This window comes from Lynx canadensis, chromosome D1 (genome assembly GCF_007474595.2).
Source record: "Lynx canadensis isolate LIC74 chromosome D1, mLynCan4.pri.v2, whole genome shotgun sequence".
NCBI classification, from domain to species: Eukaryota; Metazoa; Chordata; class Mammalia; order Carnivora; family Felidae; genus Lynx; species Lynx canadensis.
The window spans coordinates 77,930,104-78,002,192 of record NC_044312.2 but is presented as its reverse complement, the minus strand read 5'-3'; the positions used below and the strand labels follow the sequence as shown (position 1 = coordinate 78,002,192).

The window sequence follows — 72,089 nt, the reverse complement described above, 5'->3', positions numbered from 1 at the left end:
TACCCTACAGATCTGAGTGAAGAAACGAGATGAATATTCTGATGCACCCAGAATGTCCAATAATGTCACTGGGCAATATGTTCTATGGGAATGGAAACACCCTGAATCAGCTCAGACTTAGTCCCCTCCTTAACCTTAATCAACTTACTGGCCCTGGATGCATCTGTCTTTTAAAATTTTCTATCAGAATTTCTGCACATCTATTTTTAGAATCACAGAATCACTTCTCTTTAATTTTTAGTGAGATCAAGAGCTCTAGGTGAGGACTGGCGCCACAAAGTTTATGAAAAAAATCAGCCTCCATATGTGAAAGTCACTTTTAGCGTGAGAGGTGTGACATTTTCTCTGTTGGAAAGAGAAAATGATATAGACATAGGTAACAGCATCACTTCAAAGTTGTGTGATCTATAACATCTAAAGAATTCCTGTCTTTGAGTTCTGCTCTGGCTTTCTTGTTCATGGCTTGCAATCTCTAGCTGACCCTCAACACTGGGGAAAGAGAGGAACGAGCTGTTCCCCACCACCCCAGGGTTCAGAATTCTTCTGCTCACTGAAGGAAAGTGGAGGTCTGGTCTGTGGCTGAAAAGAGACATTTATTAAATTAAATGTCCATAGCAGTCAATAACTCAAACTCTGAGCCAGGCTTTTTTGGTGTCTTGGCTTTTTACCTTACTAATTGTATAAAGACTGAACAAGTGACCACTTCATTATAACTTAGTTTATTCATCTGTGATATGGAAATAATACTAGTAACTACTTCATTAGGTTAACATTTAATTATATATTTCATCTAAAGTTTGCTACATGGTGCATAACACAGGATAGATGTGCACCAACGGGCACTGAGCTGCCTCTCCAACTCCCTTCCTCTTCTGGAAGCTCTGCCCTCACCATCAATGTCATCTCAGGGGCCACCATGTGAATACATTATGACCTCACTCCCTGACCATAGTTGATGATTTTGAGGTGGGCATCTGATCAGTCCTTTCCCAATAATTTTGGAACTAGAACTGAGAAGCAGACTCTCCTTCAATAACTTCTGCCAAAGATGACAGAAAGCTGACTCAAAAGCTGACTTCTTGGGCAGCCATGATCATCTACTATGAATAAAAAGCTGGTGTTTAGTGGAAGGGAAGGAAAACATGCAATGGTGTCTTAATGACATTTGAAATTCTGTTTACAGTTGGTTTTGAGATACAGCCATATCCCTGCATTCTATAAGATCTTCTTGTTCTACACCATATCCCAACAACCTTCCAACCCTTTATACTTAAATTAGTTGAAGCTGAACTTTGATCTCTTGCTAACAATGGCAGCACTTAAAAATATATCATCTCATTTACATTTCAGTAAAGGTGAATATTATTTACATTTTACAGATAAGGAAACTGAGTTTCAGTAAGTGTTTGCTCAAGGTCAAACCACTGATGAAAGGTTGAACCAGGATGCAGTATGATCCTGCTTCCAAGCATTTATTCCTCTTCTCCCTTCCCTCCATCATGTTCTTGCTTTTTCTTTCTGTTCTCCTCTCTCCCTTCACCTAACTTCTCTTGTCCTTCAGGTACCAGCCTATAGTTCCTTTAGGAAGTTTCTCTTAACTCCAAGGACCAAATAAAGGTTTTCATTCTATGCTCCATAACTTCTACACTTCCCTTTATCATAGTATTTATCACCTTGTATCCTGAATGTCTCTCTTCCTTTCTGTATGCTCCACTATACCGTAAACTGTCTAAATGTAAGAGGGGTCTTGTTTCTATCTTTGTATCTCCTGCCAGGCATAGCCCCTGGCATAAAGTAGACCCTTTATACACATACTTGGAATTGAATGAGTAAAAATATTTATAGGAGGAAAAAAGGGGTTCTCCATATCTCCAAAATCACACAACTAAGAAAGGCACCCACTTTCTCATACAGAAGATCAGGCCTGCAGTCAGAAACTTCTCTTCCTGAGCTAGATGCTCTTATCTTAGAAAATAATACAAATCATCTTTTTGCTTAACAGCACCCTCTTCTACACCTCCTCCCCATTTCCCTGCAGCTTTGCAGCTCTGTTCTAATTGGGAGGTGAGAGTGAAAATAGCAAATAAAGACAATTTAAATACTCTGAGCTATCATATGGCAGTTCTACAGGACAGGAAAATGTGTCTTGGGCTAATAATGTTCATAAAATTTCTGGCTTTAAATTCAGCCATGCTGCCTTATAATCTCCAGGAATAGAAGCTATGGTTTTTCATTAAGTTTTACTTCAGAATGTCAAAAATATTCTGGCTTTCATATTTTTTCTTGACATCCAAGGAAATATATGCATAAACAGAGCATGCATGCATACCTACACACTGACACACAAAGAGAATGTAAGTTTTAAATAAAATAATTAAATCTAATTATTAATCTAATATTTAATCTAATAATTAAATCTAAAATAATTACAATGCTATTAAAGATTCTTCAAAGTTGAATCAATCATAATGAAAAAAGTTGAAAGAATAATATTTAAGAAGATAAATTTTTAATGAACATGGTCTGCCCCTTATTAAACTTTTCTACCCAGAAATGATCTCAAGAAAAGGAAGACCAATTGGAATTGATGCTAAAATGAGCTATCAGATATGAGATTTTTTTCTTTTTTTGATTTGGTGAGCCTCATGTCTCAGCTTGATAAAGAAGACAGCATGTCTTTTTGTAGGGACCATACTGAAATGGTTTTGACTTATTAGGACTTCTGGGAAACTGTGCCTATTTTGGACAGGTGAACTACTCTGAAGCTGTGAATCTGTTGCCATCCTCATTAAATAAAATCCTGAAAGATCAAATCCTCATGCAGGTTGGGACCAGAAGCTTTCAAAGAGCTGCTAAGCAGTGAGGGGTCTACTTTGTGGCCAATAGCCATCCAAGTTGCTCTTTGAAAGCATTGTCTCCTAAACAAATGGAAGGAAGGAGACAAGAGCTCTTCACCAATATAGAGGACACAGCAAACAAAAAGAAATGTAGTGTGAGTGCTTTCAGAGTAGTGCAGCTTAGCTCCGGAACATGCAAGATGTCGCCTTTCTTCTTGCAGGATGGGGGATGGGAGAACGAAAGAAGACAGAAACACTGAGGGTTAATATAATTAAATCAATGCTCTCATAACGTGGGGAATAGAGTTTGACTAAAAGAACATATTTCTCAATCACTGTCAAAACTATTTTCTACAGGATGCTTTTTCGTTCTCAAGCCTATATGTCTTACTGTTTTTAAAATCTTCTATGAGCTGTGTTCACCTTCCATGAATCTTTTTTTTTTTTTTACACTGAAAGTTGCTATTTCTGAATTTTGGTATGATGGAACAATCTGTTCAACTGTAGCTTTTCATTTGCTGATTACAATAAGGAAAGGGTTAGTTGTTTTATAAATTCAATTTATCATGAAAGGTACTAACGCAAAGAGATAAATTAAATTGATGTTTGTATTTATTGCCATGAAGATGAAAAGAGTTACTTGGAAATAAGCTGCAAACCTGCTCTAACCAGAATGCAAGTGAAAATCAATAATTCATTCTCATACATCTTCCTGCACTTTGCTGGCAATTGCAGACAAAATTAACAGCAACTCTGACAACCAAAAGAATGACTCTACCATGTTTCCCCAGGAGGGCTGCACCATTTCAGTTCCAGTGACATGATGAGCAATTGGATTTGGAATTTATTGTAGTTAGGGGGTGGGCTCAGGTGAGGGTTCTCAAACAAGGTCTTGCATGGTTTGGACTTCCCACCAGTGCCAAGGGAGGGAGTGCCCAGGCTTTCTTACCAGTTCACTGAGATGTGGAGCAGAAGAGAAAGGAGGGTGCTTGAAAGCTGCCAGCAACGAAACGTTAAAAATACGGTCAGATCATTTAATACACTCTTCATCTCTTATTGGGCCCCAATACTCTATATTCTCCGATTTTCTCTGCACCAATCTGCCACTTTATTTTCTTTAAAGAACTGCTCCCTCTGTCAGGCTGTTTTGTGTGTGTGTGTGTGTCTTTGGGGGCTCTGTTAGCAATGGTAAAAACTGTAAACACAAGTCTCAGTGACCTGTTAATGTTAGTGATTGTCACCATATAAATGACTAAACTGCTTTATCTACATGTGGAATGAGAGAAAGAAAGGGAGACAGGGAAATAGAGACAAAGATGGAGAAAATGATTCATATGTTTGGATTTCCCCAAGGCAAGGTATCGACTCTGGCCCGTTTAATTATGTCCAGTGAAGTAAAGCCAGGTGGTTCAAATATGGCTACTCAAGTGCCCTCTTTCTTAACGTCCTGTGGTTGGGGTAAATTTTCGTAAAAGGAGTGATGACAGGGGGACTATTATGGCATCTTTGACATACTAAGTGAACACCGGAAACTGCGTTGTGAGATACAATTGGAGAAGTATTATTTCAATATTGATCACAGAAGATGGGAGAACAGAAAAAGACATGGTCAACTAAGGCCATGACAATTCAAAACGCAGCATGGTATGCTGTACCCATTAAGCTCATAGATGATTGATTGTTGATTGAATGAGGTCATAAATAAGCAAAAGTTGGTCATATTAGTAAAAAGAGAGAGATCCATCATTCGTTAAATGCTAATTGAGCACCAAGTATGTTTTAGGTATTCTAAGTAAGCACTAAGGTTACATCCATAGACTAAACAGAAAATATCGTGCCCACATGGAGTTGCGGTAGGAAAAGGGAGATCAAAAATAAATAAATAATTTGTAATATAATGGTTTGTAGTGATAAGAATATTTTTATGAAAAATAGACAACAGCATTCTATGTAGGCTAATAGGTTGTCCATTGAGTACTTACTATATACCAGTCCCTGATCTAAATCCTTATGGTGCATTCTCTCACATTGAATCTTCCCAACCACTATCATGCAGCTACTCTGATTACCACAGTTCATGAATGAGGTTTCTGAAACACCAAGGAGGTTGTTTTGCTCAAACTACACAGCTTTGGTAAAGGAGCACAGGTCTACTTAATATGAGAGACGGTGCACCTAAGTTCTGCATTGTCTTGTGGTCGTTAGAAGGTGTCCAGTGCACACATGTTTAATACATAGACTTTATTTTTTTTAATTTTTAAAAATGTTGTATTTATTTATTTTTGAGAGAGAGGGAGGGGAAGAGAGAGAGCGCGCGAGCGTGTGTGTGCACGTGTGCGCGCGCAACTGGGAGAGGGGCAGAGAGAGGGAGACACAGACTCCGAAGCAGGCTCCAGGTTCCGAGCTGTCAGCACAGAGCCTGATGCAGGGCTCGAACTCACAGACCGTGAGATCATGACCTGAGCTGAAGTCGGACGCTTAACCGATTGAGCCACCCAGGTGCCCCTAATACATAGATTTTAATCCTAATGAAAAACGTGTTGAAACTCTTAGCCAGAAAAGATTCTCTTTTCCAATGGGGCCTGATTTCTCTTCTTTATTCCAGTTGTTTTTGAAAAAAAAAAAAAAAAAAAAAAAGCCAAAGCATCTTGTAAGCCAAAGGACTAATTGTGAAATTTCTCTTGATAATGATTTTACAGGTGATACCATTCACATCAAGTGGGTTCGAAAAATGGTTAAACTTTGTCTGTCTTAATCAAAACTTTCTTTTAAATATGTGCTCCTCTCTAGCATTTAAAGAGCACATGTTGCTGTGGTTTTTAAGCTTCTCAAAAGGTCACACCAAGATAAATTATAAGTGGAAGAGGTGAGAAATTGTAAGGGAGAGGAGTGGAGATTTGTAGCAAAGGGAAAAAGCAGACCCAGCAGGAAGACATTTTCATCAGTGGGGGACAGTCAAGGTTGATGAATGTAAGGTGGAAAGTAATCTAATTCCTATAAATGTCCATGTTTATGAAACAGACAGGTCCAAAGCACAGTCTCTCCAAAGAAGGTTTTCTTAGAGTCTAGGAAAAGATTCTGCCTGAAAAGTGTCCGATTCCTCCATATTAAGTCCTATCTGCCACTTATCAGACAAGTTCTTGCCTGGGTGAACAGCATCTTAACAAGATGTGAGGCTTTGAATAAGGAGGCTGGCAAGAAGCAGTCTTGGCATAGGTGTCTTCCCCTTGTTTGGCCTTTCCTAGTTACTTTTTGTACTACATGTCTCTGAATCTCCTAGCTAAATACTTTTCTCTCAGACACTTTGACCACAGCCAAGTCAGCTCCTGCGTCTACCCAAAGCTCCTTTTGCCTAGTAAGTAACAGGCCTAAAATTCATAACAAGAGTCAAATATGGTCCAACCAGCTCCATTTATCAATGTAGACCACTATTCTGAAGAGTTCCTTTACTCACTCAAGACTTTCAAACTCATCCAATCCACTCATGAGCTTTTTAATCAATAAAGGCAATTTCAACATTGCTATATCTAATAAACTGTAAATACTACACAGTCTGGATTTAATTTAAAATTTTCTTCCTTTCCCACTACTATTAGTTCTGGTCCTATCTGATTCTTTCTCTTCTTTAATTGCTCAGGATCTTTCTATGTGTCGTGTCTAATGTGAGTTAACTGCTAGTACCCATTCTCCCCCCCCCTTTCTAAGAGAAATTTTAGCTATATACATGGTTACCCAGATAAAGACTACATTTTCCAGCCCTCCTTGCAGACATGCATGGCCATGTGATTAGGTTTGGGCCAATGGAATTTGATCAGAGCAATGTGTTTAACATCTGTATCCTGCCTCTTCCTATACACTGGCATATAAAAGTAGAGGAGGGCCATCCATGAACATGTCGTAAAGGCAGCATTCTCAGGTTTAAGAGCAATAAAATGAACAGACCTTGCCCTTCTGTACTGTCAAGTCACCCCACCAGTCTTGGACTCCTTTCTGAGGGATGAGAGAGAAATAACTTTGAACTTGTTTAAACCATTGAAGCCACTATGTTTTAGAGTCTTCTGATTATAGTAAGCAAGCCCACATTCTAACTACTGTACTCTACTCATGTTCCACCCCGTTTTTCACTTCTTGGTCGCTCCATATACCAGGATGTCTACTATTGACTAGAGGTCTTGGTTTGTAATTGTCTGAAGTATGGGTTTTGGAGTTGCCATCAGCCAAATTTAAACAAGATTTTCTTCATTCCAATGCACCCACTGTAATCTGCTACGTACACAGGAAGTCATATTTCTTTGTTTTCATAGCCCTACAGAAGAGCACCTTGTAGGTATCAAGGTTTCCTGAGTGTGCAGATGGAGATTCTCCAGGAAATATTTGTCTGGACCACCCCTGACCTTTAAACTCTATCACCCTGTTCATGCTCCATAACCTGTATAGCACACAAAGTCAAACCAATAAGGAAGAACAAATAACTTTAACACTTTCCCAACATCCTTCCCATTTAGCTTGTCTTAAAACTTTGTTTACAGTAATAACATTAGTTTGTTTGTATTTTAGAAAATTGTGTTGATGCTTGGAAAAGATAATTTAAAATTGTCAATAAGCCCAGCACCCAGAGTTTACCATTCCCCTGACATTTAGTATTTGGTTGATATTGCCCTATTTTATTTCTGTTATTTTTAAAAATAAATCTCACATTTAAAAACTAACTGAATTTAAATTTCACATTTAAATTTTCACATTTAGGGGCACCTGAGTGGCTCAGTCGGTTAAGCGTCCAGCTTTGGCTCGGGTCATGATCTTGTGGGTTCGTGAGTTCGAGCCCCGCATCAGGCTCTGTTGACACCTCAGAGCCTGGAGCCTGCTTCAGATTCAGTCTCCCTCTCTCGCTGCCCCTCCTCCACTCATGCTCTGTATGTGTGTCTCTCTCTCTCAAAAATAAATGAACATATAAAAAAAAAAAAAACTAACTGAACTCTACATTATATGTATTAGAGTATGCCAATTGCTATAACAACTCCAGTTGCAGTGTTTAACATAACAAGGTGTATCTCTCACTTAAATATTAGCTGAATATGGTTCATCTGGAACATTTACTCCATTTAATCATGCAGAGACCCAAGCTTTTCCCTCTAGTGGCTATGCCACCTTTGGGTCTTCAAAGTCCTGTACTGCATTCTCTGGATCTGGCAAAGAGATAAGAGTTAGCATGGAGGCATGGAGGAGCTCATGGAAGATTTCAGGCCTTAGGCTTCTGCTTACATTCTATTAACCGAAAATCAGACATTTAAGAACATTTAAATAAAGAGACTGGGAAGTGCAATTTAGCTGTGAGCTGAGCAAGGAAAGGTCACTCTTGATGAGCATCCACTTTATCTACACAACATAGTATTTTCTCATGTGAATAAATATTCTTGGAAAATTAACTAAATGATTGCATAGATAGCTCCTGCCTACTGTAAATAGTCATATCCCTGGTTCTCAAATTGCTAACTATATACTCCAGTTTTCACTTCTGTTTGTGGAAGTATCTCATTAAAATTCCATTTTCTCTTTCTATCCATTTCTTGGTCCTGTTCTCTCTTCTTTTAACATCTCACAATGATGTTAGTGAGAAATTTTCCACTATAAATCTGAGGTCACAGGAACCGATTAGCTCCAAAAGCTAATATGCATTTGGAGGAACAGGAAGCAAAAGGGATATTTGGAACCTGTCAACTACTCACTTTTTGGGGGGCTGTTAATGGTTCCCTATTTTCTTCAGGAAATCATCCCCTCTACTGCTCTCAAATCATGTACTTTAAACGAAACTGACTCCAGCTAGGAGTCAGGGATTAAACCTGTGTCTGCTTAATTAAAACATCTTATTTGCCTCTCCAAACAGTTATTTCAAGCAAAGGAAAGTCTGTGTGAGAGTGGCTGAAACTTAGGAGAAAGCAAAGCAGAAGAAATCCAAAACAATTTGGATTAGGCTTCTGTCTCTTTTGACAGAGTCCTGGCTACTAATAAATATAGAAACAAGCAGGGAGTAATTCAGTTTCATCAATTCAAGGAGACACCGCTCCAGAAAAAGAAAACAAAGCAGAATCTAGGAAACAGCAGAACATATCAAAAATGAACAAATTTTTTTTAATTTTTTTTTTAACATTTATTTATTTTTGAGACAGAGAGAGACAGAGCATGAACAGGGGAGGGTCAGAGAGAGAGGGAGACACAGAATCTGAAACAGGCTCCAGGCTCTGAGCTGTCAGCACAGAGCCCGACGCGGGGCTCGAACTCACATACCGCGAAATCGTGACCTGAGCCGAAGTCGGACGCTTAACGACTGAGCCACCCAGGCGCCCCTTAATTTTTTTTTAACGTTTATTTATTTTTGAGGCAGAGACAGAGAGAGCATGAATGGGGGAGGGGCAGAGAGAGAGGGAGACACAGAATCCAAAGCAGGCTCCAGGCTCCGAGCCATCAGCCCAGAGCCCGACGCGGGGCTCGAACCCACGGACCGCGAGATCGTGACCTGAGCTGAAGTCGGATGCTCAACCGACTGAGACACCCAGGCGCCCCAAAAATGAACAAATTTTTATAAATAAAAGCATCCTAATTGAGCAACTCAGTAAACTGAAAGAGTAAATCAAAAGAGGAAGAGTACTGGAACAAGTCTGTTGTAGAGAAGATAGTTCCAAACTTGTTCAGTAGTTAATTCCAAGATGATTATCTGCTATGGTATCCCTGTAAGTACAGCCAGGTAAGCTTCACCAGTTAAAACACAGATATATTCCTAAAGTACCAACATAGCCACTTATATTTTTGTAGACAGATTAGGTTTTCTGTCTCAGGTTACAAAAAAATCTTTAATAGAATGTTCCAGCTCAACCTGAGCAGAGGTTTAGTGTGGACTTGGCAAGAAGATCAGTTACCAATTGCCCAGGTGAAAAGCAGTGATTCCCCAGAGAAGTATGTGGAAAGGCAAAATGGATTCTCCATTGCCATCAACTTACTTCTTAGATACATTCTTGGGTCATGGGCTTAGAAAGGGTTTTCTTCTTACATGGATTACCAGATGAAGGGGAACAGGTGATAGCTTACTTAAAATCTCACTAATATTACCCCTTAGATTGTTTAAACCTTGATAGAGAAATTGTCATATTACTTTCTGATGACACAAGAAATGGGAATTTATACTTTTGTGGTAGAACATTTCTTGGTTCTTGGAAAAATATACCAATGGGTCATGTACTTATGCAAGTGCTTTGAGGAAATTTTGTTTAATGTTTATTTATTTATTTTGAGAGAGAGAGAAAGTGCACATGAGCAGGCGCGGGGCAGAGAGAGTGGAGAGAGAGAGATCCCAAGTGGGTGCCATACTGTCAGTGCGGGCCTGACACAGGGCTTGATCTCACCAATCATGAGATCATCACCTGAGCCCAAATCAGCTCAACCAACTGAGCCACCCAGGTGCCCTAAGTGGGCTTTATAGAAATTACAATCAGATATAGAGGTGTCTCAGAAGTTGTGGGATTAAGGTGCTAAACTGCCTGATGTGCTAACATGAATGTTTGTTAATGACGGGCATAGTTACATCTCTGAATGTGATGTTTCCTTAGAGACGATCTAATTTTCAAGTATGGATTTAGAAGGATGTGTTTTCAAAATATCTCATGGCATCATACGTTCTTCCTTTGGACTATGGTGTCACAAGAGAACAACATTTGTCAACATCACCAACAATTTCCATGTTGTAAAATCTAAGCGTCAATTTCTGTTTTTCTTTAAATAATTCAACAGCATTTAACACAGTGGTCACTCCTTACTTCCTGAAATACTCTTCTCTTCTGAATTCTGCATCAACTAGAAGGCCTTATATTGCATTACTCAACGTTACAAAATCTGGCTTAAAAACGAAGAGGGATTGATTGGTTTATACAAATGTGAAAAGTTCAGAGGTAGCACAGGGTGGTTTCAGGTAGAGTTTAGTCCAGGTTCTGGCTCCATTTATATATAGTTCTTTCAGCTCCGCCCTTCTCCAAGAGTCAGCTTCATCCCTAGCTGTGCTCTTTATGTTTATACGACAGCTTCTGGCCACATCTAGGGTTAATAGCTTCCCATTTATACCCAGGAAGAATGGGTAGCTTTGCTTTAACTATGGAAAAATAAAAACCCATGTTTCATATTGATTGGAACAGACTAGAATGGAATCTTATAGTCAAAATAATGTCATGCGTTACTTGAGTTAAGCCACAGCAACTAACCCAATTACTGAGTCAAGGGGAGTGAGATTATCCTGACAGATCATTACTAACTGGGGCACTTTCTACAGGTGGGGAGACAATCCCACCCAAATTCTACAACTACAGCACCATGAAAAAAGGGAGAAATTGATGACGGTTAATCAGATACAAGGTTACTCAAATACAATTTTGGTGAGATAGCCTCCTGTTGTTTCACACAAATCTATCTTAGTGTTCATTCCTGGCTCCCTTCCCCTATCCAAGCTGTAAATATTGGATGCTCCAGAACTTGACCCTGGACCTTATTCTCTTCTCTATACCCTCTCCCTGGCTGATGTCTCTTTCTCTCATAATTTTAAATATTATCTATTGGTTAAGGGCTCTCAAATTTATGTCTCTAACCCTGACCGCACCTTAAACTTTAGTTTCATTTTCCCAACTATTTTATACAACACCTGCACTTGAATGTCAAATAAGTATTCATATTTAGCATATCCAAAATAGAATTATTCATTTCTCCACTTTAAATTTTTTCTATCTTCTGCCTATTCTGTTAACTCAAGGTAGTTAATAGCACTATGACCTACCCCAATGCAAAATACCTCATCCCTGATCCCCTAACCTTGTAATCCAATCCATCAGAAAATTTATCAGCTTTGTCTTCAGAATATTTTGCAACTTCGACAGCTTCTCATCATATTCATGGCTACTATCCTAGTCCAAGCCCCACTGTCTATTAACTGGATACTACAGTAACCTAACTGGTCTCTTGCTTGTATTCATGCTTTCCCTATAATTTATCCTCCACAAAGGGACCTCAGATCTTATTCTGAAATTTAAGGCATATCATGTCACTGCTCACTTAAAAACTTATAATGAGTTTACCACAGCACTTATGAAAAATTCATACGGGTTTTGGTTCCCCATCTACTCCTCCAGCTACATATCATCCATGCTCCACATTTCCCATTAAACCCCAGAAACATTGGCCAAGCTTGTTCCCATGAGCTCTTCCTTCAACCTGAAGTACACTTCCTCCAGATATTTGCATACCTTGCTGCTTCTTACTTCCAGAGCCAAACTCAAATATCGCCCCGATAGTGAATATGGTTAGTGCTTACCCATAGCCCCATTGTTATGCTGGTGCACCCATCCCTAGCTGTTGGGTGCATTGGTTATTAACAGTTCACAGCTGCCACCTTTTCCAAAGAATTACCTTCAGCCCTGTAGCTTAAGAGGTATGCTCCACTCACGAGGGGAGGAATGGAGACAGTGACTGACTGACAGGGGAGATACAAAAGGCCAGCCCTCTTGCTTCAAGGTGGTACCAATTGTGTGGTGTAACTCATGTTCTAAAGTCCTTGGTGGGACTAGGCTTAAGGGCCCCACATCTGAGACCACATCCCTGATTTGCTTTCTTTCTCTGGCCTCTTTTTCCCCTAGTTCCCCTCCTCGTAAGAATACACATTCAATAAATTACTAATGAATCCTCATCTCAGCTCTGCTAAGAAATTCTATGTAAGGTTCCGCCTCAGAGAGACTTTCTTGACAACCAGCTGTAAGGTAGAACTATACCCTTCCACATTTGCTATCCCATTAGTCTCTTTTATTTTTCCCTAACACATTCCATTCTGAAATTACTTATTTGTTTACTTTTAAAAATCTGTCTTCTAGACATATCATAAACTGCATGACAAACATACATATGCTTGGAACAGTACCTGCCTGTGCCTGGTCACACAGTCAGTATTGGCAGAATGAATGGAATGCAGGCTTTAATGGTTGAGGAGGAAAATGCTTATTTCTGTCTGCACTTACATTTCTTAAGGCGGGTCTCTGAGGGGGGTATACGCTTAGGAGCATAACCACAGGTAAAGGGGGAAAGGTGATATATGCGACTAGGACACAGGCTAAGAGCATGTCAGGGAGTTATTCCTAGATCTTGCCAGGAAGTCAGGTCTGTAATGAGTGTGAGGAATCCTATAAGAGAAGCTTGAGGAATTCCCAAGTCACACAGCCTCTAAAACTGTCAGCCCTGAGGCACCAGGGTGGCTCAGTCATTGAGCTACTGACTTTAGCTCAGGTCATGATCTCACAATTCATGAGTTTGATCTCTGCACTGAGCTCTATGCTGTCAGCACACAGCCCACTTCAGATCCTCTTTCCCCCTCTTTGCCCCGCACCCCCCCGCCACGCGTGCGCTCATGTGCTATCTCGCTCTCTCTCTCTGTTTCTCTTTCTCTCTCTCTCTCTCTCCCTCTCGCTCTGGCTCTCTCTCTCTGTCTCAAAAATAAAAATAAACATTAAAAAAAAGCAAAAACCTGCCAGCCTGGAGACTTCCAAGTGAAGCCCAAGGGCCAAATTGGCCTGGAGACATTCTGTTTAGTTCACATTGTTTGTTAATTTGACATTATATCTGCCAGTATTTAAAAACAATATTCCAGGGCACCTGGGTGGCTCTCTTGGTTGAATGTCTGACTTCGGCTCAGATCATGTTCTCAGGGTTCGTGAGTTTGAGCCCCATATGGGGCTCATTGCTGTCAGTGTGGAGCCTGCTTTGGATCCACTGTCCCCTTCTCTCTTTGCCCCTTCCTTGCTTGCACTCTCTCTCAAAAATAAATAAAACATTTATAGTAAAAAAAAAAAAAAACCCAAAATTCTGTGATGCCACATAAATATCTCCATTTTCTACCTCTTGGAAAAATTCCACCATTTCCACGTGGCCATAACCAACTGGAACTGAGGGGCTGCTGCCCCTTTCTGCTGGGGTGTGAATTTTCTGTGTTACCACATCCCCCATCCCCACTAGCCTTCCTTCCTTTGTGTATTATGCTTGAACCCTGTAGGCCTTTGAATTATGATCCTAAATAGTGACCAGTTGAACATCTTCTATTATTCTGGATCTTTTTTTGGATCAAACTTTGTAGAATCTGCAGCTTGTCTTGAGCTGTTGTAACTAAAGGAAAAACTGGAGTGGTAAAGGGGCAATGGGTCTGGGTGGAAGGAACCACTGAGACAGAAATGCAGCTAGAATTCTGTGCCAACAACGTACCCTGACAACTGAAAGGAAGATGTCCCGTTCAAATCTTCCTCTTTGTAACTCATTGGCAAAGAGCAGGCCACAGGTAGAAGTTATGGCTTGAGAGAGTAATACTTGGGGTAGCATTGTGGTAGCAGGAAGAGCCCCAGGAAACTCCAGGGGTAACATTTCAGCAACTCACGGGTGGATCAGTTCTCTGGCACCAAATTCAGCAGAAGTCCAGTAAGTGACTCAGATGGATAAGGGCAGCCCAAGGGACGCTTGCCAAAAAGGATAGTTCGACATCAAAGCCAGGAGTGACACTTCAGGTTTAACTGCTGTGTGATCTCATTAGAACCCAGAGCAACCTAAAGGGATTCTGGTTTTATTTGATTTTCAGGCAACTTTTCATTTGCACATACTCTGCAGATCTCGCAGTGAGATATATACAGTTGAATCTTGAATATTTACTCCAAATAACAGCTCTACCTTCTGCAGTGACTGACATTGACATTGAATTGAACAGATCCACTGAATTTTCTGAGTAATGTTAAGTATTGCCTGAGATGAACTGCCAAGTGGAAAAAAATCAGACTCACGAATGATTTGGGATACCAGTCACACAGCCAAGTACACTTGTTTTATGCCCTTGTCTCCAGTGCTCATTTTATTTCTTGCCCTTTGATCTAAGACTTCTGCCATCTGATTCTTGAGGGGATCGACAACGTGTCTTATCAGACTGACTCCTTGTCAACAGATATGGCCGTGCACTGTCTCTGTGATGTCTTCCTCATTGTCCAGGATGCATGTTTACTCTCCCACTTCTGGCCATGTTAGAAAATCACATTCTTGTACATCTTGGAGAGAATGAGGGCAACCAATGCCCACAATAAGCCAAGTATTGGAATATTTTGTAAGACTTTTATTATCCATACTAAAGGGAAGAAATGGAGAGATTATTAAGAAGAGCTGCTTTGTGGTCCCTAATTGAACAAGCTCTGATAAACTAAGAGACTTTTAGGTTCTCTTAAGCCCAGAGGGATGTTATTATAGCTTGAATTATGTTCCCTCCCATAATTATGTCCCCCACAGGTTAATCCTAACCCTGAGGACTTTATTTGAGATCAGGTCTTTACAGGTATAACTAGTTGAGTGAAGATAATGTCATACTAAACTAGGAAGTGTCCTTAATCCAGTACAACTGGTAGCTTTATAAAAAGAATGTCATGTGAAGAGACAAACAGACTCACAGGGAGAAGAATGTCATGTGAAGATTAAAGTTATTCTGCCATAAACGAAGAAACTAACCAAAACTAGGAGAGAGGCCTGGAACAGATCATTTCCTAGCAACTCTAGCAAGAGCATGGCCTCACTGACACCTTGATTTCACATTTCTGATCTCTAGAACTGTGATACAATAAATTTTTGTTGTTCTCAGCCATCCACCTTGTGATACTTTATCATGACACCCTAGGAAACCAACACAGAGATGTTTTGAGTTTCTCTCCACTCTACTCTGTATTAGATGAGAGGCATAGCTTGGGGACTGTGGGAAAACATGAAGAGAATAAAACAGGGGTCCTTCCTTCAGTAAGTTTGCTGGGGAAGCACAAATAATAAAACAATAATAATAAAGGTTACCTGAAAATAAAAGTAACTTGTCAGTGAGCAAAACAAAACATGGCATACCAGCCTTCCGGAGCCATTCCTTTCCTTTTCTATGCCCCTTTCTCCTCATCCCACACAGGATCTTCATGGGGTCACGTGGCTGCTCCTGCCCACCCCCATCCAAGAATGCCCCTATTGAACCTACTCTGCCTAGAGAGCAGCTCTTCCCAGGATTCACTTTACTTGGGCCTATCCCACCCAGAAATGGGTGCCATGATATATCTGACTTAGTACTAGCCCTGGGTTCTAGCCCAACATTCAACAAATCAAAGACTACCTCTGAGTCTTAATTTTTTGTTATTTGAAAAACATGAAAAAAATGACCCTTCTCATAGCACTGGAGTGAGAATCAAATTTAGGGAGAATGACTAAAGGCATTTAAAAAAAATTTTTTTTTAATGTTTATTTATTATTGAGAAACAGAGACAGAGCATGAGCGGGGGAGGGGCAGAGAGAAGGGGAGACGCAGAATCTGAAGCAGGCTCCAGGCTCTGAGCTGTCAGCACAAAGCCTGATGTGGGGCTTGAACTCACAAACCACGAGATCATGACCTGAGCTGAAGTCAGATACTTAAACGACTGAGCCACACAGGTGCCCCGACTAAAGGCGTTTTGAAAACCTATAATATATCATAAAATATTCAGAGTTGCTAATATGTTTACATGCAGTTAAATACTTCCCTTTTACTGTGAGCCTTTTGCATAGCTGCCACCTTCCCTGAAATGGAGAAACTTGAAATCCTTTCATTTGCTTAGCACTTTATTAAGATTTACAAACTCCACAAATCAAATCATCTGATTAAATTTCTGCCACAATTTGGGGTGCCTGATTGGCTCAGTTGGTTGACTGTCAGACCTTTGGTTTCAACTCAGGGCATGATCTCACGGTTCATGGGTTTGAGCCCCACATTGGGCTCTGTGCTGTTAGCACGGAGTCTGCTTGCGATTCTCTGTCTCCCTCTCTCTCTGTCCCTGACATACTTATGCTCTCTCTCTCTCTATTTCTCTCTCTGTCTCTCTCAAAACTAAATAAATAAACATTTTAAAAAATTACCACAATTTAGTGAGCTCTGCATTTTTATGCCCATTTTGAAGATAAGGATACTGAGCTCAGAGAAACGAAATGGTTTTCTCCTAAGTGGTTGGAAATATGGTGTGAAGCCAACTCCAGCATTGCTTTTGGCAACTCCTAGTAAGGGTGATATTTTGGATCACCCATTCCTTTCTATGTTTTCAAAAATAAATTCTTAAGGCAGGCAACTATAATGTCCACCATTACTGATGAAGAACTAGGATTTTGACCTTAAAAGCCCTCTGGTTACACTTCCAGTTTTTATTTATGTTTCCAGACATATCATAAAAGAACCATGCTCTCTCAAGAAAAAAAATTAAGGAATACAATGATAAAAAAGCACCAAAAATGATGGAGTATGGTCAAAGATTAACTGGAATCTACCATTTGGATGAGCCTGTTGCTCCTTGAGTTGAGTGCATTCATTTCCTTGAAAAAAGACCAACTTGGGGTTACTTCTGAAACAAATATGCTCCTAGATATGAGAGAGAAGACAAAGTAAAATTGGAGACACTTTGTCTTGTCCTTGTGTATAACCTTGAGATCCAGACAGGATTTTTAAAGGGAAGAAAGAAAAAGAGAGAAGTATTATTTCATAAATAATGTGCCTGGTTCTTTCTGTCTAGAGTTGTGAAAGCCAGGGACAAGTGGATCACTCTGCCTTGGACTCATTATGCAAGGTGCGGAAAGCATGAATCATGTATTTGTCGATATATTTTGATTATCCACATCCTGTTCTTGGGTTGTGAGTGGGTGTATATGCAATGAAGGAAACAAGCTTTTATCTTAACATCTGGAAAGACACTACGATCCCCAGAGTACATCATCTTCCCCCACACCATGTCTGCCTTGGCACTCTTGTACCAGCCCCTCCCCTCTCCTATGCAACATCCTGTAAGACAGAAATGCTCATCTCAGGCTCCACTAAAAATTCTTTCAAATATAAAATAGCATCTGAACAATATAGTCTAGCACCAAAGACACTGCACAACCAGCCTAATCATCCTATCTAGTCTCATATCTCTTCCTAAGCACACTCGATATTATATTCTCACCACCTTCTGGCTCTTTCAAACACACCACAGTAGTAACACCTCCGTGATCTGCCAGTGATGGGTCCTCTGCTGCTATGCCTTTCCTCCACTTAGAACATGGGCAAACATCTATTCTGCTTTCAAAGTCTAGTTCAATATCTTCTCTCTGTCTCAGACTTCCCTTCTGAAAAGAAGAATTGATTTAATGAGGAGGATAATATTCTGCTTGCATTTCAACTATGACCATGCATTCTCCCACTGATTATTTGTTGAGTTCCTAATGTGTATGTTAGGCCTTGGATATAGTATGGAGAGCAAAAGATATGCCTCATAGCATTCACAGTTTAGTGGGAAAAATATGTTAATGTTATAGTTATAAACAAACAAATAAATGCCTAATTACAAATTGTGATAAGTTATATGTAAAAGTGAAATTATACAGTGGTGTACCTATGTCAGGAATGATCGTGAATATTGACTGATATGCAGAATTTGCTACCCAAATGCGAGAGGTTCTACATACACGAAGTTCTTTTTTTTTTCTTTTTTTCTTTTTTTTTTTGCTCTGATAACATTCTTTCTACAGTTATTTCTATTTCTATTTGTCTTCTCTTCTAAACCATGAGCTTCTCAAGAGCAGACAATATGCCTAATTCATTTTTCTGTCTCCATAGTTTAGTAATAGGTCTGCACATAGCTTAATAGATATTGAATGAAGTAATGAATGAGCAAATACTGTAACTCTTGAAAAAATGTTTTAGTATGATAGATTTAAGTTTAGCTGTTAATATTTCTTCTTTTTAAACGTTTAGTTAATTATTTTGAGAGAGAGAGAGAAAGAGAGAGAGCACACACACAAGCAGGGGAGGGGCAGAGAGATAGGAAAAGAGAGGATCCCAAGGAAATTCCACGCTGCCAGCACAGAGCCCAATGTGGGGCTCAAACCCATGAACCGTGAGATCAGCACCTGAGCTGAAGTCAAGAAGAGCTGGATATTTAACTGACTGAGCCATCCAGGTGCCCCACATTTCTATATATTAAATACATCTAACTTGTTCTGTGTGTATACTCACCGACATTTAGGTAGTTTGAGAAAATTTTCTTCCACCCATAGACTAGGTCAAGTCCTCCATTTGAACTTCTCAAAGCACCTATCCATCTCTTTCATAGTATCTATCACAACCATAATTGATTTTTCTGTTCATTTCTTTATTATCTGTCACCTCCATGTATTAAGAGTTCCATGAAGGCAGGATCCTTTTAGCTATTTTCCCCACCATATTTCTAGTACCTGCCACATAATACATTCTCAAAAAATATTTATTGCTTGACACACTGCCTAACTTCCTGAGTGAAAGAGTGGTTCTTAATTAGCTCAAAAGCTCTGTTGTGAATCCTAAGATGTAGGCTAACATTGCCTTCTGTTAATGACTAGCTTAAATTAAATCCTAAGTTTTGTAAGAGTCAGGAAGAGAGTAGCATCACAGAAAGAAGCCCACCAGGATGAAGCGAACCTCCAGTAACCATCAGGATTTTTAAAATGTCAGATAAGAATATAGACAGAAAGAGAAACTTTAGTCTTACATGTAATGGGGTTCTGAGAACAATAACACTTCTTTAAGTTGACTTGAGGAACTCAGCTATATGTCAGTGAGAATAAAGTCAGAAAACTTCAGAGCTTCAGAGCCAGGAGGATCTTTAGAAACCATCAAGGCTAACCAATTCCTTTATTTTGGCAGATTTAGGAGTTCAATCCAGATAATTCTCATTTTTATACTATCCCATTGCAACTGGAATTGAGAATTAATATTCCTTTAGATTAATGGTGATATACTAATTTCTATTCTGCATTCAAGGAGATAGGTACACCGCCCCCCAAAGCCCTTTTTTAATCTTTGAGAAGCAGTCCAATAGACTCTGAGGAGATCTGCTAGAAAGAAGGCTTTCATCTGTGACATTTATTCTCATGCACACTTTTGTTGGCTTTGTACCCAAGAACTTCATTTGGATTCATAAACCTATTCACAAATGTGTATAATTCTACCTTTATCTTGACTTTATAAAATAAAATCATTCCCCGAAAGCTGTTGCATTAAATGCTATTTTGAAAGCTGTCAAATGCTCTGGAATATTATGACAATATCTTCACTGGCAGCCCAGAGATTTAAAAACAAACAAACAAACAAACAAAAACCTGGAGAGAAATAAGACTTGTGTTCTCTCAGGAAAATATCTTTTCTGGTTTGCTTATTTTGTATTTTACAATGCAGAAAATTGTCTGAAAAATATAATAAAAAGTCATATATAAATTCCCAGAATAAACAAATATTGGAATTTTATTATATTCACTTCAGATCATCTTTCCAAGTTAAAAAATGACAATTTGAAATTTCTTTTATGTTTTTCCCAAATCTATTCTCCTCCTTCCTTTCCAGGTATAACCACAATGAATACTTTTATGTGCTTCCTTCCTGTCCATGTCTTTATCCTCTTACTACACAGTATATCATCTGATAACTGTATATTATAATTTACATAAATAGCATCCTACAGTGCCTATTATCTGCACTTGTTTTCTGTCACATAAAATCTATAAGCTAGAAATAGAAAAATAATTTAGGTAATCACCCTGACCCATTTTGTTTTGGTAAAGACAAAAATATCTGAAGATAGTTTCCAAACTGAGGTCATACTTGAAGAATTAATACCTTGCATTTCCTTAGCACAATGGGGAAAGGTGCAAACAAAATGACCCTTGTTAAAAACTAGAGTGCAAGATGCTGTGCTACATGCTTTATATGGCATTTTATGTCATCACAATCCCAGTTACAAGTTAGAGATTAGAGTGTCATATTATTGGTGAAAAAACAACAACAACTGAGCCTCAGAGAAATTAAGTCACTTCCCCAAATCATACAGCTATTTAGAAGCAATCAACTGTAGCGATCATGAGTACAGGATCTAGAGCCAGATGGCTTGCTCTCATGTTGTTAACTTTACTCCATTAGTTGTATGACCTTGGATAAGTTACTTCACTTCTCTGTGCCTACATCCTCTCATTTACAAAACAGAGTTGACAACAATATCTATCACAAAGGGTTATTTGGAAGATTAAATGAGTTATGTATGCATATATGAAACCCCAAGATAGTGTCTGGAATTTTATAAGCCCCATATAAATGATTCCTAGTATTAATAACATCATCATCATCATCATCATCAGATCCCTTACATCTTCCTTTAAAATGTAATCAAAGGTGGAGCGCCTGGGTGGCGCAGTCGGTTGAGCGTCCGACTTCAGCCAGGTCACGATCTCGCGGTCCGGGAGTTCGAGCCCCGCGTCAGGCTCTGGGCTGATGGCTCAGAGCCTGGAGCCTGTTTCCGATTCTGTGTCTCCCTCTCTCTCTGCCCCTCCCCCGTTCATGCTCTGTCTCTCTCTGTCCCAAAAAAATAAATAAATAAATAAATAAATAAAATGTAATCAAAGGTAATAACACCTAAACAAACAATGAAAAACAGAAACTAAATGAAAATGAAGAATGACGATTAAAAACAGCACTGAGTCAAACAGCATGTCTCTAAGCTTCTGGAGAAGGAGACAAAGAAAAGGAGACATGGTGGAGCTCCATGTCTTTTCATTTCTAATTGCCCACAGTGCACGAATGCATCGGAAAGCATTCCTCAAACTCTTGGAAATGCAAGGATCTTCATCTAATGCATATTGAGCAAAGTAATAAAACGTGTCCTCCAATGTGATTTAACAAAACTGGAGAGGTTTCTTCATTTTGTTTGCTCTTGGTGAAATCTGAGGGTTTCATTCAACAAAAGTGGCTGACTTTGGACAAGGGACAGGGTAATAAGTCTAGATTATGCAGCTTTTAGCTGCCTGGCTATATTCATGGGAGAAGCTTGGAGAAGCTTGAGCATTTTAAGGGACTGTATTGCACAGAGCCACCTTCACAAATAAAGTGTTTCTGACAGCAGCTGAATGAAAATTCAGGTTTGAGGTCTTGCATGAGGACGGAGAGCAAAGGATAAAAAAACAACCCTGCTCATTATATCACCACAGTAAGAATGAAATCTCAATCGTCGTTATTTGTCATTAGGACTGACAAGGCAGTATGTGGATGCAGGGGGAACAAATGGAAAGAGAAAATGTACAGGTCATTAGAAACCCAGGGGAGGAAAACAAACAGAAAGAAATGTGAAGGAGAACAGGAAAATGAGCGTAAGAAGTTCAGCCCATCCGTCTCTTCTCCTTTGGAGACTCAGACCCTGGAGATGGTTGATGTGGATCTTCCTGCACAGCCTGGACCCCATGCAGCGTGGAGATCTCTAAGGCTGAGAATAGCTTCCTCACCTGTAACTTAAAAAAAAAATTGACATGGTGCCAGGGTTGGTGGCTCTGTTGGTTAAGCGTCCAACTTTGGCTCAGGTCATGATCTCAGGGTTCACGGGTTCGAGCCCCGTGTCAGACTCTGTGCAGACAGTTTAGAGCCTGGAGCCTGCTGCAGATTCTGTGTCTCCCCCTTGCGCTGCCCCTCCCCTGCTCTCATTCTCTCTCTCTCTCAAAAATAAATAAACATTTTTTAAAATGTTAAAAAAATGTCATGGGGAGCACCTTGAAGGCAGCCCACCTTTGGGAACTTGGGGGATTAAGAAAAATATTCTCTCAGCAAAGTCCTGGTGTGCAAAAGCCTTTCCTCTCACCTCTGTGTGGCCTGTCTGGGCATCCGGGCGTGCTGCAGACACTTCAGTGAGGAGATTGGACTTAAGGATCCATGAGAGCAGGGGCTGATTTCTCACCACGCTATGGACAGTGACTTGCACAGTGTAGGTGCTAATAAACCTTTGTTAACTGAATACGTAAATTAGTAAATGAGCCACAGAAAAGCCAATTGTCAGGAGCACTGTCTGTAAACAAACACGGGAATAATAAGCTACAGATAGTAATTTAAATATCCATCACGGTTATAGAGGTTATAAGTGTGTATATGTGACTTTGCATTTCCCCAAATCATCCACACAAGCAGAAAGATAAAAGGAAAAAAAGATGTAAAATTAAAATTTTCATAAATAAGATACTGGTTACGTAGACTAAATATGGCTCATGTTATGTAACAGAATATTAGACTCTAGAACTCTGTTGTTCAAATAGGAGACTATGCATGCAATATTGTTCAGTGGAAAAATTGGTTTGCAACGATAGATCAAGTATGACTTCAAATTCGAAAATTGCAAAACCTTTTTGTCCATTTTTCTTATAAAGATTCCAGAAATGTTAACAGTGCTTATCTCTGGATAGTGAGATTATCAGTTATCTTCACTTTCATTGTTTTCAATACTGTCCTTTACCTAATGAATCTCCCCTCCCTTATACTACATTTATAATCAGAAGAGTAATAAAGTGATTTAAACATAAAAATAAATCACTCTTTTGCTGTGGCCAAATAGTCTGTATCTCGTTCTAATACTGCCTAGGGAATCTTTAGGAAGTTAATTATGCTGTCTTACACCTGGTTCCCCTACTTGGAAAATACAAATACTAACACTGATATGTGGCCTTTCAATTTTACAAGGCAGATAGATGTGTGGATGAAATGGGGTAACACATAAGAAAGCATTTTGCAAATTACAACATACCTGAAACATATAACACTCCACATAGGGATAGCCATTGGGATGAGGAGGAAAAGGGGAGAATGAAGAGAAAGGGAAGATAAGAGGTAAAAGCACATGAGGGTGGCCCGTGGTAATATCTGGAGACAATAGAACGCTTCTCTTACAGAACTGTAAACTTTTGTATTACAGAATTGGGGAAATTATAGACTGTTAGGTCCAAGACACTTTCATTCCTGCCAAAGATATGCAAAGATGGCATGTCAGGCTCCATAAAAATTAGTCTGGGTGTCTGGGTGTCTGGCTGTTGTTTCTTTGTGCAGAGGATTTCAGGAAGAGACAATACATTCCTTCACTTCACACACACACACACACACACACACACTGAGCTTATGTAAGTCGTGGATATGGGGTAGTGGTTGAACTGATAAATATTCTCCAGTTAATTTCTTAAATTAAGTCCTGGCTAAAAAAGAAGATAAAAATAAAAACAAAGCACAGCTTACTGTGCTACTTCTTTCCACATCCACAACATGCTCTGTGTCCCTTGATCCAGTCAGTTTCATGTATTGACCCTCAATGTCATCATTAAACAAGGAGTGTTAACTAAATCATCCCAGAAGTCCTGTTGAGTAGTAAAGTTCTATGACTCTAAGATCCCAGTGCTGTATAATTATGGTCTTCCCCTTCCACACATCAGTAACATTGGGAATCAGAGCAAAATGATCACTTTTCCAGTAACACAGACATTCCACTGGCCGCTACCTTGATAAATCTCTCTCAATGCTTGCTGGTTTGGCTGACACATTATACCCTATGATGCTGTTACTCTGTTTTACCTTGGGAAACTTATTTAACCTTTACAAGCTTCAGTTTCTTCCTTTGTAATCTGGGAATAAAAGGAGTAACTACTGTGGGTCATTGTGGAGTTTTGTGAGATACTTTATGTAGAATGGTTAGGACAGTGTCCAGCACAACCAACAAATGCAATCCAAATTGTATAGTATCCTTGACGTGACAACTTTTGAATTTTTTCCTAAAAAGGTTTAAGCTTAGCACAAATGTTATGAGAAGTCCATCACTGAAAGATAGAGTTTGACTCAGAGACCTATTCCTTGATGTAAAACTCTGTCTAGGGAACCACATCCCATACAATCTAAAGAATGCCATGTTTTTCCATTAAATCTCAAGTAGCTAAAAAGATTATTATTCTTGAGCCTAGATTTGGCTTCATTGGAGCACACAAAAGTTAAATTTGCATTAATGTTACAAACTAAATAAAATAAATCCAAATTAATGTATTGTATTTTTACAAAAGGATAAATAGAGCATTTTATTAACTTTTTTTTTTTGCAGCAACAAAATGATAGTCCATATCTTTTCATTCAACACAACAAAAGCCATGATCACATTACATCACTTTGAGACACAAAGCAAAGGATGTTTTTATTTTCTCAAGGTTCAGGGATGGTTTGCATCTTTAAAACAAATCTTATGTTTTCTATTTGCAGTAGCGGGATTTCCAGTCACTAGCACAGTACAATGAACCAATGAACAGATCAAATATCCAGAATAGACAATTAAATACACCAATCATATTTTGCATTGAATTGGGAAATGTGTTATTATCATTTAGAACATTATAAAGAGGTCTGATGTCAACTTTTTGAAAGAAAAAAAATCATTCCAACCACCCAGACAGCTACCACAAGCAAAATGAAGATAATATACAGACAGGAAATTGTATGCATTGCACTTATTGCTTGGAACACAAATGTTGCAATTCCTGTTGAGTTATATTAAGAAATGACAAGCAAAATGCCTCTGCCCCCATCTAAAATTCTATGACTCTATGAAAGTAGAAATTGCAGTCCCCTAACCCAACATGAGGTGTATGCTATTTTTGGTTTTTTGTGAAGATTGTTTATTATGTTTTTGTGTATGGATATGTATAAGATATACAGATATATATATAGATATAATTTTTAATATAATTTATTGTCCTATATATTTAAGACAAAGATCTTTTAAATGGGACTTTAAATAATAAAATTGTCTACTTACAGTATCTCTATTAAGTTTATCTTTTCATATTATATATAGCTCTGTGGCACAAGGTTAATATAGTATTTCATTATTAAGGAAGAAGAATATCTAAACAATTTTCTATTTCTTTTGTTGTTAATATTGCATTTTAAGGGATATATCTCCGTAGTAAATTTCTTATTAGATTCTTTATGGCATGTGTATCTTTTTTTTTCTAATGCAAGTTACAACCAGTACAAAGTTGTAATAAAAAATACATTAAAGTCTATTTACTTTTTATATTTTTTTGCAAAAAAGTTATGTGATATGCTACATGAAACGTCAGATTTTGTTGAAGTGTGAAGTGTTTTATACTGTTAGGTAAATGAATGGAAGAACATGAAGCATACCCCCCACTTTACAAGTTCTCTTTCACAGATATAAGTATATGCGCACAAGCATTTCATATAAAACACTGCAAGATATTTCTTTTCAGAACCAACAAAATATTCCACATTATGTAATAACAATAATTATTTAGTACACCTTGCTAGTTGCTAGCCCACAATATTCTTCTCTAATTGAGAGATATATCAACTCTATAATTTATATTCAATAAATGTTGCCAACACCTGATGCAGCCAACATGACATCTTTAGTTTTCTTAACAGGACTTCTGCATGATACCTTGCAATACAGTGTAACAAATATATAAGTGCATTTTGCATGATCAAGTAGCTTTGGCTTCCTAACCTTTGTAGGATGGGATGTGCCAACTGTTTTAGTTGTGCTTTATTAAATGGTGATGAGTTTTAGCTCACATGAATCCAAAGAGTAACTACTTGCTTCTACAATTTTGACCAGTCAACCATTAAATCACAAACGCAAAAATGGATGACCTGAATGGAAATGATGGCATTTCACAACTTCTACAGATTGCACTTGATGGAAACTTCATGAGTTTTTTTCTTTGTTTGTTTGTTTTTTTTGATTCGTTTTTATAGCAAGAGTTGCCTGGTTGATATGTTTATGTGTTTACATCACTTTTTTTTTTTTAATTTTTGTGCAATCACAATTAATGTAATCACAAACACTAAAAATAAATCCAGCAATTAGCTTTGTTATGAATAATCATCTCGGTCCTTGTAGGTGTATGAGTCTTGTACTTCTTCTTGTACGAATTCCTCTTTCTTTTCCCAACCATTTGGCCAACCTCCATTGGCCTGTGTTGTGGCACCATAAGACTTGGTGGTACCATAATTTATATAATTTTGAGTAATGTCCCCTGTCTCTTCATCAAGCTCATCTTCATGGATAAATCCACATTTTTCTTCACTTGTTTCTTCAGGGTCTGCCCAGGGTTGCTTCTCTCCTGAGGCAAATATTGCGTAAAATATAACTCCGCCATAGTGAACCAGGGCAGCAATCAGGAAAACATACTGCCACTCTTCACGTGACTGTAGTGACAAAAATTGGCATTGTGAGAACAAACTCCCTGTGTTTAAAAAAGCATAACATCTTCTTTGAATGCACCACCATCAAGCTTTTCATACAATGCTATCTTTAGGGGAAACCCCTCTTCTGAGTATATAAAGCAAATACTGTGATAGAAATTTTCCATAATCCTATGACTTTTCATTAATTAACATTTTTTGTAAATCTCAGGATCTGAAATAAAACTCCAAATATATCTGTGGTCTGCTAATTTTTAAAATACCCATAATCTCTCTTTTAATTTCCATTCAGGTACTTATATTTTTTCCTAATTCTTTTGTTTATTTCTTTTTGGTGAACCATAATTTTGAAGCTCTACATATAAGGGCAAATACCTGATAATAATATTCTTCCATTGATACCTGTGGATTCTGAATTGACATTTCCAAATAAAGCTCAGAAGACTTCTATTTTCATGTTCTAATAAGCTAAGAGAAAAAAGTTTTTTTGTTGTTTCGCCAAACCAGAAATATAAGAAATATTAAAAGGTGTTGGAAACCATATTGTTTATTGGTTGGGAAAGAAACCTTCCTCAGAGTTCCTCGAGAGAGATTTTCTTCTGAGCCTCATTTATCTCCCTTACTCAGAGGTCTGGTGACAGGACCACAAAGAGAATGTCAAACAGAACACAGGAACTTTTTTTTACCGTGAGAGAGAATCTTCTAAAACTAACACTTCCATCTTACCTTATTCTTTGTCATTGCACCAACAATGATAGGGCAAACCATTCCTGACAATGTGCCAACACCATTTGAAATGCCCATTAAGATACTTGCATATCTCGGAGCAATATCCAAGTGGTTAACATTGAAACCTGAAACATACACACAAGCTTAAACTCAGAGAATCCTAAACCTCTTAGAAGTGGGTGACTGTAGAATATTCTCTACCACACTCATCGCCCTCTTTAGAAGATACTAGGTATACAGCCTGTGCTCAATAAGTATTTTTTGATAATCTAGCTCAGGGATATAATGGGAGTATGAGGTATGATTTCTTACACAATACTTAAAATGTGATGCTCACACTACAGAGAGATTTTCTCTGAAGGAGAAGAAGGAGAAGGAGAAGGAGAAGAAGAAGAAGGACAAGAAGAAGGAGAGGAAGAAGGAGGAGGAGGAGGAGGGTAAGCAGGAGAGAAATTAGTAGTAACAAATCCAAATAATTATTTCTAAATGTTTATTCTTTTTATTTTCTAGTGGAAATATTATGAGTAACTTTTCAACAGTCAGAATATTAAAGAGGAAAGGAAAGTGTGTGTGTGTGTGTGTATTAACAGCAAAAATCAGGGTGTTACATTTATAAATTTAAAAACATATCTTACCAGAAATAGCAAATCCACTGAATCCCACTGCAAGTACCAAGAATGAGATAGCTACACCTCTAGTATGAGAATAGCCAACAACCAGAAGCAGTGTTGCTTCCATGCCAAAACCTTCAGAGACAAACACATAGAAACACTTCACAAATTTGTGTAAATTTTTCCAATGAGCTAAAACTGCTAAAAACGTTCATGCCTATCTGACATAGCAAACCATTTCAGGAAGTCTATTTTAAAAATAATAAGAACAGTATATGCACAGGGATTACTGAAGCCTTTCAATTTAATAAAAACATTGAAGACAATCTTCAGTTTCAGTGGTGGGCAGGGAAAGTTGGTTATGTGGTTACTTAAAACTAGAAATTATGAAAATTTGAAAATAGAGAAATGATTATAAATGAACAACGAAGACACAAATTGTGCTGCATATTTGATACGCACAGAAAAATTTACTCACTCCTGTAGATCAGCAGTTTGTGAGCCAAAATCATGTCCTTAACATCACTTATGTACTTACCACCACAATTCATGATCTTTCTTACTGTAGTTGTTGAAAGAATTTGCTTGCTTCTTAGAAAATCTGCAATCTGCCCTCCAATGGGTACAATAATTGTCATTACCAAGTGTGGCACAGCAGATAGCATGCCAACCTGAAGGGGAAAAAAAAGAAGAGACATATATGTGACCATAAGTAATATGGGCAACTTAATGGTCTTGGTTTTCTGAATCCATCATAAACTCTTTATGGAAAAAGAAAGGAAATAAAATACTGTCTCCAAATGACCACTTAGTCCTAGAATAAGCAATAACTTCCACAGAATAAATGAGAAAAGCTAAGTAAATTTACTTTTTGTCTTTTGGAAGAGAATGCTTTTTTGCTGTGTGATGAATCAGTAAAATTTGAGTTTATGAATAAATGATCTTGAATCTTATCACAGACTGATTCACATTTATGTGCCCATATTATATTCTTTTTTTTTTAATTTTGTTTAACGTTTTATTTATTTTTGAGACAGAAAGAGACAGAGTATGAACGGGGGAGGGGCAGAGAGAGACGGAGACACAGAATCAGAAGCAGGTTCCAGGCTCTGAGCCATCAGCCCAGAGCCCGACGGGGGGCTCGAACTCACGGACTGCGAGATCGTGACCTGAGCTGAAGTCGGATGCTTAACCGACTGAGCCACCCAGGCACCCCATTATATTCTTAAATGTGTTTGGAAAACTTCATCATTAGTGAGTGAGAGAGAGAGAGAGAGACAGAGACAGACTCAGAAGCACAAGAAACATATTGGATAAGGCTGGAAAAGGCTACATTAAAAAAATTTTTTTTTAAATTCTTAATAAGGCTAAAAACCTTAAGTGCAATTTAAATGTGTATCTCTTATGAGTTTCATAGTTAGTTTCTAAGCTAATTTTAGCCCGGAAAATGAAAATAAGTTCTTTAATTTTAGGTATTTTCTATGTCAAATGTCAATCTTTTGGTCACATTGTCCTGCAGTGGTATATAGTTTCTGTATTAATTTCATATGAAATAGCTCGTATCTAACCTAGAAGCATCAATTCAACACACATTTTTTGGCCAGTAATTATGTGCAAGGTACTCTTCTCTAGGCATCATGAAGGCAGGAAGTATGAAGAAAATGCATTTTAATTGTATACATGGACTTAGTAAATTTTGAATATAAACATATAAGGAAGTGTTTTCCCTAAGTATAATTTGAAGTACAGTTCTTGGCAAATTATAAGTACTGGGAAAAAGCCTATTATTTGTGTATAAAAACGTCTTCCATGTTAGATCATTGAAAGTTTGAGACAAAGATTGCTGTATTTTACACTGGCATAAGTATAGTACCACAACCACAGAGTCAGACTGTTACAATAATTAATTGAGATAGTGAATAACTCCTAAATAGCTTAAATATATGAGTTATTTAATTCTATCTCTTTTATCCAGATGAAAGTTTATTATATTCTCTCGTATTGATGAAGAGAGTGTAATTTAAAAGGGCTAAGTGATTTCCAGAATCAAATATTGACCCATTTTCACCTGAGTCAAAAAACTGGGCTTTTAACAATTTATGGTTAGTACTATTAACCATCTGAGAAAGAAAAATCAAATAAAACCAGTTAACATGTGTGAATACTTTTAGTTCAGTTCAAAACCTGGCATTTAGGATGGCCAACAGGCACATGAAAAGATGCTCCACGTCACTCCACATCAGGGAAACACAAATAAAAACCACACTGAGATATCACCTCATGCCAGTCAGAGTGGCTAAAATGAACAAATCAGGAGCCTATAGATGCTGGAGAGGATGTGGAGAAACGGGAACCCTCTTGCACTGTTGGGAATGCAAACTGGTGCAGACACTCTGGAAAACAGTACGGAGGTTCCTCAAAAAATTAAAAATAGATCTACCCTGTAACCCAGCAATAGCACTGCTAGGAATTTACCCAAGGGATGCAAGAGTGCTGATGCATACGGGCACTTGGTACCCCAATGTTTATAGCAGCACTTTCAACAATAGCCAAATTATGGAAATAGCCTAAATGTCCATCAACTGATGAATGGATAAAGAAGTTGTGGTTTATATATACAATGGAATACTACTTGGCAATGAGAAAGAATGAAATATGGCCTTTTGTAGCAATGTGGGTAGAACAGGACAATGTTATGCTAAGTGAAATAAGTCATACAGAGAAAGACAGGTACCATATGTTTTCACTCTTATGTAGATCCTGAGAAATGTAAGAGAAGACCAGGGGGGAGGGGAAGGGGGAAAAAAAGTTACAGAGAGGGAAGGAGGCAAACCACAAGAGACTCTTAAAAACTGAGAATAAACTGAGGGTTGATGGGGGGTGGGAGGGAGGCGAAAGTGGGTGATGGGCATTGAGGAGGGCACCTGTTGGGATGAGCACTGGGTGTTGTATGGAAACCAATTTGACAATAAATTTCATATTAAAAAAAAAACTGGCATTTAGTAGAGGCTCCACAAATGTGAACGAAGTAAAAGTATAAGCTAAATTGACATTAAAGCAAACATTGCTTTTCAGAACAGCACCTTGAAAAAAGCAGTGTTCTTTATTCTTAACTACAGTAGATATATTTAAAGCAACCACTGTGTAGAGAGAAACCATCAGACAAGAAAACATTCTGAAATACACCATGCTGGATTTGTGTAGAATTGTATGTTGTGTATCTGATATTCAGAGGCAGACAAAGCCTAAGAGTGACCTGCATTTCTGAAGTCCACACAACTGGCCTGCATCTTGACCAGTGTTTGAGACATCTGAAAAGTTCTCAAATTGAACACCCTTTGCTATTTACTATCTACTCAATAAACATTTTATTCCTTTGGATAAACAAAGAATAAAGCTATGATTATTACTTATTCTTTCAGGAAAACACTGTGGGAAGTACAAGAAGCTAACAATCTCAAGGTTAATGAGACAGAAGTTGAGAATATTTTAGCACGCTGACTTAATATTTGAAGGTACTGAATCTCCCAGTTCCTTAGACAATGTTTACATATTCTGTATGTGACCTCATCAGGGACAAGTTGCAGAACTTTGAGTAACTTATTCAACTATCTTCTCAGCTTTTGGTGACTTATCATAATTAATCATTTGCGATCACATGTTATCAGAATGATCAAGACTTTTTGGGAGTATCATTATTTATGATAAACACACAGTACTTTGCTCATTATTTTAAGGCTAAATGTTTTTACATCTAAATATAATTAGATATATATACTTAGATAGATAGATAGAGTTTAGATAGCTATATCTATATATAGATATAGTTTATCAGTATTTATAGACTATAACTGATTGGTTCTTCACAGAAACTCCAGGTCATTAGACTTTGTGCACCCTCCTCTTTGTGCTTCTGCTCTTTGTGCCTCACAGTCTGGATTTCCTCTCTCCCGACCTGTGTCACAGTCCTTGCAGAAATTGGCAGGTTACCACACAACAAAGAGCAGCCACTCAACACTTCTTCTCTGCCCCTAAGTGTGAAACTCAAAAGGAATCAATGTCTCCTGTCACTTGTTATCTCTTGTAACCTGACCTCTCAAAGGACTGGTTAATCCAAGCACTGGCCTTCCCTTGATATACCATTTTCAACATACATATATGTATATGTGTGTGTGTGTGTGTGTGTGTGTGTGTGTGTATGTTTCTGCTTTACCTGAGTCAGTCTACCTGAAGATTAAGCTATTATACTTGTCATTGAGTCTGAAAGATACTCAATTTAACTAAGGTTGGAGAAAACTATCCTCCTTTTAAATATATTTTAATGTTTATTTATTTATTTATTTATTTATTTATTTTAAGAGAGAGAGAGAGAGAGAAAGAATACCAATCAGGCTCCATGCTGTGAGCACAGAGTCTGACACGGGGTTTGATCTCCCCAACCATGAGATTACAACCTGAGCCGAAATCAAAAGCCAGAGCATAACCAACTGAGCCCTCTCCATTTAAATATTTTAGTTTGCTTACATTTTGCTGAGTTCTGAAAGAGGATATTAATGGAATTATTTGTACAAGAGAAAATTGGGGCTGGCAAGCATTCAAACATCAGCACTAGGTTATGTATCAATTGTTTATTGTACAGCTTGGATTCAGAGCCATGCCAGCCTGGATCCAAAACCCATGTTCTATTTATTTTACTACCTCCTTTACACATTTTTCAACGAAGTCTGTGACTTATTTTAAGCCAGTATAATGAAAATTTTCAAGCCAATCTGTGTGTGTAGAATTTACCTACAATTTTAGTTAAAAATATAGTAAGTGAATCAAATCAACTCATCTGGTTATTGTATTTAGGTTTTGCAAAATATCATTGCTTTTACTCAAGCATTTTCAATTAAGTGGAGCTACAGGGCCAGAATGACCACACAGTTTCATTAACATCAGTTGGCTCCTTCAATTTTTCCCCATGAGACCTGACTTTATTAATAGCGTCTCAGTGTCATATTTGTCCTAGATTATGAAAATGGACTCACACCTCCAGCAGCCTTTGTTGAGAAGTATAACACCTCTCAGAGCTTCCAAAGGCTACCCTGCAATGTTTGATCAGCTCTAGAGAGAAGAGGCCTATCTAAAGCAGCCATTCTTCTCAGGAATGGAGGAAACAGTTTCCTTAGAAACAGGGATTACAAAAGAGCTCTTAGAATAGCTTCTCCTAAACTCAGGTTTTCTTCAATTCCAGGCCTCTGATAGTCTTTCAAGTAGAGACATAATATGAATAGCGAGCCCAGCTGGACGTATGTAATGACATGAAGAGAAATGGCAAGTCCATTGCCAGCACAGACAAGTGTATTCAGTACTCGGCAAAGGGCTTGGCAGAGATGGTATTCAACAGATACTTTGCTAAGTGCTTAAATGAACATAGGGTCTACCTGAATTTGAATAGCATAGTAAAGGGAAATGAAACATAAATTAAAGGATCAGGGCTTCAACTCGATCCTGGCATATATTATCAGCTTGGCCGTAGGCAATTTAAATACCTTCCCTAGTTTGTTTCCTCATCAATAGAAATGATGATAGTTATCCAGCTGGTCAACCAAACAAGGTTGTTTATGAATATGAAAGGACCTTGTAAATTTCAAATCCTTCTATAAATATGAAGTTGTATTTTCATTTTCATTTTATCTTTATGGAATATCTCAAAATGATTACATTTTCACAGCTACGAACGAATGTCTGTAGCATTTAGCATACTGTGCTGTAACTGGTAACTAATTGCTTTCGTCTATACCACCAAGCTGTGAACTCTTGAGGACAGGAACCATGTTTTTATTTCTGAATCCTACACATCTCATGTTCAACAAAAGCTTGTTAAATGAATAAATTGAATAAATGGCACATAAGATTGTTTTCAGCTTTTTTTTTTTTTTTGCTATCTCAAATCTTTTAGCCAGACAGATTTTTTTAAGTTTATAAGAATTTTTTTAATTTTTTTTCTTTTACTTGAGTGTAGTTAACACACAATGTTACATTAATTTCAGGTGTATGACAAAGTGCTTCCACAAGTCTATATATTTTGCTACAGTCACCACAAGTGTGGCTACCATCTGTCACCACACAATGGCATTACAATATCATTGACTGTGTTCCTTATGTTGCGTCATTTAATCCAATGACTTATTTATTCCATAACTGGAAGCCTGTATCTCCTGCTCCCCTTCACTCATTTTGCCCATCCCTTATTTCCCACCCCTCTGGTAACCCCCAATTTGTTCTCTATATTTACACATCTGATTCTGCTTTTTGTCTGTTTCTTCATTTAGGTTTTTTTAGAGTACACATATGAGTGAAATCATAAGGTATTTGTCTTTCTCAAAGTCTGACTTATTTCATCTCATAAAATACCCCCTAGGTCCATCTATGTTGTCACAAATGGCACAATCTCATCCTTTTTGTGGCCACATAGTATTCCACTGTGTGTGCACGTGTGCACGTATGCGTGTGTGTTGTGTATGACATCTTCATTATCCATTTGTCTATCAATCAGAACCAAATCAAAATAAACTTTTACATGGAAAAGAGAGCCAGACAGATTTTTGAAAGCATTGAAGAAGAGATTGGTAATTGTATAAATACAATTCCATTTTTTGTTCACTGTAACACTATCTCTGATCTGAGACTTAAAGAAAGTTATGTTTCTTTACAGGGGAAAGGCTCCAGAGCTGCCCACCCCAACTGAGATATAAGCTCCACGAGGGCAGAGACAAGGCTGATTTTGCCTGTATTTCCATCAACAAAGAGCAGTTTCTAGCAGACAGCTGAATGAAGCAGACATTCAAACACCTTACTCAGTCTGTTTCCCAGAAGTTATTTGTTAAATAGATGACACGTAAATGAGTAACTTATAAAATTTAGAAGATAGAATGTTGGCAAAGAAACTTAATATTCAGCTGAACACAAAAATAATGCACTAGTTAAACAGGATAATTTTTACATACCTTGCTGATTTCAAATCCAAAGACTTCCTCAAAATATGCCGGCTGACTAATAAGCAATAAGTAAAAAGTCCAGCTTCTGCAGAAGTTTGCAACAATTATTGCATAGACAGGCATAGATGTAAAAAATTTCCTCCATGGAGTCTTGAATTTCTGAAATCCCAAACAGAGAGCCATTCTGACCATTTAAAATATGTTCTAACTTAAATGGGAATAATAAGTGCTTCGCATTTTCAGGATGTATATGTTGGGGCATGAGTAGGAGGTAATGAACAGTTCATTGCAAGTCTAATTAATCTTTGCTGCATGAATAATCATTGGAATAAAAAAAAAGATATCAGCTTCTTCTGATTAGATAGTTCACATTTTAGGAATATGTAAGATCCTATGTTTATAGAAAACAATTCCAAAAGCACAGATCCTAGTTGCTAAGACGTTTTTTTGCAATGACAGATCATGACTTAGCTAAGATCATTGCCATATCAGTGACCTTGTTAGTATCCAAAATATCTTATCTAAAACATTGAAAATCCAATATAGTTAGAAGAAAAATAAGAAAAATTAAGAGTGCAATATTCTAGACCCTATCTAAAGTCAATAATATGACTACAGATCTATAAATTCTCTTGAAAGACAATGGATTTCAATATAAATTCTGTGATGCTAAAGTGCAAGGTTCTGTAAAACTCATATGGTATACAGCTGGATTAAAGTGGCCACCCATCACACCATGGGCACATGATAATTAGTTATTTGTGATATTGAAAACATTTCAAAATTAACAACCTAAACATGATTGGTTTTGCTTATCATAACCATTAAAAAATTATACCTAATATTCCTAAAGATCCTCTATATGCCCAAACATAAAGCAATTATCTTCTCCCCCCCAAGACTAATATTTTCAGACCTGAAAATGTCTCTCCTATTCTCAAGCACTTTCTCAATGACCTTATTTTGAATGTCAAAATAGAGTTTGGTGAAGAAACAATAGCCTAAAATAACTCTGTTTAACGCGAGGTTGGGATCCTTGAACCGACCAAATTAGTAAAAGAAGAGACAACCATTTTTTTGCACAGATTTGGTAATTATTCCTGGATATAGAACCTTAGAATTGCTAGCCTTGATTGTGACTCTAACTAAACCTTTCAAGATCACTTTAAAAGTAATATAGTAAGAAATTATATTTTGTGATCACAAATATATATCAGACAAAAAAGAAAAACAAACAAAAACAAAAACACAGCCTAATAACATATGAGTGCTGTGGCTTTGAATAAACATATCCAGTGACAACATCATAGATGAATTTCTTAAAATTCAATATGCTCTGGGAAAACAATGCCAGATAAATATGCTTATTTCACAGGTAATAAAAATTGTCAAATACAGGGATGTCAGCATTGTATTATTATGTTTGTATGAGAAATAACTTCAGAATATTATTAAAAGTAAATAACTTTCTCCTGCTGGGAAAGTGTTTCTATTATTCAGACCTGGAACATCTCTGCTAAGAACTTTTTTCTTCAGGTTGTAAAATATTTCATCAAATGTAAGATATATCTAATTTTATACCTTAAAAATTGTTAGGGGTCATAGGAGGGCTTATACCATTTTGATAACAGTGTACTTACTGACCTGGCTGTTTGCTTCATAAGTGTGTTTACAAAAATTAAGCAAGTTGTTTGCTTAAGATTTATGCATTTTTCTGTATACATGTTATGTTTAATTTTTTAAGGAAAAAAAAGATTTAAAAGACAATACAGTCAGCTGCAATGTGTGATCTTAATTGGATGCAGATTCCAAAGAAATAGCTGCACAGGGCATATGAATATAGACCAGGTATTCATATTGGGACTGGGTATTAGAAATTTGAATACGATCTAGGTATTAGGCACTATCAGGGAATTATTTTTAATTGTTTTAGGTATAATAATAGCGCTTAAATTGTGAAAGAGGATTTTTATTTTTTTAGAGAGGCATATGAAGTATTTGTGGGTCAAGTGTTTTAATACCTCATTTACTTTGAAATCATTCAGAAATAAGAAAAGTGAAATAGATAAGGCAAGATGTTAACAACTGTTGCATCTATGCCGTGGAGACATGGATGTTTCTGTTACTGTTCTTTCTGCTTTGCTATATATTAAATTTGTTCACAATAAAAAGCTAAAAATAACTAAAGTCCAAGTACAATAACTGGAATATAATCTCATTTTTAATTTTCTTTTGGAGCTTCAAAAAAGTATAAAACATCAGTAAGAAGTAAATACTATGTTCAGAAAAGCAGTAAGGTAAGGAAATTGGGAGTTTGAGATTATCTATGCTGTTTTATCAAGCTACTAGCTGCTCTTTTTAATGTCATTTCCAGAAATTGGTTTTCACTTAGACTAAATTTTTAACTGTTTAAAAGCGTATGTTTGATTTAGACACACAATCTCTCAAGAACTGGTAAGTAAAAGAGGTATATTAAACAATGAAAATATAGGCTGATCAGATCGTTTTTGGGCTAGAAATTGAGGCTAAATTCTGAACTCACCATGGATCAGCCTATATTTAGCTTCTGTGCACAGCGACCACTGCTGGTGGGCACCAGAGTGCACTGCCAACACCCACGCCATCCCCACATCACCACTTGTTTCCTAAGTAGCCACCATTAGAAACCATCAGACCATTTACAGAAGGAAACAGGAAGGGGAAAGTTCTAATGCCAGTCTGTCCCATTCATGGGACTACCATAAGAATACTGTTTTTTAAGTACTGAAGTTTCACTTCTGTATGATATCCAATATGGGATTTTTCCTACTCATTAAAGGCCTCAACACTAGTGGCTGATAGACCTTTGAACCTAGGATGAGGTGTCAAAGACAGGCCTTCTCTAACAAATGAAGTAGAGAATCTGCTGGAATAAAATACAATTTGAATGAGGAGAGGAGCCTTTAAAAGAAAGAGAAGCATAATGTTAAGAGACACTGGTTCTTCAGCCATGCATGGTGCCTTCTATCTCTCAGCATAAGGAAATTGAGTTTCTGTTCAGGTGCTGAGTTATTGCACCTATCTAAATACATGAGTTTTGTTCCCCAGTTTTTAATAGTACCAGATGGCTATTTACCAATTAATATTTATGATATATTAATGTCACGGGGACTAAAATATTTGCATTATTGACACAGAATGCATTTCTGTCTCCATAGATTCCATTCAAGAAAGCAAATCAGAATAAGGAAAGGGGTTCATGTTATATGAATACTTTATCTTCATAACAATAATCCTGAAAATTGTAAGATTTTATCAATAACAAGATTGTATTATGCTAAGAATATTTTCATGTCAGCTATTATTGACATTCTAATGATTTAAGATTTCTTAAACCACATATAGCATAAATAGATATGTGTAAAACCTACATTTAGACAATTCAATACACTAATAATAGTCCTTTTCATGATTGTGTTAGCTGATCTGGCATTTCCTGTGATCCGAAATTAACAAATATTTGTTGAATTTGTTTAAATTATGGATCATATTGAACTGTTTATAAAAGCTTATTTAGGTTTATAGTCCTAGCTACAGCCAAGGGAAAATTTGATAATTGAGAAAAGATAAAGAAAAAAAGAAGTTATAGGTAAAGGAAGTAGTGACCATTCCTAACTCAGAAAATATGGATGGAGGAAAGAGAACAATCATGATTGACACCAAATTGGTTTCGTTGAATTGGGACTCAGAAAGTAGTTTGGTTGGTCAAAGGGAGGTGAGATGAAGAATAAGAACAGGAATATACACCATAATAAAATTCTTACTTCCATTGCACCTAAAAGATTTGCACTCTCTCCAATGCTTTCTTCAATGTACCTACGTTCTTCATCTGTAATGGTAGGATGCTTTGCAGGACTCTCATAAGACACCAAAAGCCAAAACATGTACCAGATCATTCCAAAGCTTCCTGCAAGCAAAAGTTCAAAAGAAAAAAGTCAAAAATCTATCATAAATGTCCTTAGTTAACCATTATTTGCTGGAATAAAATGATAGGGATCTCATGACAGACACATTCTATAGAATGTGATTTGGAGTTTATGCTTCTCCAACTGACTTCAGCCATCTATGCTTGTGTTATGCCACTAGACTTCAACCTTCCTGAAGGCTGGTTCTGTGGTTTTATCCCTTTATTAAATAACAGTGATACACGGGAAACTCACAGTGAACAATTATTGAATGGCATGGTTTGGAAGATGTTCATACATCCAACAAACATTTACTGAGCACTTACTATTCCAGGCACTCTGCTAAGTGAGAGGTATTTGGTGCACAAGACAAAATTCCTGTCTTCAAAGAGGTTGAGTTCTTTTCTTATTTGCCTTCCATATGAATATGTGAGTGTATTTCCACACACACAAAAATACTCCTTTCACTCTCCTACGAGCACCTCCAGATCTAGTAAACAGACTATTAAATAAAATCTAGATTACTTTAGCCTAAGTGGCTATCGTTCATTTAAAAAATTCTCTAATTAATGTAGTAACATTTAACACTTTATATGACTATATACCATGTCATTTTCAGTACCACACTGCTGCCTATGGATCACTCTTTGGGCAGATGAAAGTTAAATACAATAAACTGTTTGCAAGTTCTTCTCCATCCCTTTCTTTAGCACTTTCACTATTAAATCATGCCCTTATTGTGCAATGTAAACCTAAAGAATTAATAAAAGAAAAATTTCAAGTGGTTTATTCTGGTTTCCCAGAGGATGGTCATTTATTTTTGCCTCTTACCGTTCTTTATCCCTTGGGTAACAATCTAAATACTCCTGATCTCTCTAATACTTTTTTCCTGCTTGTTCAATCTCTAAGAATTGTTTCTTAATACCACAGATTTTGATGTGCCGTGCTTTTTTTTTTTTTCATTACCAAACATGACAGCGAACACAACTGGGGGTTAGATAGTATGTGAACATTTGGTAGAGTGTAGTCGTTGTGGCATATGGGTCTCCCAGATTCAAATCCTGGCTGTGTCACTCATTAGATATATGCTCTAATCAATGATGAAATCTCTGTAAACCTCCACTATAAAATGAGATGACTTTTTTTTTTTATAAGACTGTGGCAAAGAAGGGTTAAAGGAGATAATGCAACTAGTAACTAGCAGAGTGGATGGCACAAAAAAAGCACTCAATAAATGAAAGCTCGTGTAATTCAGTAGTAATTATCATTACCACTAACTGAATGCATCTGCAGTGCCAGACATTTAGCTAATTGCTATATATGCATTATCTGTTTTAATGTAAGCCACTATTCAGTTCATATCTTATTAATTTTTAAATTATTAATAGTGAATGTGTGGCTGGCTCAAAGACCTAATTTTTGTTACACACAGTAGGCAAGTGCTATAATGTGATATTTTCAGAGTATCTAATATCTAAATTTTGTACCATTCAATGATAAATATTAAATGAGATACAACTTACATAATGGGATTGATTTTCATGAGTGCTTTGTGGAAATTAATATTCTTCCTTTACTGTCACATCATATTTTCAATTAAGCAATGGGTTAAATGAAGGCACAAATCAGAGGATTTAATGGCTGGCCATCCTAACTTGTACTACATTTGCTTTAAACTATACACATGTGCTTTAAATTTCTTAGCATTATGGACTTTTGAAAATCTAATGAAAGACATGGATTAAAATCTGATAAAAATATCTCCCCAGGAAAAAATGTACAAATGCATGCATGGCTGATAATTTTGGGCATTCATGAATCTAAAACCCATCCATGGCTTTTGAACCAGAATAAGAGCTCCTGCTATATAAAGCATATTAAATAATATTCTGCAAATATAAGAATTTGCTCTGACGAGAACATTCTGAAATGGAAATGGATCATGCCAAATTTGGAAGCAGCCAGATACTGTCCGGTTCTACCTCATGACTTCATTAATATTTCACATTCTCGGCCCACATCCAAAGATGGTATTAATCAGTGACATCAGTTGGAATCCAGCTCTCTTATATTTCTCTTTTTCTGATTGTTACAAAAAAAAAAAAAAAAGAATCTAGAGAGAGACATTAGGGGTACTTTGAAGGGGTAAGCTTTCTGGTTCTGGTTAGAAAGTGAACAGAAAGGGACTTCAGACTTAGAGTTTCGGGTCCTTTTTTATTTCCATTTGAAGGTTTCATCGGATTTAATTCTGGAATAATGAAGACGAAAATGTCTGTTGCTGCAGCTGACAGTTAATATTTCATCACAAATCTGCACTGCTGCATTAACCCCACTATTGTTTTCCAGCTTTCTACCCCTATTCAGCCTTGATAAGGCAGGGTCAGGGGAATAACTAAGAAAGCAGTAGCAAAGAAAGAAAAGTGGGTGCTACCTAGCTCTTTCCTCTTAATTGGCTATGAATCAAGAGCTAACTTTTTTTCATATTCAAGGACAATATATGTCATACCATGTCAACGTTGCCACCAGCAATGTAATTGCTTTTAAAAACAATAAATACCAAGGTAGGGAGAATCATAAAGATAAGACATTTTCCTTGATCTTCCCAAAATATGAAAAAAGGATTATTAATGGGGAAAATGTGAGTAAATGCAGGAGTCTATTCAGGGATCTATCACTTTGTTTTAGTTTACATACATTTCTTTTAACTTTATTGTAGAGAAATGCAACATACCATAGACATAGAATACTGAGGACCAACCAGTATACTGTACAAGAATGCCAGCTAAAGGCATTGCAATCACAGCTCCAGCATATGAACCTAAAGCAGAAGGGAGAATGGGAGGAAGGTAAGTGAAATAAATACAAATTCTGACTTCATCTCACATTTCTTGGTTGGCTCCCACTAACACATAGTTGCACACGTAGGTACATGCACACTTGTACCCCTGTACCTACAAATACATATATATGTCTACATACACAGCCAGTGATACAGGACTACACAAGTGTATCTGACCTACTTCCCTAAGACACAAAAGAGGTATAAAAATAAGACTATAATAAAAAAAATAAAGTAAAAAGACTATGATAAAATTATTTACGAATATATTTGAAAACTTAGATGAAATGGATCATCAACTCCTAGAAAAATACAAAACGCAGAAGAGATAGAGGATTTAAGGAGACCAATAAGAATTAAAGAAATTGAACTGGTGGTCAAAAACCTTTCCTCATGTACACACACACACACACACACACACCCCAAATGGTTTTAGAGATGTGCTTTATCGACTTTCGGTTCTTATCCAAGTTGTTCCTAAACTTTTGCCTACCATAATTCCATCTGCATGTGGTACTCACCACAAAAGGAGGTGGTTGCCAATCTACTCCTCTCTAGAGGAGGAGCCCATTTGCTCCATATCCCATGACATGCTGGGTAGGTGACGCCCTGTGATGGGGGAAGATATATATATCACCATTTAGGATGCAGGGTAACTGAAAAATAAGCTCATTCCCTTCTCTGAGGCTATCTCCTTCAAATGGGCCCAAGGTATTAGAGAAAGCTGCTACTCACAGCTCTTTGCTAATTCCCTGAAATTTCACCTTAAAAACTTTCAGCCCAGATCAAGTAAGACATGGCTTTTTAGTGACCTGTCCAAATTCTCCCCAACCCTCAAGTATTACTCCATTCATCTGCAACTCTGAACAGCTCAAGAAATGTGGGAGGCCTTTTCATGAGGCATTAAATACAGTGATTCCCAAATATAAGGAATCCATACAGAAGAAGGTAAAGCTTAGATCCTTGAAGCTCACACTTCCTAAAAGTAGTATCTAGAACTTAAGACCTTTAAAATAATTATCCATTTTGTGTTATTTTGATCCTATCAAGTTTTTCTTTCTTTTTTGGAGAGAAGGGCTTTAATACTTATCTGATTTACCTACTCTCACTATACTTCAGGAGAATTCTGAATTCCCAAAGAATATAGTCAATGAAACGTTTTAGTGAAAACTCAAATCATGATTCGAGTCCAACGGGGACTTGGTATAAAACTCCCAAAAGGTATTAATTCAGGTTATCACCAGGAAAGGACGGACTCAAAAATTCTTATCATAGCACATTAACAAAAGTGTTTGTCCTTTTTATTTTTTTAAGTTAAATAGTCATTAAACATTTCTTTAATACCACTCAATTCTCGAGAAGAGTAGACGAGCAGTCACAGTTGTACTTTAGCATTATTTAAACACAAAATATCTGATTGCCCAATTTTCCAATTTTTAAGCATACTGTGTAGACACAACCTTATAAAATGTGTATTTGTAGATCAAGACAAAGATAGCCTGCTGGTTCTGATTAACATGCCAACCTTAAGATGATGTCATCCTGCGGTTCCATACCTCAACAAGTCCCTGCAATATCCTAACAAAGATGACACACCCATAATGCACTCTGGCTGCTGATGGGATTAGCATATTCAGAGTAGAGGTAAGAAGTATGGCAGCTCCAAAAACCCTGAAAAAGAAAAGGAGTTAGCAGATCTAAATATCTCAGGTCAAGTTAATTAAAAGCAATTTTAAGGTACATTGCTTTTTCCAAAAGAATAAAATGTGTTCTGGACTTGATTGACTAGCCACTACAAATAAAGACCTTGACCATCTTGAAATGTTGTATTATTAAAGCACAAGAAATAAAAGAAAGACTCAAGAAATCCAGTTATATTTACTTGTATTTATTTTCTTCATAGATCTAAGCACAAATTGCAAATATTTGACAAACCATTGTACATGTTTTTGGTTTATATCTCAGTCTACGATGTAAGCTGCTTACGGGCAAGAGGATTTTTTTTTTTCAGGTATACTGTTATATCCCCAATACAGCACAGTGCCTGACACATAGTAGATATTCACTGAAAAGTTGTCAAAAAAATCATAAATGCCTAAATGGGCTTATGTCTCACATTATACAACTATTTTCAACTTTCTTAAAGGCTGCATATACATAAAAATGTTATGAATGGAATTATATTTTAAATACCCCGAGAAATCTCATGATTGGATCCAGCAGCACATGTATTTATAGTGAAAGTAACTATTACTTAGTACGTATTTTTTTCTTTCTTTTTTGTGTGAGTGGGGTAGTGTCTGAGGCACACCTCTAGCTGTGTGCATACACACAATACGTCAGAAAAGAATTGCTTTAGCTATGGTACTCACACCTTCATCTATCTATAAGCAAAAATTCCACTTTGTTTTCAACGTTTATTTATTTTTGGGACAGAGAGAGACAGAGCATGAACGGGGGAGGGGCAGAGAGAGAGGGAGACACAGAATCGGAAACAGGCTCCAGGCTCTGCGCCATCAGCCCAGAGCCCGACGCGGGGCTCGAACTCACGGACCGCGAGATCGTGACCTGGCTGAAGTCGGACGCTTAACCGACTGCGCCACCCAGGCGCCCCTCCACTTTGTTTTCAAAATATCTTCCACAATGTTCATACTAAGTAAGAAAGATATTCCCTTAACTGGGTAGCTTTAGAAATATTCTCTTGCAGAGAAGTATGGGAACACACTATCTCTAATGAGCTAATTTGTGCATCCTGTGCAAGTTTTCTCAAGTCGACCACTGAGCCTCGAATTCAGTGAAGATTGTTGCCTCATAGAAGCTCTGATTCTTCCATGGGGCACATTTAAGTGTAAGAGTTAAAGCCTGGAGTTTCTGAAAGGGACCTTGGTCATTATTAATCAGCTACTGAAATTTGAGAAATGACTTTATGAAAGGCTAAAGTGGATCAGCTGTTTTTCTATGAATCGTAGATCAGGTCAAATACTTTTGTTTACTTCATGTAACCTAATATCTGCCTGTCCTCAGTGGCTTCTCAGGAGGTAAATATCCTGTTCCATTCTTCCTCTCTGCTGTTTGCTGAATAGGTATCTTTAGGTTTGAGTCAAAGAATGACTTATTTCCTAAATGTCTGTCACAAAAGAGGAACTTTCTATTTCTAAGGATGATTACCCTCATTAAAATGCCACCCATCCAGTGACATTAAACTTCTGCCAAACATGGATTTATTTTTTCAGAAAAGAAATGCAAAATCCCAATGACCTGCCTTTATAAAATAAGAGTCCAAAATTGGTATAAAAATTGATTTAAAATGTATTGTCATTGATTATTACCTTCCAGCTGAAAGAATTTCAACCTCTCTTAAAAATGCAATCCGAACGTGGCTGCGTGCAAACCCCAGGACATTTTGGAGGCTTCCTTTAAGGCTGATAGGAAGCAAGAGAAAAGGTATAGGGCATGTTTCCTGGACCTAGTGGTAAATGGTGCCTGTTTCCAAAGGCCAGTGTGATGCACATGTTTCTACTGCTCTGGAAGTATGAATGTTTTACCTGTGTAACAGGATGAAGGCAGGAAGGGCAAAAGACACTGAAGTTTTGGTCATGTGGGTAGGCTGTCTAGGTCCTGCCAAACTCACTCTGCTGTATCCTGTAGCTGTATCTCACTTTGCTTATTATCCTCCATACTAAAGAGACTGACCCTGCTGCAGGCTTTAAGGATAATGAGAACCAGAGCTACATAATGCGACGGCACTTTTGAAGGTGTTTGTATGAGTTATGCATCTACCCCATTCAGCCCTTCAAAAGAATCCCTTCAAACTGTTGTCCATGAACCAGCTGCAGATTTAAAAATGCAGATTATTAAAAATGCAGATTTTTCACACCAGAGTTTCCAAATCAGACTATGCTGTGAGTGAAGCCTGAAAATCTGTGTTTTAATAAGAAATCCAGGTGATAATTTTGCATGCTAAGGTTTGCCAAAAAACAAACCAACAAACAAACAAACAAACAAACAAAACCACCATAAGGTGTATATCCAGGCTTATCTAATATGTGTGTCTTCTTTTCCAATAATTTTTTGAAAGTATGATGCATGAAGTTTACTTTTTATGAATATAACTTTCAACCATCACTTTCTCCCCATTTGAACTGGTTTTTTTTTCACATTTATTTATTTTTGAAAGACAGAGTGAGACAGAACGCAAGCGGGGGAGGGACAGAGAGAGAAGGAAACACAGAATCTGAAGCAGCCTCCAGGCTCTAAGCAAGCAGTCAGCACAGAGCCTGACACAGGGCTCGAACCCACAAACCATGAGATCGTGGCCTGAGCTGAAGTTGGACGCTCAACCAACCGAGCCACTCAGGAGCCCCATGAAGTGTTTTAAAATATGGCTGTCTCTAGAAATGTCAGGAGAGATGACTTTTACCCATTCTATAGCTCAGGATTTCTCAACCTCCACACTATTGATATTTCAGGACGGATGCTTCTTTGTTGTGGGACACTGTCTGTGCATTGTATCATGTTTAGCAGCACCCATGGCCTTTATGCACTAGGTGCAGTAGCATTTGTCCCCAAGTTGTAGCAACCAAAAATGTCTACAAAAATTGCAAAATGTCCCTTGGGGGACAAAATCACCCGCTAGTAGAACTGAATCAATTATGAACTGTTCATTTAGCATCCATTATAGTTAGACCTAAATCTAATAAATGCTTCTTCACCTTGCTAAACCCCAGGCTAACACTTCACATGCCATAAAATCCATAGCCACTTAACAACCCAATGACATGGATATTATTAATATACCCATTTTATAGATGACGAAACTAAGCCTCAGATAAGTGAGATCATTTGCACAAGTCACTAATCAGTTCCAAGTAGAAGAACCCTGGTTCAAATCTAGTCTGTCTGATTCCAAAGCCAGTAGGTTTTACCACTAGGGTTTTCATCTGATTATGCATACATGTAGTCAGTAATGTGTTTCAGGATTCTAAGTGTAAATTTAAGTAGTAATCTTCACAAACCTACTTGAACTCACGCTACTATTCCTGAAATAAAACACCAATAGATCATTTTCAAAGTTTACTTCTCACTCTCACCCTGAAGAGTGTTTGTAATAATATAATCATGTGGCATGTTTAAATGCTTCCCACTTGCAAGTTCCCATACTATTCCTTTTTCATTATAGTTGCTATTGGATCATGAAAACACATTGACTTTTTTTCTATTTAAAAATGAAATCCATCAGACTTTTCAGAACCTCATCTTCTTTTTAAAATTTTATATAGTTGTTATCCAAATCAATATCCAAGTACTTACAAATCTATCAAAATTCTTGCCCAGTATGAGAAGCTTTCACACCTTCTCTTCCTGTGCTACACACAGCCAAAATTAAAGCAGCCACTTCACTCAACATTCATTTATGCATTCACACTCCAATTCTTTGTGAGACTGTATTTAGAGTAGGGTACTGTGCTGAGGAGGAAAAGGAAGCTAAACCTTACAGAACAATTACTATACTCTCCACCTACATTAATTCATGTAATCCTTACCTCTCTGAGTCACACTTTCTTCTCATTTTACAAATAGGAAAATGGAGACCAGAATTGTGTAAGATAAAAGCAAGCAGTAGAGTGGAGATTGGAATCTAGGGCTCTCTGACATGAAAAGCAATGCTCTTTCACCAATATGGTGCTACTACGCACTCAGGAGAAAACATAAGAATGGCCCTTGGTGTAGGAAGAGAAAGAACGAGACAAGTAGCAAGAGACAGCTTAAGCCAAAGTTCATAACAGGTGTACAAATGAAAAGCAAAAGAGGGAAAATACCATTCCAGCTGGGGTGACCAAGAAGCAAGCCCTTCGTAGGGATACTCTCAGGTTGGGCCTTGGAAGATGAATTGTTGAAGGAAGAAGGAAGAAGGAAAAAGGAAGAAGGGAGAAAGGACAAGGAAAAGGAGAAGGAGAGGAAGAAGAAGAGGAAGAAGGTGGAGGAGGAGGGAGAAATTCCAAAAAGAGGAAATGGATCAGCAAAGGTTCAAAAACATGGAAGAGATTTCATTATATATCAGAAACTAGAAACTATTTAAAATGGCTGGACATGGTGGTACCCTATAGCCTGCGTAAGAGAAGTAAGAACATCAAGGGTGAGGTTATGAGCAAGGAATTAGTAGAGGGTGTGAGGAAATGCAGATTGAACAAGGAGGGGAAGAGCGGAGTCTGTAAGTCCATGACATCTTGGACATAACGTAGCTTAGAGTGATTAGAGAAGATAATTGATGATCAAGCCCTTAAAGTGAAGTAAACACAAAAGCTGATCAGAATTAAGGGGCAAGGGATTGTTAAGGCCGGGGAGACATAAAGTGATTAGGATCCATGTAAATTTAGGCAAGATGATGGATTGCAGAGGAGCAAGGTGCCAAAGTCACTAATGGTGATAGGAGAAATAGTGACATAAACATGGTACAGAAATTTTTATAAGACTCCAGCTTTGTCATTTAATAACTATGTAACTGGAAAGTTATGTCACTTCTCTGGGTGTCTGATTCCTTGTCTATAAAAAAGGGCAGAGCTGTGTAATGGTCAAGAGCACAGATTCTAAGGCCTGGGTTTGAAGTTTATTTCTGTCATTTATTACTTGAGTGATCTTGAGCTGTTTACTTAACTGACTATGCTTCATTCCTGGTCTACAAAATGGGGACATTAACAGAACCTATGTATTATTACAAGTAAAGCACCCAGAAGAATGTCTGGCATATCATAAGCATTTAAGGGGTGTTAAGATCTGTACAAAGAACTATTAATAAATTACATGTCATAGGATTGCTGTCAGACTAAAAATAATGCACTTAAAAGGCTTAGGCTGGTGCCTGGCACATAATAATAAATCCATAAATGTGAGTCAGTCAAGTAGAAATAATAATAAATAGCCAATGGTTATTGAATTGTTAGTGTATGTCAGTCAGTGTTCTAGATTCTCATTTTAAGCTAACAATAATATCAGAAAGCTGCCACCGCTATCCTTATTTCACAATAGAATAACTACATGCAAGTGAGTTTAAATAACTTGCTACAGTCACATAGATATAAGCGGAGAATTATGGTTTATATTTACTCAGTCTGGTTGTAGATCCTAGATACTTAACTGCTAAGTTCTACGTACTCTAACAGCAGCATAACTAATACTTACACTGTTCTGGCAGCACCAGATTAAATCACAACAACTTTGAAGGACAAAAACTTGCTGAATAACGGATGATAGCAGCAGTGAGGAGGAAAAAAGGATTCTACTCCTGTTCTATTTTCCAAAGTCATTAAATGGATGAGCTTATTTAGAGAGGGTTTTGAATTCCTATGAGCAAAGTCTAGGTTTTAACAGAGAAATGGAAGAAATAGAAGTAAGTATGGAATACAAGTTCCAGAGTATAAAATAGTGATTTTCAGATTTCATCATTCATGATCATCACCTTAGATGGCTTGTTAAAACACAGACTGCTGGGTGCCACAGCTTCTGGTTCAGTAGGTATATGCGGGTCCTGAGAATTTGCATTTCTAACTAGTTCCCAGGTGATGCTGATGTTACTTTTCCTGTCTTGAGAATCTTTGGTTTAGCAGGACTATGCTAGCTATTCCCCGAAGACATCACAAAAAGGACACATCTGGGGCAGAGGTGGGGGGACAGGCTTAAAATGGACAGAGGTAGACATAGGTAGAAAAGGGGAGGGTTGCCTTTGACGATAGAGGGGAGTGGCAAGAATGGAATGGAAACACCTGCTGATAGAAATGATATCACTTACAAAATATAAATTGTAATTTGATGGTGGGATCAAGACCAAAAGTGAGGTTCTCTGGCCTAATTTTGACTGCCCTCACTGACCAAATTGACTGAGCAACTGCCATATTTTTCTTGGGGACATAAAAACAGCACAACATAATACTAAGAATAAAAGCTGCAGTTACGGTGTGTGATTTCAAATTCCAACTCTAATTTCTTTCTAGTTATAACTTTGGACAAGTTATTACTTAAATTCTCTAAGCCTTACTTTTTCCATTTGTAAAATGGAAATAATAAGTTTTCACACTTCAAAGGACTATCATGGAGATTAGATAAGTCAATTATGAAAGAGGACAGTGCCTGGTTCATAGCGTGTGTATGGTTTATAAATATCATCTATCATTACACAGGAATTTCCCAACATTCAATAGAGTTTCCAGAGAATTGTTATTCTTTGCCTTTTTTTTCCAGAATGTTTTTGCCCTAGTTAAATAGTATTATTTCTATAACAACGGACCCAGAGTTGTTCCGTGTCATCTTGAAATTCTAGCAGCTTAAAGTGTATGAAGACATATACTGAAAATTCCCTCTCCCCTTCTGAAGACATACAGAATTGATTGAACTGCATCAGCCTCTCAGTCTGTGCCTCAGTAGACCATCTAAAATATCTGTCAGGAAACAAAACATTTTTTTTAATGTACAGCATTGTCTAAATGAATTATACCTGTCTTAGTATCCCTCCATCCTATCCCTAGTAACCACCCAACACACACACACACACACACACACACACACACACACACACACACACCTCTTTTTTCAGCTAATCTCCTCTCAGATATTTCTCAAGCACTGTAGATTGCTTTTATAAGACTTAACTCAAGAGATCACATGTTCCCTTACCCCCTGCATTATTTGTGTCTCTTGGGGAACACATTCAGGGTCCTTATCTCACTTCTTCAACCCCTATGATGCTAGCAGAATGCTTTGTAGATAACATGCTCTTAAGAAGTAACAATTCAGTTACTTTTGTAGAAAGACTGTAAAGAGAAGGCAATGATAACTTCCCTTCCTGAGATGTGTGTGATAACAGATTCTTCTTTGAACCTTTGTTATCCCAATATCCTTTTCAATCAATTGACCATTTGTATGTTCTTGAGCTTTTAGTAGGAATGAACTGCTGTTCTTGGTATCTTAATAATCCTAGGAAGCTGAGTTACTCTCACAGAATAACTGTAGGATGGCAGCTATGGATTAGAATTTAGAGTATTCCTGTGGATAAATCCTCACTTGAGATAGTTGCTGAGTTCAAGTATGTGGCCCAGCCTGGCCTCATCCTTAAGTCTTCTAAACAACACTGTAGAATCTCCTGAAACCAACTGCCATTATACTTTATTTATTACAGCATCCTCATCAGCCTTTGAAACCACTCTTTCTAAAGCTCTGCTTTCATAACTAAATTAGATGGTGATGTTTCAGAGATGACATATTGTCCTCCTGAAGAATCCTACCATTTTTCAATATTTAATATAGTCGTGTATATTGTATGGTGCTTGATAATCATTGGTTTGTTTGGCTTGATGTTCCAAGAACAAACATAAGCATTGAATATATTTTTGGTATCTCAACAGAAGGAAATCTATACACGTAATATTCATGTGAGTTTCATGATCTCTAGCACTGGTTTCAACTTTGACACATAATTGCATCTCATAGTACTGCTGCCCTGAAAGCAGTTTCCACCATAATAGGCTTTCCAGATTTACCCTCTGATTAGAAGACTTGTGTAAAAACCAAACTCATGCAAAAAAAAAAAAAAAAAAAAGCTTTAAATTATTCCACAGCCATGTTCTTTCCTATGGACCTAGCCCAGCACTAAATAATACAGTGAAATTTTTTAAGACACTGTTAAAAAAATGTTTTAAGGAACACACGGCAAAGGTATTTAACAGGAGAAATGTGTTTAGAAAAGAAGCACATCCTTTGAAATTAGACATACTGGGGTTGATACCCCAGCTCTTCCTCTTACCAGCTAGTAATATTTGAGGAAATAATAGCTATTCTGTGTTCAGTTCTCTCACCAGTAAAACAAGTGTTAAGAATGTCTGCCTTCCAGAGTCTCTATGAGGAAGAAAGATCATGTATATAAAAAGTTTAGTGACACATGTATTTAGTATTCTATTCAATTTCAATTTCATCTGCCTCCTGAAATGGGGAACTAAGGCAATTACAAAAACAATTAATAACTCATATCCTCTCTCTTCCTACCCCAATACAAATGTACTATTTAGGGAGAGGTTGAAACTTTATCCCTGAATGATCTACTTCACATTGATGGAAAAGCTTTTCTGATATTCACTCAGGCCTGTCCATTGTACATGGTTAGAGTGTCTCTTCCATATTTCCATTCATTTGGGCTGGTTTTATTTTTCCCCACATTAATCTAAAAGCTAGATTTCTAGACTCTCTTTACAGGGAAGGAGAAGGCTGTCCTCTACTCCATCATATAAATTAAGCAATCGTGTTACTGCTTGACCTCAGTAGGCCTATGCTGCTTTCCAGGTTCATTTTTACAATTTTTTTTTGTCTTTTGAAATTTCATTGTGGGTTTTTTCAGGGACATTTTCAATGTTTCTCAATAGGTTAAGTGCTAAATTTAATGACATCAAATAGTAACGTAGTTTATTTGAGAATGTTTTAACGAATGGCGATTATAGAGTAGAAATGTAAGACTCTATTCAATATAGGTAACCAATTACACATTTGTAAAAGTAAGCTGACTTCTGATTTATATTGTCAGGTTTGTTTTGTTTTGTTGTTTGCTTTATAATCCATGTCAGTCAAGAAATTCACTTAAGGTCTGATGCACCACTTATTCCAAGTAAAGGTGAATAATGTATAGTCAAATAAATATTATACTTCACATCAAAAAAACAATTTATAGAAATAAATTTCCCCAAATAAACATTTTCCATGTTTAATATATTATTTTACTTTCTGAATTATAAATCTAGGTTCTATAGAATATCACGTAGTATCTATATCAATATATGTAATCTCAGGCAATATATTCATGTCAGTACTACACCTAAAAACTAAATCATCATTGAAAATTCTGGCAAATTACAAAAAAATTTTCTGCAATAAACTAAACCATTAATTTCACTTAACAAATAATCAAGCCATAGAGTTATTAAGTAGATAAGTATTGCCGAACTTTAAATTCCAAACAGTAGGCTGAATCTCAACTAGCATATTTCATTTTGCCTAAAGTCCTTCTCCTTATAATGGACAGTTAAAGTCCTACCTGAAAAACCCACTCAAGTGTGAATATAAGTCAGAGATGGGCGTCAGTAACTGGGCCAAGAAAAAAAAGGCAAAGAAATGAAAAATCTGAACATTTCAATGCCTTAAGAACAGGATTAGAAACTGATGGGTGCTCTCCATTTCTCACAGAACATCTTTATAACCTCTGTGAAATAAAATAAGGGCCATTTGCTTATTAACATTGTTTTTAGGGGCGTCTGGGTGGCTCAGTCGGTTGAGCGTCCAGCTTCGGCTCAGGTCATGATCTCATGGTTTGTGAATTGGAGCCCCGCATTGGGCTCTGTGCTGACAGCTCAGAGCCTGGAGCCTGTTTGGCATTCTGTATCTCCCTCTCTCTCTGCTCCTTGCCCACTCGTGCTCTGCCTCTCTGTCTCTCTCTTTCAAAAATAAATAAACATTAAAAAAAAGATTGCTTTTAAAAATGATAAACTACTTGAAAGCTACTTAAAATTGTTGTTTTCCTCATGATTTCCCCTGCAGCAAATGACACACTAAAATGAATTTAATTTGCCTATTTTCAAGTTAAAACCTAATTTCTACTTGTTTTTCCTCTACTTGTTACAACACATACACACACACACACACACACACACACAATTCTTTGTCTTCCAGTGTGTCTTACACAGAATAATTGTCTTACACAGAATAATTTTAAGAACACTGGTGTGTGTGCATACATGTGTGTGCACCTGTGAGCACATACATGTGTGTATGTATGTGTGGTAGGAGGCTCTGCATTACTAAACAGATTCCCCAAATTGAAAAGCATATAGTACCCTGATACAGAAATGTTTGGAAAAGCAAACGCATTTGCTGAAAACGTGCATCACCCGCTGTCTGATGATTAATATTCAGTGTGGTCCAGAGTGAGTTAGCTGTGAAATCCTCAGTCATATTATTCTCTCTGCCCCCCAGCCACAAACACCCTCACCTACCAAGCCCACCCCACAAGGATTTTCCTGGAAGAGATGACAGGAACACTGGTGACCTGTCACTCCTACAGATGCTATCCATTTTCCCAGAATCAATCAATCCATTTCCATTTGGGCAGTGGCTTGTCCCTTAACAGGGAACTAGTGTTCCTCACCCCAGGTGTGGCACTAATCCTTTCCTAGAGGGTCTGTAAGAATAGACTGATTCAGGCTGTTTAATCTATTTAATATAATCAAATCAGGGCTCAGGCGCCTCCCTTTGTCACATCTGATGCTCCGGTCCCATATTTAAAAAGGAATACACAAGCACAAGCCAGCCCTCTGGGTCCCTTGGTACATCATTAAGTTGTAAAAATGACTTCATCACTCATGACAGAGAAATGAGACAGCCCCAACAGTGGCATATGGCAGCGGGAGAATCATTCTACCAGCTGCCCACCTGACTCTCTCCTCCCTCAAAATCACGTCCCTCCCCTCTAGAGGCTGCCTCTGCACTGCAGTAGGTTGGATGTGGCAGCCACAGGGGAAGCCAGAGCTAGAAAGGGTGAGAGGAGAGAATAGAAAGAAAGAGAAGCTCAAGCCAGCAAACCACGTGCAAGCCCTTAGGGACCCCTCCCCCTCTCAATCCATCTATTTGTCTTGTGCAAAGGGTATTTTCTTTTGTCAGAAAAAGGAAGGTCTCTTCCGTGTTGTCCCAGACACATAACCTAGAGAACCCACAATAGGAAGGTGGCGAGATGCTTGATAGGCTGCTAAATGAGTGAAATAGAGTCACCTCTGGCCCTAAAGGACTGGATGATGACAAACCATTTCCACCGCAGTAGGATGGTGGTTTCTTGCAGCAGCTTTATGTTCATAGTCTGAATTATTTTCTCACACAAAAGGAATTTGCAAATGTTTTTCACTGGAAGGGTTCATGAACCCCTGCTTGCAATAGAGGTAGCAATGGACAGGTAAGTAGAGAAGAAAAAATGGTGATGGATGATAGGTAGACAGAGAACGTTTGTATATGTGCTTGGTAATGATGCTTAAGAATTCATTTCCAATGCTTATTCCAGTAAATAAAGTACATGTTCAGTGTTTTATTTCTGTGAAAGAAAAAGAATAACACCTGTAAATTGTTCCTTTCTGGGCTTAAAACATGAAGATGTTGAGTTTAAAATATCTTCACTCCTCTTTTTCTGAAAATCCCTCCCACATGAGAATTTTTCAGAATCAGGCCAGTCAGAATATTTACCTAAAGTATACCAGATTTCGTTTTTATAATTGCAAATTCAACATTAGGTAACAGTTTTAAAATCCATGCATTTGAATTTGTAGATTTTTTCAGTATAAACCACTCTCTCTTTTGGTATGAATTAAGTTGTATCAGTCAAAATCCCAAGGAAAAATCCCTTCTTTTTTGCAGACAAAAGGTCTAAAGTACCCCACCTCTCTCCCCACCCTCAGTCATGCTCAAACCTCTATAATCTTGCAGGAGCTCACACTGCCAAAGGGCTAGGTAGGGAGAAAAAGTTCTAAATACTGCTTTCTCCTATAGACAATCACAAGTCGTTTGTTTAAGTCGTTACCAAGTTTCGGTTTTGTCTTTTGCAAAGAAAAGAGCAGAATCATTCATATGGATTCGGGAATCTGTACACACACACACACACACACACACACACACACACAAATGCAGTATGTTTTTCCTACCACCAAAATCTAAGGATCCCTTGGGCTTGCTAAAGACTTCTCCTTCTAATTCTTGGATTTCTGTCCTGGATTTGGGGCATTATAGATTGTAGGCACTCACTGAGAGAGCAGATGGCTCAGCTTACTGCTGAAAGTGAACTTTGTGGTGAAGCACAAGGTATCAGGCAGAGATGTTAAATTTCAGTGTAAAGATAGACTGAGGTCATACATTCCTGCACACCTGAGTTTTAGTCCCAAACTCTTGGTGATCTTGTGATCCCTGATTCTCTGTTTCCTTTCCTGGTCTCTAAATGAGAAGATTGGATTAGATGACCCTTATTCCGCTTTACTATGGGCTCTTTCTGTTAGCCAAAGTCCACTGTTCAATCTCTTAATTCAAATAAAGAGCTTTTTTTTTTCCTTAGCAAAAGTCAGGCTAGAAACCCAGGAAATACCTGAAAAGACAGTGTTGCACCAGAATCAGACACTATTTAAATAAAGGATAGGCGTAGGGGGAAATAAATTGTAACTATCAACAGAGAAGTCTACCCTCAAACTTAAATGGATTTCTCTAAGTGTATTTATAATGCCTGACTAGAATTCAAAGACTGAATGCGCTGAATTACTAGCACTGTCTATACCATTGGCCGAAAAGCTCTTTTAAGAGAGTCCTTCAAATGAGATGTAAGGCATTTTCAGTGAACAATAATTTTAGCTGTAAATAATGTGTATGGAAAAATAATTTTAAAGGTGCTTAAGACAGATTTAAACACGAGTAATACTGAATGGCCATAAGACATTATTTATTCTTTCATTTTCTTCTGAAGTCAGGACGTTATTAATAATAGATGGTAACAGCCAACAATTACCGCGGGCCAGGCACTTCTAAGAACATTACACGGATTCTCTTACTTAGCGGTCATGATACTCATATCAGGTAAGTAGTTTGATTAATCCCCTTTTACAGAAATATAAGCTGAAGCTCAGAGTTGTTGAATAATGTTTTATGTCATTCAGTTATTAAATAGTACATTCAGGAGTCTAAACCCACATGGTTTGTGCTTAGAACCTGTATCTTAACCACTATACCATACCGCCTTTAAAAATTTTTTTAATCCCAAACACTTTTATTCAACAAGTGTCTGTCATGGGCCAGGCACTCTTGAAATGCCAGGGATATAGCAGGAAGAACTACATGGACACAACAGCCTGCTGTCATGGAGCTTACATTTTAATGGAGAAAACAGATAAGTAAAATACCTGTATGACCGCTGGCAATAAGTGCTCTGTAAAGAACCAAATCAGCATTGGAAGATCAAGAGGACAGGAGCAGGAGAGAGAAAATTTTTAAATAGGTTTAAATAATATTGCCCCTAGACAGAAAGGATAGCCTTTGTGAAGACAATATCGGCCATGAAAAACATAAGGTTGACCAAATATTCTTTGGTAAATCTGGCCATCTTTGGTTATGTCTTTGGTCAAAATTCTGTTGTGTCTCCTGTTAAGTACTTGACTAGGTTCCTCACCAGTCCATATGCAAGATAAAAAATAATCCTTAGCAATTCCACATTTGTAATTATCCGGATTACTGCAAGACCATGTCTTGGACTGTTTAAAGGTAAAATGAATTTGTCCCCGATGCATTTTTATCCGTGTAGTAAGTATGTTCTCATCTAAAAACACCACAGATTTTGTAAGGATTCCTCCTTGGCTTCCTCACCCCAAAGCCCTCCATGGAGGTGACTAAATTTTCATGCCCACAATGTGCAATAGCCCTTTAAGACAAAGACAAAGGAAAACATGATGCAAGAGTCCTTTCTCTCCCCTTGACTCCCCTGGCTTTGTCTCTCAATGAGGAGGAAAACAGGAATACTTGAAATTTGACCAGAAAGGGACCAAGTATCTGTATTCTGACCAAGGGTGTTGCTGCTTTTGTTTAAAGCACAAAATGGAGAGGCAAAATCACTGCTCTGGGTTTTTCATTGAGAAATTTGCCAGGGGGCGTAGCCAGGAGCTCTTCTCTCTAGAGGAGCAGTCTCCACACACCTCAGTTCCTCTACTCTAGTCCTGCCCATGACTGTGATGACAAACACTTTCCAAAGGGAGCTTCTTTTATACCTAGACAGACAGGACTCTATCCCCATACCCACCCCCCAAGGGAAATCTTGTTCTACTATTAGATGATCTATAGGGAGAGGCTTATGTGAATGGGCACACCATATCTGTAGGTGGAAAACTGGTCTTGCTGGGTTGTTTTTACTGTTTTTGAAAAGGTAACATCATAGGAAATGTACATCTTTCAAACCAATTATAAAAGTCTTTCAGATTTTATGTTTAAAAAAAATTTTCCAAAATAAAATTCCATGTCCATAGGACTACGTGGACATTTACCAACATATTAACAATAGGGTCTCGGTGTGATTAAATTATTTATGATTTTTATTACATTTTATTTTTTATATATTTTTATTACCTATTATACAGTAGTTTTCTCATCAGAAAAGAAAATGTTATATATCTTTTAGACCTGTTTTCACAGAAAATTTCCACTGTATTTGTAATGTTTTGTTATATTTTTTAAATGAAGCAAATATGTCAAAATCCTAAGGTCTGATAAGGAAGTTACTCTATATTTTCCATATGTTTGTAGTATTTTACAATAAATTTTAACTTAGTTTTCTCAGTCTTGGAGGACATAAGACATTGAAAATATTAAGTTTCTCTTCCTTGAATATCCATTTCAGATCCAAATAGGACTTCCAAAGTTCACAATTGTTTCCTTTAAGGAAAATCTATCAGTCAATTAGAACCTGAGTTAGCATTAGTCTTTAATAAACATAACACAAATGATAGCAATGAGCTTGTTGTTTTGTTTTTTGGTTTTTTGTTTTGTTTTGTTTTGTTAACCAGAAAAACCTGTTTACTGACCTCCCAGTGTTACAAGGAGGGAAAGCTGGGGCATCCCTGGTGTTTTTTCCTGGCAGGAAAATGTTAGCATTTTAACAATTGGCAAGCTGAAGGTTTTGACTCTAAAAAAAACTTAAAGGCACAGTCATAATATAGTTTCACTTCACATTACATTGAGTTTGCTGTATCATTTGTGTGTGTGTGTGTGTGTGTGTGTGTGAGAATTTTCGGTTGTTTTCCCCCTGAAGTGAAAATACTTATATATGTATGTTTGAATTATCTTTCTGGGAAGTTTATATTGTTTTAAAAAAAAATTTAGGGGGAAAAAAAAGATTCAAGACATTATACATTAGGGATATGAAAGCCAAAAATGTAACACGCTCATTACTACATTACCAGTACTATTTAATGACATATTTTCTTCAATTTGATTTATCTCATCCATAGAATTGGGTTTTGTAAATAGTTAATGATTTTAATTTTACACTGATCCCTTTTTTAAAAGACTGGTTTGTCTCCTGTTGGGTCTGAGTACTAACCATCGTGGTGCCAAGGTAAAGATGATATTCAAAAGGTACTATTCCTAATCTTTTGCCCTCTTCTTTTGACATTTTGAAAAAATGGTCAAAAATTCTGGTCCAAGGATTGTTAAACCTAAAATAAATTTCCAAGAATTCTTCCCTAGGCTCTGGAGCAGACTGAAAAGTCTTGGGCAGGAAGTCACAGCTGGTGAATGGAATTAGAGGTGACAAAAGCCACTAGAAGAGGCGTCGGAGATTTTACTGAGAAATGAGGAGGGACCAGTTTACAAAAGCAAAGAAGAGATCAAGACTGGAGAGGTGCCCCGTTCAAGATTTCTTCCCCAGAAAATCTGAGTTTGGAGGGGAGGGAGAAAGGTGAAGTCATAGATTCGAGGTCTGAAGAAAGACCGGAAGTCTTTACTTGGAGTCTTCACGAAGCGATACCTGAAAACGTGAGTGCTTGCGTTGTCAGTTTTCCAATTCAGACTTAGGGAGCACTTGGTTTTATTCATCTTAATATACACAAGGAAGCAAATAAAGCTGCCTTTCACCCTCCAGTGGCCAGGCTGTGCTCCTTGGTATCCCAAACCTTATCAGTCCTTATGCCCCATATTTTGGGGTGTCTCTGCAGCTGACCCCGACGGCATTCGCAGAGCTGGCGCTGGGAGCTCGACTGCAGCCACCGCTGCATTGCTGGAGCCCGCGGGACTCAGCTGAGCGCCCTCCCCACCCCCGCCCCTATTCGCTGGAGCTCATTAACAGGTGGAATCGCACCCCCGGCGCCTGAAATCCCGCCTGCCTCCATAGAAACAAATCCTTCAGACCCAGAGCACCATCTGGGCGGGCTCGGTGGCCCGGCGTTCGATGCGCCCTGCCGGGAGGTCAGCACCACAGGGAGCCGGGGCACCCGAGGGACGCCCTGCCGAGAGCGCAGCACGTGACGCCCCCCAACACACTCGCCTTTGTGCACCCAGCCGCTCAGTCCCGGCCCGGCCACACCCCGCCTGGCCTCAGCTCTTACCAGGCCTTAAGGCACGTAGACCATTTGGCGAAAAGCTGGCTCAGCCAGGGCAGAGAGAAAGCGGCAACTAGGGCCCTGCCTGGCGATCCCAAATCCTCTCGGGTGCCTAATTCTGGAACGAGGCACGAACAGTTCCAGCCCGGAGAGATGGGGTGCCAGCGGACCAGAAGACCTCGCCCAAGAGTTCCAATCCCCGCGGGGCTGTGGTCCCTGCCCCCAGCCTCTGATGCCCCTTGTGAGGGTACCAGCCCCATTACCCCCCGCCCTGGGGACGCGTTACCTGTTGGCTGCCAGCCGAGACGCGATGTAGCCGCCCGGAATCTGGGTGATGATGTAGCCCCAAAAGAAGGAACCGTGGATCATCCCCACGGTTTCTGGGTCCCAGTTGAATTTGGCCTTCTATGGGGGGTACAGGGGAAACGGGGTGGAGGGAAAGAGGAGAGTCAGTGTTTGGGCTGCAGACTCACGCTCAGGAGCCCTCAATCCCCGGGGTGCTCCCTGCATTCTGGGGTTGGAGGTGGCTGAATTTTCGTTTTCTAACAAAATTGAATCTATACCTTCTTATAGAGAAGAAATGTTTCTTTTAACTGAAAAACTGTGTTCGTTTGAAATGTATTGCAGTTAATGGCGAAGCTGGACGCCCTGGCTTTGCTCCCCAACTACTGTCAGCCAGATCTGATCACCTCGATGAATGAGGAGTCCTCCGGGCTCCAGTTTTGAAAATTAGAACTCCCCAGGAAGAGATTCCATTTGCTGGCTGGGGACAGAGACCCCTGACCGGGGTCCGTTTAGCCGATGCCAGCCAGTACTAAAGCAGTAGTGGGGTCTCTTCCAGAATGAAATCCAACCAGGGAAATTCTGAGGAAGGAAGGTGGGGAATTTGGGATGGAAGGTGAGGAGGTCGGAGGAGCTAGAGGAAAGGATCCTCCAGGCAAAATGGGGATGGGCGTAGGTGGGCAAGATTTGGAGTAGCCTGGGGAATGGGTGGGGGTGGTCAATGGAGAGGAGGATTTCCTCAGGGGTGGTCAGAAAAGCTGGAGAGGGGTGTGTGTGAAGGTCAAGGCCTAACTCCGCCCTCCCCAGCCTGGGTGAACCTTTAAGTATCAGCATCAGAAAGGCGGAGGAGGGCTTATGCCTCCTGAAGAACTGAGGACCCTTTTCGTCTCTTTGAGTAGTATTTTGAAACTAAATCTGCTTTGCAGGGTCTCTGGGAGTACCCGGGGACCAGCGGCGCTCACAGCTTCGCATCCACAGTGAGTTCCCGAATTTCTCTCCCCCCCTACCCCGGCTCTGCCTTGTTAATGGTCGCTCAGATCCCTGAACTGGACGTCTAGACCCACAGGTTTCAGTGACTTTGACATTGACCTTCCTCTCCCTACCCATCACCCCAACACACCCTTCAGGAGATTATCAGACTGTATGACCGGTGACCTCAAGGCACTGCTGAGCTTGGCTTTTCTCTCCACCAGTTAAGTGGACAACTCCTAAAGGCCCTTCGGTGGAAACTGCCCATGTGCTCACAGTTGATCTGATTTCGGTTTTGTTTCATTTTTATTATTAAGACTGTTTGGCAGGAATTGGAGGAAATCAGGGAGACATTATCACTGATATGCTGCCTTACTCCTTCCTCTGAGTGAAAGAAAAATATTTCGATTTAAATTTAGCGTACATTAGTAAGCACTAACTTCTGGTATGGAGTCACTCTTGACAAGAAGCTAGTGAGCTACATGCTATTTTCCACTTTGCAGGTGAGAAAAGGAAGGGCCAGAGAGAGGAAGCGAAAAGGGAGGCCTTAATGGCTATCGCGGTCTATTCCTATTCTAGAAGCGCTAGCAGGGGGCTGGCGAGCATTCAGGCCTTCCTCTTTCAGGGGGGAAATGGAGCTCAAACAGGTGAGGCGGCTTTGCGAACCCACACGGCCGGCGGCTGCCCACCTCCTTGATGACCTTGCCCCCTCGGTGGATTGTGCTGTTGTTGACCATGTCCACGATGGCCACGCCCAGGTTGCAGCGGATGCCGAAGGAGATGCAGAAGCCCAGGCCGCTCATGATGGCGATGATGTAGCGGCGCGGCAGGCCGAAGCAGGTGCAATCGCACAGTGGAGCCTTTTTCTCGGGCACCTCCAGGGGCTTCCCATCCTCCGTCAGCTCGATGGTCTCCCCAGTGTCTTGTTTCTTCTCCAGCACCCTGCGTGGCAGAGCGGGGGAAAGGCAAGGACGCGGCGGGTTAGGCACCCCGACGCCGACCCATCCCAGTTCCCAGGACCCGTCAGGGCTGGGGGCGGGGAGGGGCGCTGCCTCGCTCGACTCCTTCGGGAGTTAGGGTGCTAGGGCGCCACCAGGCTTCGGGACCTCCCCGGCTCTCCAGCCTCCTGCTAGCCCCCCTCCCTGCCGCAGCATCTCTTCAACTTTAATGCCGTGTGGCCCGTGGCACCCAGCCCGCATTCCCTCGGGATCCACCCCGCAGCGGGTTGGATTAACAGACACAGGCAATTGGGGCCTAACTTTCTCCGAGGGTCTGTGGTTTGGGAGGGAGTGGGTTACTGGAGCGGCGCCTCGTCAGCAACCGTGTAGACTTCTCCCACCTGCAGTGCTTTACCCCCGGCGACGGTCGGTTTTATCCAGCCACTAGCTTCCCGAGGGCCGGTGCTCCGCAGGCCAGCCCAGCTCAGACCTGCACCCGCGCTACCCCTTCCTTCCCAGCTAAGTTGAACCTTCTGGGTTAAAGACACGCGATCCTGCCTCTTAGCTGAGCGCGGGGACCCCCAGGGACTAAGGCCGCTCCTGACCGGCGCCCACGCGGAGAAGGTCTTGTGAGCGCTCTCTGAGAGTGTCACGCACGCATTCTATTGCCCATTCCTCCAGTCCCAGGGTGCCTGTTCACCGTTTACTCTCCCGTTACACATCTTACTTTCTTCTCCTTGTCACTCGAGTTTGAAACAAAGGCCTCCGCAGCATATGGCCGACACCTAAGCTTCCTACTGCCAGAACATGAATAATTAATTATTCACAATCTTGCGTCATTACTATCTCGGTTACAAACACCGAAAAATGCCTTGGGCACATTTCCAAAGACGTAAAATGCGACTTCCAGATACACAGACGTGCCCCAAATCAACTCTGGTAAGATGTCCCACACCACAGTAGATCTCAAATTTTTGCTTTGTTTTGTGTTTTTTAATCTTCATAGTATTTCACAAGATGTCACCCTTAAAATTCAGTTCCTTTTAGGTTTTCGTCCTTGAGGGGAGGAGGAAGGGAGAAGGGGAACGGGGAGTGATGGAATGGTTTTGCTAAAAGCTGAGGGTGTTATGCTAGTCCACGACATATCTGTGAAATGTCTATTAAAAAGAGAGAGAGAGAATGAATGTGAACAGTACAATTACTGTGGACTCTTGGGATGGATACTTTCGATATTTAAACAAAGAGCCTCTCCGTTTACAGCTTGCAGATGTTTTTCAATCCACTGTATAGTTCATTTTTCTGTGTGCCCTTTTAAGTGATATATTCACACACAATTATTTTCATACATGGGAGTAAAGCAAATGAAATTTTAAGATCAATTCCAAGAATGCACAGGTTGGGAGCTGACTGCCAAACAATTTGAGGCTACCAGAAAAAAAAAAAAAAAAAATGTCAGACTTCCAAATTTTACAAAATACCACCTGGGGAATAAGTCATAAAGGTTTTTGCAGCTATGTTAATTCGTATTTTTAAAGTTCAATCCCAAAGTCAGAACACATGGCAATTTATTCTGGGAGAAAAAATTCAACTAATGTGATTTCTTTCTTTCTTTCTTTCTTTCTTTCTTTCTTTCTTTTCTTTTCTTTTCTTTTCGATTTTTTTTGTTTACATTGGCTCCTAGGCTGTTATATGCAAAGTTGGACTAGGCACCTGAACTCCCCACCTGATGGCAATTGAGCTGGGAAAGAAGAGCTTTTTTCCAGGGCAGCTGCGGGACTGCAGGGCCCTTGCGGTATCTATTGCCGCATAGGTGCATGATGGGGTGCCTACATGAAGCCCACCAGATCCAAAGAGATTTGGAAAATCAGGAAGTGCATTGGTCATTTTGTGTACATTTTCTCTACACTTCTAAGGGCTTCATTTTCCCAAATGTGAAAATTAGCGCTCTCTTGGAATCGTTTATCCTTCTGTTTCTGCCCTCTCTTATTGATTTTGCTCATATTATTAAGGAAAGTGTACTCATATAATATTCTTAAAATAATTTAAAGTTGCAAAATTTTCAGCATAATTAGTACATTGACTACAGGGACGATAAAAAATTAAATCATTGCCAGTACTTTCAAAGTCATTATGCTTTTTCTTATAAACACTGACATTTGCCATGCAAGACATAGACTTCTCAGAAAAGTCAAATAATTAAAGCACATATATATTGTTTTGGATTTGGGTAGAGGAAATGCTTCAGCTATTAATTATTGATACATTTTGATTCTTCCTCCTTCAGCACAGAAGGAAGATTCCACTGGGAGATTATCTACTTGAGTTGTTTTAAAGCTGAGGTCTAAATTTCTTTCTGCCATTACTCTTTGGAATTTCTTGGTTGATTTCTTTGAGGGTTGTATTTTCTAAATTCATGTGTCTGCATTAAAGGAATTTGTTGTCACTATGAGCACCAAAAGAAAGATTCTTTGAACAGGTGCTGGTCATTTCTCAATTGTAAAGAGGGTAAATCCCGGGTAGGAAAGGATGAGAATCTGCAGGTACCAAAACAAAAACCACACACACACACACACACACACACACAGCACACAGGTTCATTTAGTGCAACATTCCTGAATTAATAAGCAGGTTTCCAGAGCAGCCCCGCTTGAGCAATAGCAGCAACCAACAAAAAAAGACTTTCCGATCATATTACAACCTCTCAAAGCAAGCAGAGTTTACGGAAATAGCCCTGCAGATTTTTTCATGCTGAGCCCCAGGCAAATATGGGTTTGCCCAGGCAAATATGGGTTTCTCTTACCTGTAGATCTGGCCAAGGGATTTTCCAGCAAAATTCTTTAGCCCCTCTTTTCCTGGGGTCAAAATCCTTTGTTTTACCGACTCCATTCTTGCAAAGACTGGTGTTGGCTCTTGCCAGATTTGTATAGTGATCGCTATGAAAGGCGAGAGTTGCGCATATTGTCTTAATCGCTTAAGGTAGTTGTGGGCTTTTTCTTCTCAGCAGAACGGTATTGGTGTGCCTTCAGCAAGAGTGTGAGTGAGAGAGGGGAGGGAGTGAGAAAGAGAATACAACAGAATAGCTGCATGCAACCCACGGGTTTCCTAATAGGAGAGTTGGTAGACACAATCAGAAAGTCTCATTGGAAGGGGAGGATCCGGTGGCAAAGGGCGCACGCAGTGCCATGGTATTTGGGCGGGTGCAGATGAGTCCTTGTCCTGGAAGTCAGTCCACTGAAAAACAATGCAAATTCCCGATTTTGAAAACCTTATTGCTGCCAAATCTTCTGGCTTTTAAATGAAAGGCGGAAATACCACAGAACCTTTGTGTAAAAGCAAAGTCAGAAGAATAGTATTTTTTTTTAATGGTGTCTTTGCTGTAGGGAGCAGAGCACTTCCAAACTCATGGGAGCATCTGAGGTCTCAGGTGAGCAATGCTGATGTTAGTTTTTCCTCCTTGCCTATGATCTCCTCCTATCACGCCGGCGCAACTCTGCTCTGCGGTAGTGTCGAATTAAGATGGAGAAAGCTTGCTGCTCTTTGAGGACGTGAGTAAATAACAGATACACAGTTCTGATTTGGGCAGCGTCAGGGAAGATTTTTTCAGCGCGGCTGACAGCGCTCCTCAGGGCGCGTCTCGGCAGAATTGTTCAGCACCACGGACAGAGTAAGTTTCCGGAAAAGGGAAAGCTGCTTTTGGCTGGCCAGGTTGCCAACTTTCTTGGGGAGCTGGGTGGTCGCCCTGACCAAAGACCATTCTGGGGATCTTCAGGAATGGATGCTATGGAAACCAAGTGGAAATATGTCATCATCTCCAGAGTTTGCAGGGAGAATGGTGCATTTGACTCTTCAAGGGAGGAAGACTTAATTAAAAATTGACAAGTTACTTCTAGTTTCCTACGTTTTGCCCAGCACACTACCGCCAGCTCTGACAATGTTGCAGGGAAGGAAGAGTACATGTTTCATTTATGTTTGTGGAATTCTGGGGCATTTGGGCTCCCTTGGATATAAAACATATGCACACAGAATGCATAATTACATTGTTCATGTGTTTTGTTTTAATTCCTGATAAGAAGGAAGGAAGGAAGGAAGGAAGGAAGGAAGGAAGGAAGGAAGGAAAAGAGAAAGAAAAACAGAAAGAAAAGAAAGGAAAGAAAAAGAGAGGAGGAAAGCAGAAAGGGAAGGAGGAGGGGAGAGAAAGAAAGAAAAGACAAGCTGCAACCTCATTGCCCTTGGTTAAATAAAATATAGACAGTTTAATATAAATTCCTTGGAATTTTTTGATTCTTTGCTTAACTAATTTGCAGCACACGATGGAAATATCAATATACTGACAAAATTTGTGGCTGTATCTTGTGCTTGTGAACAAATTATCATTAATATTTTCATGATTTATTTGAAATTGCTTACATTTCTTTAAAATGTGATTTTTTTTCCTTGTACCATCTTCCCCTAAAACAGAATTATAGAGAGACATTCATGTAAGACATTTGTTTTCACATACATAGGTACAGCATCAATGAATCTATTTCATTAAGCAAAGCCAAAAAGCTATGCTAGCTTAATGTTAATTATTAATGCATTTAACATGAATCACAAACCTCTTAGATGCAATTCAGCCAAGTGATTACAAAACCGATTGCCCTTGAGTCACATTGCCAAGGTCAAAATCCTTGGATTTTATTTAGGCCAACAGGGGGAGTAGATTTTTCTTAGGGATTTTGGGACCAAATCTCAAAAGTATGGATCTAAATAGAGAATCATGTAAGAACGTTCCCTGAATAGGACAAATTATACTATGGATGTGTATACACTGAATGGATAGCCAAAAAAAAAAAAAAAAAAAAGATTATCAAAAGTAGCTAAAACCATCTGTCATTATTAAATTTGATAGTTGTCATATTATATTTCATTATGAATTATAATGATGAAAAGAATATTAGAGGCATCTTTCTCTCATTTTTATAAACATGTATTAAAATATATATCCCTATAAAACAGTGGACCAGATTTTTCTTAAACTCCAGAATGCCTCAAGATAGTATCTATCCCCAAAGATGATCAAGTATAAGAAGGGGGGAAAACCCCACTAATCTACCTCCTTCCAAATAAAAGATTCAAGTTAATTAGGACCTTACTCATCTAGGGTGCTTTTCAAAATATGTATGTTTTTCAAATCTTTAGTGAACAAGTTCAATAGACCAAATTCATTTTGGGATATCCATGATTTTGAAATTCTGGGAAGTGATGCAAAAAATAGAAGTTAAATAAATATCTGTGAAGCTAGGAAGGGGATATAAAACTGATTCTCCTCAGCACTCCTGCTTACATTTCACCTCAAATAACTAGAGATCTAAACCACCAATAAACTTAATTGCTAACTCTGCACTATAGATTATCGGTGGGGCACCAAGCAATATAAATCCAACATGAAAACATTGTTTCTAGAGTAAAATAATTACATTGACCTTATTGAAATTAATGTCATCTGGCTCCTCCATTCTCTTGATAACAGGGCAAGTACTTGAATCAGAATTATTGCTAATATTGATTTATTCATTCTAAAAATACTCATTTAGTGCCAAGAATTGTACTAGATTCTGAGAATATTCCCAGAAAGATCTCACAAGCTATGGGAAATAGACACATAAATACAATTACAAATAATTATGGATGAAATTGGACAAGAAGATGACCCAGCCTGGGAATGAAAGTATATGGAAGAGAAACCAGGAAATGATGTTTCCTTGTCTGTCTTAATACTTTAAGAGAAACTTAGCTCCAAGAAGGTGATGGTGGCCTAGTGGAATTGGGTGAGGAGGGGTGGTGATACTTGGAGAGCATCCCAGCCAGAGGGGACATCTTGAGCAAAGTCATAAACAAGGGAAAAATATTGTATGTGGAAAATTACAAGAATTGTTACTAGGCCACCTGAGACCAAAGAATGCCATGTAGGCTTTTCTTGAATTAATAGCTCCCAATATAAGAGACAAATATTCAGGCACTATTTACATATCTAATAGATTCTCTTCATGTGTGATCCCCAAATTCAAACATTGAACATGTACTTTTGTGACCTTAAGATCACCAGATTTCTCTTTATGCAAAAATAGTAGTAGTTACACATATGGTATTAATTTAGTCATATGGAAAAGACTTCCTTTTTGTGGACACCTCCCTTACCTCCTTACTCCCTTACCTCTCTTACCTCTTCCATCTTCTTCCAGCCAATTTTAACAGTGCTTTAAATGGAATTATTAGACAATTCTTCTTATAGAAGAATTGTCCCCTCTACCCAAGCACTCTTAAAAATAAAAGCTTTCGGGGTGCCTGGGTGGCTCAGTCGGTTAAGCATCCAACTCTTGGTTTTTGGCTCAGGTCATGATCTCACAGTTCCTGAGTTTGAGCCCCACATTGTGTTCTGTGCTGACAGTACACAGCTTGCTTGGGATTCTCTCTCTCTCTCCTTCTTTCTGATCCTACCTCCCCCTCAAAATATATAAGCTATGAAATATTATTAAAAATAAAAGTTTTCTTTGAATTTATTTAATGTGTGTAGCATATTACAAATTATGAATGACTTTGATTTACATGATCTCATTTATTCCTTGTATTCTTCAGACTAATTTTATTCCCATTTATTGAGAAGAAAAATTAGATTTAATGAATTGCCTGAAGACATGCAAACAGTGATGAAGAAGGAGCATGAGTTAGTGTAGTTTCTCGCAATTTAAGAAAACACAGATTCTGATTCAATAGGTCTAAAGTGGAGCCCAAGATTCAGCAGTTTTAACAAGTTTTCAAGACTACTTCCTCATAAATCACACTTTGACTATTGACAGTGTAGAGTATGAAAGGTGAAATGTGCTGACCTGGGTTTGGGTCTTGATTCTGTGGATTATCATCCTTGTAACTTTTTTTTTAATGTTTATTTTTGAGAGAGAGAAAGAGAGAGAGAGGGAGAGAGAGAGAGAGAGAGAGAAAGCGAATGCACAAGCAGGGGAGGGGCAGACACACACACACACACACACACACACACACGCACACAAACACACAATCTAAAGCAGGCTCCAGGCTCTGAGCACAGAGCCCGAAGTGGGGCGCCAACTCACAAACCACGAGATCATGACCTGAGCTGAAGTCAAACACTTAACCGACTGAGCCAGCCAGGTGCCCCTCATCCTTATAATTTTTAATCAATCATTTAATTCAATAAATTTTGGTTCCTTAATTGTGTAAATGAAGGATTATAGTAAGTGGTTTCTATTATACCTTCTACTTGTAAAATTTTATGACTTTTTGTTAATTTATTCATTGATGTAAAGCCACAATTCCCTTGTTTATTCCACCATAAGATTGTTCTATTGTATTTGAGCTAAATGGTTAATAATGAAAAGAGAAAAATGCCAATACTATAGAAAACCCTACTTCTTTCTGAAAGTTGTATCTTCTTACATATTGAAAGAAGAATAAATTTATTGCTTGTTTTACTATGACTGGTTATTGAGTTTTATATGCAATTGTTTAAATAATTGTCTTTATAGTATTCTTTAAAATTTATAGAAGATATTACCCAATAACAATGTGATAGGTTTGCATTTGTTTATATCCTTGTGAGGAAATACATTTGAGAGATCCTTTAAATGCCTTGCAAATGTTGCCCTCTGGTGGAAGGATATACAATTATTTTAGAAGCAATTGTCCTTAATTATGTCATTAAAACTACTGTTTCCTTTCTTTCTCTCAATCTCTTTTTCTCTCAATTCTCTCTCTCTCCCTCTCTTTTCAGTACTTGTTAAATTAATATCTACAACTAAAAATATGAAGTCACTTTTGTGCCCAATATACTTGCAATTGCCTGAGCAAGTATACATGTCTTTAGAAATAAGTTGATTATGTAAGAAGAATCAGTTAACCAAAGAGTTATTATAAGGAAATTTAACTCTATTAAGATTTATATATGGTATGGTAATCACACAGGGGGTAAATGAGTTAAAATTCTAATCCCTAGAATTAATTGTGATAATCTTATAAATATTTTGGAATAGTAATATAAGTTTGATAAGTTTCCTTCCCCATTACCAAAAAAATATATTTTAGAGGCATCATATTTAATACTATTCGTAAATTTTGCTAGAGCACTTTCAAGACAATTTTATTTCAAAAAATTCTTCAAGGTGTCTAATTCTGAGGCTATTTTAAATACAACATTTTGTATTTATTTTTTTACAAATACTCATTTAACAGATAATTTGCATGTCTGGTGGGCTAGGCCCTTTTCTGCAATATGTAACCCAATGAAGTAAGTATTATGGTTTTTATAATAGACATAGGGAGTATATATGAAGAAAAAAGGTGCTTTGAAAAGCTTTTTTCTTTTTTTTTTTTTACAGTATCACTTATTATTTGACTTGAATTCCTAAATCAACATTCATTCTAATAATTACACACATCTTTCAGGTTGAGGCTATACAAATAAGCTCTAGGATTCATCTGTGACTTGTTTCTTATCAAGGCTTCTTAAGTGGACAGTGTTTTGTTCAGCTTTATTTGACTTTACTTTGCAGTGTTAGCCTCAAAGATATTTCCAAGAAATTATGATTATACAATTTCTTGAGTGCCAGAGATAGAAGATATAATTTAGTTTGTCTTATCCACATCTGTGTACATAACCCAATATGTTGCACTGCTATATTTAGTGGCCTAGTATAAAACATCTTTTGATTTCCCTGTGATCTGTTTGATTAAAAAACTAGAAGCTGTAAGTTTTAAATAAAACAACTTGTAATCTTAAATATAGATTTTAACTACCAAAAATGTATGTGTATAATCATTGATGCAATGTGTTCTTCTTTTTGTGTGCATTTTACCCTGTATAATCTACCATTAGAAAGATTTATACATCTTTTCCAGTCCTTTCTTTCTGTACTCAGAGAAAACAATTCTTATTCACTACACATCATTATGTCTTAGGGAAATCCAAGCTTAAAGTAATTGGAGACCAAGTACTGTTAGTCTAATGCCCCAAAAGTATTTCTAATTTTGAATCCCATACTCTAGATCTAGAGTAATGTGATAAATTATAGAAGGGTTTTTAACTCTCTTTAAACTCTCAAAAATATTTTCTTAAAGTAAAAGTGTGATTGTATAAAGGAATATTGGGAGAAATTAGGACAGAAAAGAAATGCAACTTGTAAAGAGAATAAAGGAAATAAGCACTTCAATATAAAGAAGACCAAGGCAGAGATCACCATGACTCAAGATATTTTACAGATAAAGAGATTAAGAGATGAGTGAGATGTAACATTCTTAGAGTCTGATGAAATCTTACCTAATTGAAATGTCTTTCTCTCTCTTTGGATCCTATAGGGATCATCAGCCTAGGTTACTGATTCCCTCCCTTTGAATACCATATGTTTGTCATTCTAGATTGTGGAATATTATCTTCCTTCAAGGAAAGCATCTAACATTATTGATATCTTCCACGTGGCTTCAAACATCTAGATATTTTGTTTTTAAATTATTCATGTTTTCTAAGTGACTTAAGCTAGCAGAGGCAGAAGGTAGGGGAATTTCACTTCTAGGATATGTAGAGTGACATTTTCCAAAATAAGGATATGAGTACATAGTTTTTAATAGGACAGAATATTTAAAATACAGAATATTTCAGTGTTGTAAGCATACCCTATCACAAGTTTGGAGAAGTAA

At 38.2% G+C, this 72,089-nt stretch overlaps 1 protein-coding gene across 1 annotated transcript; it reads right to left on the bottom strand.

Moving 5' to 3' along the window:
- Positions 1 to 25,526: 25,526 nt before the first annotated feature.
- SLC17A6 (solute carrier family 17 member 6) lies at positions 25,527 to 65,639 on the bottom strand. The gene is made up of 12 exons (XM_030332354.1): positions 65,185 to 65,639; positions 62,136 to 62,388; positions 60,482 to 60,600; positions 43,615 to 43,729; positions 42,580 to 42,667; positions 41,951 to 42,037; positions 39,079 to 39,221; positions 35,285 to 35,434; positions 28,831 to 28,963; positions 28,317 to 28,427; positions 27,679 to 27,806; positions 25,527 to 26,955 (listed from the first exon to the last, which is right to left on the bottom strand). The coding sequence occupies exons 1-12, from the start codon at positions 65,268 to 65,270 to the stop codon at positions 26,620 to 26,622; spliced, it is 1,749 nt and encodes a 582-aa protein (XP_030188214.1). The 5' UTR covers positions 65,271 to 65,639; the 3' UTR covers positions 25,527 to 26,619.
- Positions 65,640 to 72,089: the final 6,450 nt, after the last annotated feature.

Excerpts from the sequence above, each read along its gene's own strand:
- SLC17A6 (XM_030332354.1), bottom strand. The coding sequence starts at position 65,270 with ATGGAGTCGGTAAAACAAAGGATTTTGACCCCAGGAAAAGAGGGGCTA. Across the intron at positions 43,730-60,481 it reads TCTCGGCTGGCAGCCAACAG|GGTTTTTGGAGCTGCCATAC; the intron begins GTAACGCGTCCC and ends TTTCTTTTTCAG. Across the intron at positions 26,956-27,678 it reads GTGCAATGACAAAGAATAAG|TCACGTGAAGAGTGGCAGTA; the intron begins GTAAGATGGAAG and ends TTGTCACTACAG.